The sequence below is a fragment of the Dermacentor variabilis genome, chromosome 9 (assembly GCF_050947875.1).
Source record: "Dermacentor variabilis isolate Ectoservices chromosome 9, ASM5094787v1, whole genome shotgun sequence".
In the NCBI taxonomy this organism is placed as follows: Eukaryota; Metazoa; Arthropoda; class Arachnida; order Ixodida; family Ixodidae; genus Dermacentor; species Dermacentor variabilis.
Genome location: NC_134576.1, coordinates 122,370,781 through 122,442,869, shown reverse-complemented (window position 1 = coordinate 122,442,869; position 72,089 = coordinate 122,370,781). Strand labels below are relative to the sequence as shown.

General features: G+C 44.1%; 2 protein-coding genes across 2 annotated transcripts; one reads left to right on the top strand and one right to left on the bottom strand.

Moving 5' to 3' along the window:
* Positions 1-14,038: 14,038 nt before the first annotated feature.
* On the top strand, positions 14,039-37,195 carry LOC142557398 (tRNA dimethylallyltransferase). The gene is made up of 12 exons (XM_075669200.1): positions 14,039-14,190; positions 14,320-14,457; positions 15,151-15,249; positions 16,063-16,313; positions 17,328-17,470; positions 18,915-19,026; positions 21,686-21,804; positions 25,532-25,609; positions 26,478-26,587; positions 29,781-29,895; positions 32,183-32,258; positions 36,120-37,195. Exons 1-12 carry the CDS (start codon positions 14,047-14,049, stop codon positions 36,166-36,168), a joined length of 1,434 nt encoding a protein of 477 aa, XP_075525315.1. The 5' UTR covers positions 14,039-14,046; the 3' UTR covers positions 36,169-37,195.
* Positions 37,196-43,100: 5,905 nt separating this feature from the next.
* Positions 43,101-58,592, bottom strand: eIF3e (eukaryotic translation initiation factor 3 subunit e). Its single transcript, XM_075669199.1, has 12 exons — positions 58,468-58,592; positions 57,974-58,091; positions 57,756-57,873; positions 57,603-57,648; positions 55,920-56,024; positions 53,827-53,952; positions 50,937-51,061; positions 49,984-50,101; positions 47,476-47,687; positions 46,925-47,027; positions 44,429-44,557; positions 43,101-43,247 (listed from the first exon to the last, which is right to left on the bottom strand). Exons 1-12 carry the CDS (start codon positions 58,555-58,557, stop codon positions 43,221-43,223), a joined length of 1,317 nt encoding a protein of 438 aa, XP_075525314.1. The 5' UTR covers positions 58,558-58,592; the 3' UTR covers positions 43,101-43,220.
* Between the last annotated feature and the right edge of the window lie 13,497 nt (positions 58,593-72,089).

Genomic DNA, 72,089 nt, shown 5'->3' with positions numbered 1-72,089 from the left:
ATGTTGTAGAGAACACACTGAAAGACATGGGGTTGAAATGCTCGGCAGCCAGATCAGAACTCTTCGTCATTAAACATCGCAGAAAAGGTCGTAAACCAAGAGGTTACATTCCGGAAGATGAGCCAAGAGTGTGCTTATACACTCATGAAGGATCTGCAATCAGGCTAGTTGAAAAAAATCAAGGTTCTTGGGTATCACATAGACAGAAACAAGGCTAACTATAGAACAATACAACATATCTCGAATAAAACAGATGAAGTCATTAGGTTATTAAGGAGAATTACCAATAGACACAGAGGCTTAGGAGAAGACAGCGCTTTGAGGCTAATACACGCCTTTGCTCTCTGTAACTTCACTTATGTGGCTGGATTATTCAAACAGAAGCAGGCAGAACTTAACAAACTTCATGTGATGCTCAGGAAGCTCGTTAAAGTAGCCCTAGGGATACCCAGTAACGCTGCAACCGACAAGCTTATGAGTCTAGGGGTGCACAACACAATGGAAGAAGTCGCGGAGGCCCAACAGCTAGCTTTCGAAAGATTGACAGAATCACGAGCTGGCAGGAACATATTACAGCCAATAGGTGCAGAACTGAATACATCAAGAAGCCCCAATAGAGGCTGAAGTAGAATTAAGGACTGACGTTAGGAACAAGATCAGAACCAACCCTCTCCCCAGAAACATGCATCCAGGATATAATGTCGAAAGAAGAAAGGCAAGAGCTAAAGCACTCTTGCAGGAAATAGAGCAGCATAACCAACTGGCAGCTATAGTTGATGCTGCCTGGGTGAAAGGTAAAGAAGCATATACGGCCATTGTCTCAAATTATCAAGGGAAGGGGCAAGATGCTATCACTGTTTTTACCAAGGACCCCATGGTGGCGGAACAAGTGGCAATCGCTCAGCCATCAGGAGTAATAAGTGGGCCTACATTTACAGTGATTCGAAATCCGCTATAAAGTGTTTTGATAAAGGCTACGTAGCTGGAGTTGCAGCTAAACTTTTTGAAAACATTGGGATTATGAGAACTGAAGTCCGATGGTTTCCTGCGCATATGGGGAAAGTGGACGAGACTAGGGTAAACCTCAATGAGGTTGCCCATGACTTGGCACGAGGACTTGCTAACCGTGACAGTCACAACCGAGCCGTTCTCCATCAAGCCAGGGAATCTAGAGATCATTTAATAACATACAATGACATTACTAAACACTACTATTTAGGGCACAGGAAATTTCCATTGCCACCTTTAAAACTGAAAAGGGCTCAGGCAGTCTCACTGCACTTATTGCAAATAGGTACATATCCCACACCGTACACCATTAATAAAATATATTCAGAGAGGGAGATTAAAATGGACTGCAACGATTGTAATGGCATCATTGGAATCAGACATATGCTGGCGGGGTGTCCCACGACTCTCCACAACCTCGTTGAAGAATGGACACAGTGGGATAAAATGATCCAAAGCCCATTGTTTCAGGACCAACTAAGGGCCGTCCAGAGGGCCCATGATGTCGCTAAAAGGCTTGGCCTGACAGTGCCAACGTGGGAGCGGCCCACCTTGCCTTAAGAAGTCGAGCCTCCGGACCTCATTACAATAAACGTTTTCACACAGACACACACACACTGACTCTGTGATCACCAGCTTTCCTAATGTGGGGTGCTTCAACTACATATATTTCTGTTTTTAGTTTTGCATGTTTTAGAAAGGCAGTCAGATATCTAAGGGCGGTGCACCCGTATCGGTTGCAGGGATACCGCTGGATGTGCCTCAGATTTACTCTTCGCTTTAAGGTCGCGTTCTCGCGCTTTCACGTTGAAGCAGCACCCCGTCTGGCCAATCTACATGCAGCAACAATTTCGTGGAATTTTATACACCACGTGCGTAAACAGTGTAACGAAGCGCATATGATTTCTTTTGTCGTCCTGTCCGTGTGCGCTGCACCAAACTCAGTTTTCACGAACAACATGCACCTCCTAGCCGGTGAAAAAATTCTTTTGAGACTATATAGTATGAAGGCTGATGCTTTTTTTTTATCTTCATTCCGTCACGGCAGTGCTCACTGATACGACATGCTTACACAATGGACCAATGCCTGTAAGCAGCGAACGTGAATTATAAGATACCCAACTGTGGCTCTAGGCTAATCTTTTATTACGCAGTATTACCGTGTCTACACATCTTACATTAGTGAACAATCGACAAATCTCCTTAGTTATGTAAGGCGCACATGCATAACAAGCTGGCATGCATTAAAGGATTACTCGATCGTCACCGCCGAGCTGCAGTAACTTCGTTTATCGCACGGTCCTTTGAACTCTGTCTCCCGTGACATTATACTGTTCCATTCGCGTATTTCTGCATCTTTTAAGCGCATATCGGCTTCCGGAGCGAGGAATAAATGCATTCATGGAATACTGTGCCCACCCTGTGTGACGCAAGACAGTTGGCATGTACGGGGTATTATAACACATTACTTTGCACGCACTTGCGCCATTCCCCCTGCGTGAGTCGAACCTTGCAAAGTGTTGCAAAACTTTCTATTAGAAGCCGAAGAATTAAGAGGAAAATGTGTGCGTGTACGGCTGAACGACCGTTTAATGAGATCCCGAAAAAGGTCAAACTTCAGCCCTATACGTCCGACTTCGCGGTGGCCAGATGGATTCGGGCCCGCGACAGGGCAGTCTTCCCAAGACCCCTTGCACGATATGTGAAGTTCATATAGGATGTTTTTGTTTGGCGTTAACAAAACCCTTACAAAAAACGCCGGTGTCATGTAGTACAGTTCTACTACTTCGGCATGGATTATTCTGAGAGGAGGAGATATTTCTAACGAGGAATCATCATGCGTTTCCATTAATTACCCATATATCGCAAATAACATTTATGCTAATTTGCTTTGCGGGACATGTCGCAATTTACGAACTGTAGCCGGTGAATTCGCGAGTTGATTAGTGCAATTTTATTATAGTTAGTGGATTATGCATACTGATTTCTTGTGCAAGTAATGCCCGCCTCTCCCGGTGATCCAGCACGATAAGCAGATTCGGGCCGCCACAGACGATTTCAAAGATTAACTAAAAAAAACATCTGTAAGTATATTGTCTACAGACAAGCCTACGCATTTGTGGCCTTACAAGAGTAGCAATGAACAAGACCAGGACTGGCTGACAAGGGACGATGCGGACAAAGTTCTACGGTTGCTGCTAGCGCTTCCGCCGCCATGTTTTAACGCCTCATATTCATCCCGCTGCGTTGTTCGTGCCTGCGTTCGTAAACAGCATTTGCGCCTGTTTCCATCTCCGCCGCACTTTTTTATTGGGACAGCAGTTAAAAGCTCGATTCGGCGTGAGTTTGCTGCGTCCGTGCATCTCTCGATGATGGCCATGATGACGATGATTATGATTATGATCGTGATTCCTGTGACAAACCAACTGTGCCGAACAGGCCACGAACCGGGTGCCATTTTTCTTTTTACATGAAAATTCGACGAGTCGAATGGGAGGGCATCCTGCATGTCTGGCAGCCCTCTGGTTTCCACCGCTGCCAGGGCCTGACCGACGAGCCATTGCCGTCACTCAGGGTCCCCGCTGCGGAGAATGATCTCCCATTGTTCGAAACCTGGTGGCATTGCTGCATTAGGCTGCCGCCTCCGTCACGGCCAAGTCGTCGCCGTCCGGCGCGTCTCTTCATCCTCAGTTTCACAGAATCAGCAGTGCTTGTCCATGGGTGGCAGCCATCTTTTGCAGGTCACTGCAGGAACTTGTTGGAACGAACGGCCGCGATAGCGCTCGGACTGTGCCTACATGGTTGCCACCAGCGTTCGCTCTAAACGCGTACACGAGAGTAAACGGTTTCTGTCTATAAGGCGTAGAAAAACAAAACTCTGTGCGCCGTGCCCGCCTCATTCGAATTCGAACTCACGTTCCTGTGGCAATGCGTATAGTATATGCGTATAGTATAGTATAGTGTAGTATTAGTAGTTGGACGTGTGTTGTTGTTGTAGTAGTAGTAGTAGTAGTAGTAGTAGTAGTAGTAGTAGTAGTAGTAGTAGTAGTAGTAGTAGTAGTAGTAGTAGTAGTAGTAGTAGTAGTAGTAGTAGTAGTAGTAGTAGTAGTAGTAGTAGTAGTAGTAGTAGTAGTAGTAGTAGTAGTAGTAGTAGTAGTAGTAGTAGTAGTAGTAGTAGTAGTAGTAGTAGTAGTAGTAGTAGTAGTAGTAGTAGTAGTAGTAGTAGTAGTAGTAGTAGTAGTAGTAGTAGTAGTAGTAGTAGTAGTAGTAGTAGTAGTAGTAGTAGTAGTAGTAGTAGTAGTAGTAGTAGTAGTAGTAGTAGTAGTAGTAGTAGTAGTAGTAGTAGTAGTAGTAGTAGTAGTAGTAGTAGTAGTAGTAGTAGTAGTAGTAGTAGTAGTAGTAGTAGTAGTAGTAGTAGTAGTAGTAGTAGTAGTAGTAGTAGTAGTAGTAGTAGTAGTAGTAGTAGTAGTAGTAGTAGTAGTAGTAGTAGTAGTAGTAGTAGTAGTAGTAGTAGTAGTAGTAGTAGTAGTAGTAGTAGTAGTAGTAGTAGTAGTAGTAGTAGTAGTAGTAGTAGTAGTAGTAGTAGTAGTAGTAGTAGTAGTAGTAGTAGTAGTAGTAGTAGTAGTAGTAGTAGTAGTAGTAGTAGTAGTAGTAGTAGTAGTAGTAGTAGTAGTAGTAGTAGTAGTAGTAGTAGTAGTAGTAGTAGTAGTAGTAGTAGTAGTAGTAGTAGTAGTAGTAGTAGTAGTAGTAGTAGTAGTAGTAGTAGTAGTAGTAGTAGTAGTAGTAGTAGTAGTAGTAGTAGTAGTAGTAGTAGTAGTAGTAGTAGTAGTAGTAGTAGTAGTAGTAGTAGTAGTAGTAGTAGTAGTAGTAGTAGTAGTAGTAGTAGTAGTAGTAGTAGTAGTAGTAGTAGTAGTAGTAGTAGTAGTAGTAGTAGTAGTAGTAGTAGTAGTAGTAGTAGTAGTAGTAGTAGTAGTAGTAGTAGTAGTAGTAGTAGTAGTAGTAGTAGTAGTAGTAGTAGTAGTAGTAGTAGTAGTAGTAGTAGTAGTAGTAGTAGTAGTAGTAGTAGTAGTAGTAGTAGTAGTAGTAGTAGTAGTAGTAGTAGTAGTAGTAGTAGTAGTAGTAGTAGTAGTAGTAGTAGTAGTAGTAGTAGTAGTAGTAGTAGTAGTAGTAGTAGTAGTAGTAGTAGTAGTAGTAGTAGTAGTAGTAGTAGTAGTAGTAGTAGTAGTAGTAGTAGTAGTAGTAGTAGTAGTAGTAGTAGTAGTAGTAGTAGTAGTAGTAGTAGTAGTAGTAGTAGTAGTAGTAGTAGTAGTAGTAGTAGTAGTAGTAGTAGTAGTAGTAGTAGTAGTAGTAGTAGTAGTAGTAGTAGTAGTAGTAGTAGTAGTAGTAGTAGTAGTAGTAGTAGTAGTAGTAGTAGTAGTAGTAGTAGTAGTAGTAGTAGTAGTAGTAGTAGTAGTAGTAGTAGTAGTAGTAGTAGTAGTAGTAGTAGTAGTAGTAGTAGTAGTAGTAGTAGTAGTAGTAGTAGTAGTAGTAGTAGTAGTAGTAGTAGTAGTAGTAGTGTGTGTGTGTGTGTGTGTGTGTGTGTGTGTGTGTGTGTGTGTGTGTGTGTGTGTGTGTGTGTGTGTGTGTGTGTGTGTGTGTGTGTGTGTGTGTGTGTGTGTGTGTGTGTGTGTGTGTGTGTGTGTGTGTGTGTGTGTGTGTGTGTGTGTGTGTTTCGGAAGCCACAGCAGGCAACGACGGAGCGGACGAAAACAGAGTCGCGTGCATTCCACATAAAAAGTTGTTCTTCAAGATATGACGAATTTGTATTTCTTCCCTGCCCCCGCTTCCGCTGCCTCCGCCGAATATTCCTCTACTTCCGACTATAGAGATCTATGCTTAACTTTATTGAGAATAAATCTATTGTCCTTTCGTGCCAGTCAATTGGGTATCAGCCACACAGGTTCAATATAGCATCTCTGCGTAAGTTCAAGGAAGCGTTCGGAATGTTACACCGCTAGGGCGGCTGACTGTTGTGTAATTAAATATTTTTGACGTATGCAATGTTCCCTTTTTTGATTGTTCGTACCGCTGTTTTTTATAGTATTTATACGTAGAAGCATGGGACGTGAACTATATCAGAGCCGGCTATTCCCAAATCCCAAATTCGCTACGAGAGGAAAAATAAAAAAGCTGTCGTCGTCGTCGTCGTTGTTGTTGTTGTCGTTGTCGTTGTTGTTCACCTACAGTATGGCCAGCTGTGATGTGAGCCATGAATTGGGGCCGCAATAACAACAGTAGGTGCGGTACGCGCCGTGATGCGGGCTGTCGGTGTAACTTAGCTCAGAAATGTATGATAAACTAGCTGTGTTGTACTGATTAACTTTTGCTTAGAGATAGAGAAACAGTTTAATGGAAGCTCAAGCTGCCAGCTCTGCAATATACCGGGCTCGCCACTTCAAATGAGGTGTTTTAATAGACGTGAAGAAGAACAAAAACACGAGAAGTGGAGAAGACAAAAGAAAGACGAAAAGAAAAAACGAAGAATAAGCAAACAAGTCAACCCAAGATGACTATAGCAGTACATAAGAATTTGCTATATGACCTGACTTGCCTAAGCATAGCCCCGAGGCCTTCGCGTCTCGATATGCGTTTCGAATTTTGTCCCAGGTCCCTAAGAAATCACTATAGCCTGCATTTGTCACATATACGAAGTGTTTGCTGCTAACCGTGCAGTTCTATAGCGGCGACAGTGACAAAGCACGTGCTCAATGTTATCAGGCGGTTCAGATTTGTTGCATGGCGGTGAGCTACTGGCGTAGGCTACGCGAAGTCTCGACCGATGAATGATGCCATGAACGTGTTTCTCCAGCCCGTGGGCTGCGCTGTAAGGGCACCGTGGGTCGATGGGATTAGGAGGGCCGCACTGATCATCAGAATCGGTCCAAAAAGTAACCCATGCTCGCCATCCGATGTGCAGGCAGTGTTGCCACTTTAGCAATTTTGTCGCTAGATTTGTCGACTTTCTTGTCTGCCTAGCGACGATTTTTTCTTTTAGTTACCGGCGACTTTTTTCCAGAGACGTGACAGAAGAACCGGCGACATTTGAGGGATTTCGAAGTTAGCAAGGTTGCTTCGAAGACGGCTTTCTAGGACGCGCGTTATCATTCAAATCTACAAGTAAGCGGCCCGAATTGCCTGTGCAGCGCGTGGGCTCAGTGACCATCATGCAGAAACGGTTTTCGTGGCATCAGGGGTGCTTGCATCATGCTTGTGCTTGTGCTAGTGCACGCCATAGTCTTAAAAGGCTTCAGAATTGTGCTCACAAAATGCAGTTTTCTATTAAGAAAAAAGTAAAACTGGTGTGAAAGGACTTTACCCCTGCACGTTCTGCAGTTTCACTAAATACGTTCGACTGGTGAACGTTAGCAGGCCATAAACTACTCTACCGACACTAAATTCGATAAAGTGTATGGCGAGATTTAGAACGCAGCAGTATACGTAATCTGACAGATCGACTGTAGAATGGCGTACACATCGGAGTGATTGCGTTCGTTCACCCAAATCTGAACGCACCGCTGCCGTACGTCATGTCTTTCGAACGCGTCAACACTACCCCAAGCTTTCAGGTGGATGAAGGAGTGGAAGCGTAGTATTTGACCTCTGCGATGATCATGCAATTGCGATCGCAGTGTCCTCAGTATTAAAAACACAGCGATCGCAATTGCGTGATTAAGCGATACGACTAGGCGGAACGACTAAGCAGAATCAAGCATATTTTTTCTTTTTTTCATGACCGCCGATAAATACAAAATTGCAGGAGTAGTGTGGTCCAACAAGTGCTTAATTTTCGTGCTAAGCAAGTCAGCTTAGCTTGATCTTCTTTGATCAACCTAGATTCTTTAATCGTACAATTTGAATGTAAACGCGAAATTTCAAGGTGCCTCATGAGTTGTGATCACTTTGTATTAGTAAAATAAAAGCTACATTCTTTAGGTAAACTTACTGATTATGCCTCACCTGCACGTCGACCGTAGACAAGTGTGAAACGCTTCGGCTCATTATTTACGCCACGTTAGCTCATATTGTGGTGTTCCGAACGCGTACGTTATATTAAAACTTATTCGGCAGATTTAGCGACAATTTTAGTTGCACTGAAGCAAAGTTTAGCGTCAAATTTAGCGACTTCTTTGTCTTAGTTTAGCTACAGACTTCAAAAAAAATATGGCAAGACTGTGTGTGAGACAAGTGCTCTGATGTCCCATGGAGCAGTAGCAAATCAACTGGCAGAGGACATCGTCTGCTGAGCCTTGCCAGACAGGTGACCGTGAATATTGTAGATGCTGGTAGCCCAACATATCTTTTTTTTCTGGAGGGGGGGGGGGGGGAGGGCTAGCCAAGAGCAAGTGCGCTACACCTTACTATGGGGCACGATTCACCGCCACCTGCTACGTCCTGGTTTGTTGGTGTTGAGGGCCTTGGCAACGACCACATACCCACCTATACCTTGCCCATTGGCCTGTTTGATGGGCGACGCTTAAAGCGCAAACTTACCAAGATAAACTGGGATGACTTTCAACTTCTGATTAATTCCTTTAGGACGCACATATAGCAATTTACGAATTAAAGCGGGTGAGTTCACAAGGGATACCCATTTAGCGGATATTCTGAAGCTGGTACTAGTTTCTATATATGGGGTTCCTAAGTTGCGCGACAAAATGCATTGCCGTCCCAATTAAATTTGCCCTGCACTGCTTAAGGAAAGTGTCTTATACTAGAAAAAAAAAGACCGATAAGTGGACGAACTATATGCCTTTGGCTACAAGTTTGAAGACGCTGATCTTGAGAGACTGATACCAGTTTCAAAATTGGTTCCAAGAGGACGAACTAATTGTGCCGAATTCGTACATTGCGCAATACGTGCCCTAAAATAATGAAGTTATTTATTTAATATTAGCTTGCTTAGTCAAATATGCAGTGCAAGCAATGTTGGTCACATCCAAAAATCCAGCTCAAGGACTTCGCCTTAAGCACTAGCGATGTTTCAACCTCTTAAGCTAAAGAAAGAAAATTGTGTGCGCAGTGTTCAAGAATTAGGCTAAAGGAATTTCTGTTACCGATTTACGTCGATTGTTGCCTGTGTATACTCGACAGCATGCGCCACGCTTGCTAGTTCTTAAGGTCAAAATGTAGCCAGGAAATTTCCAAATGTAGCCAGAAACTGGTGATATACTACGTTACTAAAGCTAAACCCGTACATCAGCAAATTAGCCAGCCAAGAAAGTAGCTAAACAGTGACTAAATGGCCGCCATGGGAATGCACAACCCGGCATTTCTCAATGGGGGTACAGAAGGCATAATTGCTCGTCATTACGTATAAGCATCGCATAAGATGGTAATTCACTGTGTAGCGGAGTGTTTTCGGTTCTCACGGTTTAAAAAAAAGCGCTTATGCAAAATTCCCATCATCACCGGAATCGTATGGTACACTGCGATGCTCGAACCGCTGTCAAATTCCACATGATTGTAAAATTCATTTCAAGTCATTTTATTACCTTGCCCCCTTTTATAGACGTCTTGAAAGGTATTCGTCATCTTCTCAGCCCTGATTGGTTCATAGGGTGGCTACGTCCTCTCTAGTTCACTCGAAAAACCTACAAGCCGGGCTTCGACTTCCGCAATAGGCCCCCCTCCACCCTCCCCCCCCCCCCCCAGGCTTACACACACACTCAATGTAGGTTCATGAATGTAGCCCGAACAGTAGGCAAGCAGTATTGAGGAACCGAAATTCGCGTAGCTAACAGGCCCTCGAAACGGCTTCCGTAATCACTCCAGCTTGGTAATCCCGATTAGCAGCTCGTTGCGAGGAGAAATCATGTCCGCACGACGGGGGCCAACGCCAATATCCTGTCACGTGGTTCGTTTCTCAAAGGAGGACTCGCGATTGGGCACTGCGCGTACGAAGTCCCGACAGCCCCCTGCAGGGACGCAGAATGAATAATGTGCGATTCCCGCGAGACGCTCCGTGGACGGGCGAGCTCGAACGCGAGGCCATCCGGAGGTGACCACCGTCGCGAAGCGAATCAGTTTTCCCTGGGAGATCTCATTAATTCAGGAGCAATTTTCTCTCGCCAGCTCAGTTGACCGTGCGTCGACAGACGACGTAGCATGTGACACACAGGAGAGGGAGGAGGGCGAATTGAAGCAGGAGAAACAAGGAAGGAAGCGAGATAGATAGATAGATAGATAGATAGATAGATAGATAGATAGATAGATAGATAGATAGATAGATAGATAGATAGATAGATAGATAGATAGATAGATAGATAGATAGATAGATAGATAGATAGATAGATAGATAGATAGATAGATAGATAGATAGATAGATAGATAGATAGATAGATAGATAGATAGATAGATAGATAGATAGATAGATAGATAGATAGATAGATAGATAGATAGATAGATAGATAGATAGATAGATAGATAGATAGATAGATAGATAGATAGATAGATAGATAGATTAATGAACGACGGGAAAGGACATATAATACACAGACATATCTGGAAGAAAATGAAGCCAGGAAGGAGGCACGGATATACACACATATAGATCTAGACCGAAGAAAAAGGAAACAGCGAACTAAAGAAAAAAACTGAGGTCCTCCTTATTTCACGGTCCAACGAGCAGAAGATCCTCTGTTCACACGTGATTCGTCGGTCAAGGCACGGCATCCTCGCCACCGTGCCCTGCTTCGTGCCTGCATTCCCTGGGAACCGTGGAGGCCGGCCCCACTGCGCCTGTCGGGCGCCGTGCTGTCTGATGCTAGCCCCGCATTGGCTCATTATGCCGGCGACGACAGCTATCGTGGCCGCGGCGAGGAAATGAATATACGCGCAAGCGTGTCCGAAGCGCCGCCGGCGGGGAAGTTCCTGTGTACGCCGTGCAAACACGGTGCGAGAGGCTCCCTTGATTTCGTATAGTCTCTCTCTTTTTCTCTGTCGCCTTTTCTTTTCGCAGAGTGCCGGTTTTTAAAAAAAAATGGACTAATTTCCTTCCAGGCGTCTTTGGAAGTGGCCGGAACCAACAAGGAAACAGATACAAAGAAGAAGAAAAAAGTAAGGTGTCAGCAGTACACTAAATAAGTGAGGAAACAAGTAGGGTGATGCTTAATAATTCATTGCCACTTTCTCGTTTCCTGCCGCTGAGGAACACTTCGAGACGGCAGCAGTAGTTCCAGTTTGCTTGTTAATTTGGTTCGTTCTTTGTATATATATATATTTTTTTCCTACCACTTGGGGCTTTACGTTAACGCTTTAGCTGCCCAAAGTTACCAACTTCAGAGAGACACTAAAAGAGAAAATAATTTCAGCTTCATTAGTAAATGAGTTTTCTGCAATGCCAGAAAAAAAAAAAGAAAGCCACTCTTGCCGTGAAAACAGTCTTGGCAAGCCGGAAATGACGCAATAACGAAAGGCGGGTGGCGACCGTGGCGAAGCAGCCTTCCCCGCAGTACCTCGCCAACACGACATGAGTTTTGACGACGTCTGCCCTGACCTAGTTAATTTTCACCGACAAATGGGAACTGTATATACTGTAACCTGATAGAGCCAACGACTGAACTTTGCAAGTTTCAAGAACTTTTACTGAACGACAACTGGCCAAATACGAAAAAAATAACTTAAAATTTGTGACGTCACACTGACGTACCGGCGCAGGCACTTCGCAGGGAAATTCAAAATATTGAACTTTGACCCTAGTTTTATCTTCTAATAATCAACCTATCAGCGCGAAATTAACGAAAAAAAAAATCTTTTCAAGCAATGCTTTGTCAGTCTAGCTCATTCAGTGTTCTCTCTTTAGCGTCCCTCTAAACGCAGAGAAAATCGTCGTCATCAATCTCTGTTGTCGTAATTGCCGTAATTAACCCGAGTCGCCTTACTGAAAGCGCAGAGGGGTTTCGGTGAAGACCTCATAGGTATTACGCATTTCGAAGAGCTAATCACGTCGTCATCATCATCATCATCATCATCAGCCTGGTTACGCCCACTGCAGAGCAAAGGCCTCTCCCATACTTCTCGAACTACCCCGGTCATGTACTAATTGTAGCCATGTTGTCCCTGCAAACTTCTTAATCTCATCCGCCCACCTAACTTTCTGTCGCCCTCTGCTACGCTTCCCTTCCCTTGGAATCCATTCCGTAACTCTTAATGACCATCGGTTATCTTCCCTCCTCCTTACGTGTCCTGCCCATGCCCATTTCTTTTTCTTGATTTCAAATAAGATATCATTAATTCGCGTTTGTTCCCTCACCCAATCTGCTCTTTTCTTATCCCTTAACGTCATACCTACCATTCTTCTTTCCATAGCTCGTTGCGTCGTCCTCAATTTAAGTAGAACCCTTTTCGTAAGCCTCCAGGTTTCTGCCCCGTACGTGAGTACTGGTAAGACACAGCTGTTATAAACTTTTCTCTTGAGGGATAATGGCAGCCTGCTGTTCATGATCTGAGAATGCCTGCCAAACACACTCCAGCCCATTCTTATTCCTCTGATTATTTCAGTCTCATGATCCGGATCTGCAGTCACTACCTGTCCTAAGTAGATGTATTCCCTTACCACTTCCAGTGCCTCACTACCTGTCGTAAACTGCTGTTCTCTTCCGAGACTGTTAAACATTACTTTAGTTTTCTGCAGATTAATTTTTAGACCCACCCTTCTGCTTTGCCTCTTCAGGTCTGTGAGCATGCATTGCAGTTGGTCCCCTGAGTTACTAAGTAAGGCAATATCATCAGCGAATCGCAAGTTACTAAGGTATTCTCCATTAACTCTTATCCCCAATTCTTCCCAATCCAGGTCTCTGAATACCTCCTGTAAACACGCTGTGAATAGCAGTGGAGAGATGGTATCTCCCTGTCTGACGCCTTTCTTTATTGGGATTCTGTTGCTTTCTTTATGGAGGACTACGGTGGCTGTGGAGCCGCTATAGATATCTTTCAGTATTTTTACATACGGCTCGTCTACACCCTGATCACATAGGAACGATTAAGTAACGCGCACTGGTCCGCTAACGTGCCATCAATGCGGCTAATATTCATTATTTATTTTTCTGAGCTACTTAGAGTTAGCCGATATGGGACTGCACCGGGTCGCGTCACATCGAGACGAACTAATTTCCTCACCATTGTTGTCAAAGTCGGTAACAGCTAAGAAGTCGATGACCAGTACGCCACCCTTCAACTGAAAGGGAATATGTATAAGCCCGCCAGCCAATTACGTTCGCTCATTTCTATGACGTCATGGCGGACGCGAACTTGTTTCGCTACCGGCGCCTCTCGGGAACTGTTTTTGAGTGGTGGAGGGAGTGCAGGGGGGGGGGGGCACAAACGACATATGTAATGAGTGCGTTCTTGTGGGTGAGTGGCATAGGTTTGCAGCATTTAACTGACCAGATCTCGGGAAACAAGACAGCAACTTTATTTCTTAACTATAGGATGGAGGTTGTACTGGATTATTGGTTGCTCCAAATTCAGCGATCTTCATGCTACTACTAATGAGAGTCAATGTCAGCGGCTGTGTCCCGTCTATTTCTTTCGTCGTTCATGTGCTTCTGCGCTACTGTGTAACTCATGCCATACCAACTAGTCCACCAGTCTTCCTTTTGAACAGTCAGTGCCGATTCGCCTCTAACCACGCTAGACTATCGCACAAAATGCACATTTACACACACATACATGCACTCACACTGATCGTGATGCTTTTTGTATGAACCCTCGTAGGTCCTTTTCTCATTAAAGTTTTTTCCGTCCGTCCGTCCGTGTGCACCCTAAAAAGTCACATTCGAAACGCGCGCGTCTGTGTTCTTCTGCAGAGAAAATAATGAAAACCACACTGGCGCAGACGCTTTTCAATAAAAGTCGGCCAGCTTAAAATGTTATCAAAGTACCCACATCTTACTGTCTTTGCTGGAGGAAATTCATGTGACATATTATTTTCTCTGCATTTCGCTTTAGCGAAGTCCAGATGCCAATCTGGCCACATTGTTTACGCTTCTTTTTGTTAAAATGGCGGCGCCCAGCGCGTTGAAATGCTGTCGAAACCTTCCTCTCGTTGTTGTCCTAGGCGCAACTGGCACGGGAAAGTCGAAGTTGGCCATAGAAATAGCTACAAGATTCAATGGAGAAATAATAAGTGCCGATTCTATGCAGGTAAGGAGCCTCCATCACTCGATTCGCTCTCGCCGAGTTTGTGCCTGTCGGCGTCATCTGCTACAAACACGAACTTGCGGTCGGTGCTCCTCTTCTGTGCTGTAAACCAGTTTGTTCTCGCCTGTTTAGGTTTACAAGTCACTAGACATCATCACGAACAAGGTCACGCAAGCGGAAAGGGAGGCTGCGCCGCATCACTTGCTCGATTTTTTGGATCCTCTCTCGAACTTCACCGTGGCCGACTTTCAAAGCAAGGCTCTCGGAGTTGTAAGTTTATCGCTGCGTCGTATTTCCCTTGCAGCTCAAGGAGCTAGACACCACTATAACAATACCCGAGCGACGTTACAACCATCGCTGTCGGTCAGAACTGCGTCCCCCATGATGACAAACTAAGTATGAACTACCAAATACGCTGCCCTCCAGCTCGAAGATAACTTATCAGATGCGCCAACGAATAAGAGTTGTTCATTCCAATGGCATCACGGCGGAGGCGAACCTTTAACCGCCTTGAACGTTTCTCGGGAACTATGTTTCGGTGCGCGGAGCTCTGAGGGCAGGTGTAATGCGGTTTTGTGGGTGGAGCTTTTACGGAATTCTTATCACCGAGTTGTTTCTGGTTGAAGCTAAATACAGATTTAGCGACTATTGACGATGCTCTCTTCGCTTGTCGGTGTCTTTCTGCAATCTTTAGTCATTACGTTTGTCTACGCCAGCTGTAGGAAAGATGGCTTGACGCTAGCATAGAACGACAGCAGGCTTTTATGTGTATTAGTTTTGTAAATTCGGCGTGTAAGCCGACTTTTGCTGCTCCCGATAACCAAAACAATGAGAACTGCTCCTTTAATAGTGCGAACCAAATGAGCTCATCCATTAACTGGCAGAAGGACTTCACGTATAGCGTTTATTTCACTTCTTTACATTGCTGCCACCATATAGATGTTCCCACTGCTTGTCTTGCAGATCAACAACCTGGCCAACAGTAACAAGCTGCCCATCATCGTCGGTGGCACCAACTACTATATCGAATCGCTTTTGTGGAAGATTCTTGTGCGACCTGAGGTACAGCCACACTCTCTGATTTGGTTGATTCAACTTGTACTGCGGTAATGGAAGAACTATTAGCACAAGTGACCAGTGAATGGAGCATAAAAATTGCAATATGTGGGACTGCAGGAATGTGATGCATGCACAGCGTGTGGAAAGGGTGCAGAAACCATTGAGCATATTCTGCTAGAATGGCACAGTATTCGCCCAGCAATATACGTGGAAGCAGTCGGCTTGACTTGGGCATTAGGTTTCAAGGATGATAGAGGAAACAAATGAATCTGCAGGGGTGACGAGGTAAGAGGTGGCAGGAAGATTAGTGGCACAGAGGAAGGCATAGCGTGCAATGAAGTGAACTTTATATTGTGAGTAATGAAGCTTTGTGTACAAAGAAACTTAAATGCTATGGATGCATCATAAAGTTTAAAAGAGCGAGTTACCATCGCTTTGTTTCAAAAGAAATGCTCGTATAAACATCATGATCATAAGACAGTGTATTAGGCTCTTCCCAAGTTCGCAGTGCTGTGGAGGGTGACTGTTATCTACAATAGGACTTGTTTGATTGTGAATCTGTATCATGATCCTTACGTTTCACATTGGCCTGATGGCCAGCCGTCCCTCTTCACAAGCCGCAACTCTCCGCCGAACTACCCTCCAGTGTGACAAATGGGAGTGGCCCCTTTTGCTATCATATTATTGTAAGCTCCAGCAGTGTGTATCACGATTTTGCCACGCGGATCACTGGCCACTTGTGCGAGTATTCTTCCGTATGCTCGTTCATAAAGTGTGAGTGAGGTGTAGTTATTGTATGGCTCTGTATCCTCTCAGAAAGAACCTGACGACCAGCTCACCTTCGACAGCAATCGTGTTTTGCTCAGAGATGTCATCAGCTCGTTCCTGAAAAGCAAAGCTGACATCGACTGTGAAACCAACACTGTTGCGACTGCACTGCTCAGTGATGTGCCCGATGACGCCAGCCTAGGGGACGTCTGTACAGAGCGCTTGTACAAGTGCCTCGAGATGGTGGATCCGGAGCGGGCTATAAGGCTTCACCCAAAGGATCGGCGGAAAATTGAACGGTAACGCTTCCTGCCCTGCTGTGATTTAAAGTGTGCAAAAGTATGGCTTCTACTCTCCTACTGACTGTAAAGAATAGAAAGATAGGAACACAATCTCAAAAACACTGAAAAAAAAAAAAAACGTGCAGAGAGAGGATGCAAGCAGGTACTCGCATGCTTTGGATAGTTTATTCGTTCCCTACTTATAGAACACCTACAGCACACAGATGCGTTAGTGTAAGGGATGGTGTGCATTGTGAAATAAGTGAAATTTACTAAGATTGCCACTTTGTCAAGTTGGTAACGATCCATCTTCAACAGCACCACTTAGGGGCGAGCAAAAGAGCACAGGACATGCAAAGTGAGCATTTTGCTGGCTCACTATTTTAGTTAGCAGCTAATTACAATCCTGAATAATAAACTAATGAAATAGCATACAGGCTCCCCATTAACATTAAGCAGCCTAGGTTCATTATGCCCCGCTTCATACTTAGCAGTTAATGGTGCAGATGCTAGGCAAGTAGTGCGATCATAGAAATCTCCCTCTATCTCTCTCGCAATGCACCTGCTTTTGGTCTGCTATGCTTTCTGCAGTATCACTACCACATCTATATTACAACACCAGCTTGTGGACGATAGGGTACGTCAAATCACGTCTTGCTTCTGTCCCTTTGTGCATGCAGTATGCAGCATACTATCTTTTTCTCGCAAGTGCAAGTGATGCACTGTGGCCGCTCGTCCAGAAATGTGCCGCTCGCTTGTTCGGCAGTAAATACATGCCTGCCAAATTTCCAGAGTTTCTCGTAAAGTTTACGAATTTGGGCTGAAAAAGCGGGAAAAGCCTGGAGAGGAGCGCAGGATTGTTATTTTTTAATTTATGTCTTACCCGCGGTGCATAGCACTGCCATATTCACAGCAGCTGATCATCACTGTAGTATGTCGCATGCGACGCGCACGTTTGATGATAAGGCCAATAGCTATTCACTTAGATTGACAATCGTCATCGATGGTTTTGACGCAGTTCTTTTGTTTCAGGAGCCTTCAGGTCTTCCAAGTCCACGGTCGGCCGCACAGCGATATTATTGAAGAGCAAAAGCAGATGAAAGGGGGCAGCTCTCTCGGTGGGCCACTACGGTTCCAGCGGCCGTGCGTGTTGTGGCTTCAGTGTGACCAGAACGGTTGGTAGTATTGTTGTAGCGTGATCATGCTAGAATGTGCCCAAATAATTGCCCTACACACCGTATAGGCTTACCACGGGGCTAGTTTTCCACTGGTGCCATTAGTTTGTTCCTTACCGTGCCAGCTGAAGGTTGAACTTCCACATTGGCATGCCGTTTGCTCGTTTTCCAGCACTACATAAATTGGCACATCATAAGCTGCGTTGCCAGCTCTCGGTCAGGTGTTCCTGTAAAACAGAGAACTTAATTGTTGCAAGTGCATTCATTCCCAGTTACTTAAATCTTTCATCGCCATGTTATCCTAGGAAGTCGTCATTCGACAACTGCTTGAGCAATTTGAAGGGGATTTGTTGCATTTAGATAAACTGCTTAATTCTACCAATTTGTAGGTAGATGAACTTCTTTTATTTAGGGTCTCAAATCTTCGAAAAGAATTAACAAGTTTAAAAAAAATTGTTGAAGCATAAAGTTTAGAAATCTGTACCACTGCAATAAAAACAGATGTCTCAGTTCTGTAAGCTGCATCCAATAGAGCGTCTCAGCAAACAAATATCTACTACTCATTTAGTATGTGGAGGACTCTTCAAACTGAAAAGGTGTGTGGGGGGGGGGGGCTGCAATATGTATACATTTTTCAGTTAACTGCATGGACAGACGTCAAGTAGGCTCCCCATTGTGGTGTTATACTTATTGATTTCTTTGCAATATTGGTTCCAAAGTAACTCATATATATCGGAACAGAACAGATATATGAATTTACAGCTTGCATAAAATTGTTGCAATGCTTACAAGGGCTTTGGAAATATTATTAACAGTATTCCTGAAATAGTCATTATAATGCATTGATTTTGTCTGCTTTTGATGTCTCAGGTGCACCTTACATAATGCTTTTTTTTTTTTGCAAAGTTACAGATCTATAAACTGGATGTTTCACTATAATTATTAAATCATCTGATATTTGATCATTTCTAGGAGAAAAATGCTGGTCCAAATAAAAAAAAAAATCTGCATCCTACAGTTGGTAGACTAACTTTCTTTCTTTTAATCAGAATGACAAAAGCTTCGGTCTATAAAAATGCGTGGGTGCTGGCTGGGACATTCGGGTAGGCGCAAATTAGCCGAGTCGATTTAATGAAACTTTACTGTAGTACTTGCTTCAACGAACCAGTTTCGGTATGCACAAGTGGATGCGACATGACATCATAATAGACAGCAGATTTACCTGTGTAGTCATTGTGCATCCTTTTTTCTTGTTTACATGTTAATTCTTAAATGGTGATGAGCTGCGAATTCACCCAGCTGGACAGAGATTATAGAGGTACACACAACGCACATCTCCTTGTTTCTTGTTTACACGTTTATTCTTGACTGTAATCGGCTACGATTCGTCCAACTTGCCCCCCAACATGCTTAGAATGCGCAACGTGCTTCAATTTCAATGCAGTGCTGGACGAGAGGCTGGATGCCCGTGTCGACAATATGATTGCTGCTGGCCTGATCAAAGAGATGGAGGAGTTTCACGAGCGATATAACAAGCATCGCATAGACCACAATCTGTGAGTTGGAATCTATAATGTGAAGCGCACAGTCGAACCCAGATATAGCGAATTGTTCTCTATATCAAACACACAAAATTGCTGGCTTATACACGTAACAAGGTGACGCTTATAAGGAAGGAGACGTTCAATATGTCAAACTAGGGGTATCTGTTGCCATCGCTGTAAACCTTCTTGCATGCCGCAAATGCTTCATTCAGAGTAGTTATTTTTGTTGTTATTTTCACGTGGGCCGGGAAAGACAAAGATTAGTTTGCAGGCCAAGCTAGCTGTGCTCAACCATGCCTGGTGTGGCGTCTCACCAGTGACTGCACATAATTATTTCTAACAGGCTGGACTTCGCCTAGAAAGCAGTGGAGTAGTGATTGGAGCCCGAGTATATCTGTACGTGTAACGAATGGATCACAAAAGTCTGCTTCACTTCGTCATATTGTGCAAGTATGGGTATATCAAATTGCCAGATATATGGAAGTGTTTTTAATGTATAAACTTGTTCGTTATAAGCGGGTTCGGCTGTACTACTAATAGTTTTGGGCAAGTTAGCCTTCATGACATGAAATTCGATTAGTTTGTGAGCATGCCTGATTCGGAAAATCACATATAGCTCCACAAGAGATGTAACAAGGGCGTTATGGAGACTACAGTAATACAATGTAATACAATGTAATACAATGTAATACATCTGTCAGAGGGTCAAATTTACTGTCACTGTAAGCGAGCACACTTCGCTGTTAATTTCATTGGAAGGCTGCCATATGTAAATCCTGAGTGACTCTATATAGGTAATGCACTTGCCTACAAGTGCGATGGTTGAACTAGCTTTGCTGCGTCGAGGTGCATAGCTTCAATGACGGTGCTTCAAATATAAATAAGGTAATACTCAGTGGATGGTCTGCACTAATTCTGAAATCGCCTTTTCTTATTTATTTATTTATTTATTTAAAATGTTCACAGTGTCTCTGGTTATGAAAATGGCTATTCTTTCTTTGCCAACGAAATCCGTGTCATTTCTTAGGCGCTGGCTCTTTGCCATTATCAGGACATCCAAATGTGCAGCTTTGGTACTGGATGCAATGTAGTCTGGTCTTTGCCCGTGACAATTGGTACTGTTAACGTCATCTTGCAAATGTTGGCTAAGATAAAAAGTATGCATGATGTGCCACTTACCAATCGACACTTCCATCGATTTCAACTGACCCTTTCCTTTCTCATCTAGCAGCGTGCTGCCGAAGTTATGCTCGCTGCAGTGAAGCGCACTCGCTCAAAGTGTCACTGAGTTTGCCCGTCTGACGCCCGTATAATAGTTTATGGGCAAGATGAATGCTGAACATCAATGGATTTTGCGAGATGTAAGAAACATCCTAGGGACCATGAAGACCATAATCTGTATGCTATCTTTTGTGACATGGAGCGCGACCCCTTGAGGCACCGTGTGCGCAATTGCTCATGCCAAGCTGGTGCATCAAAAGCAAAACCAGTGATGAAAATTACGATGTCTAACACGTGTCGCATAAATCATTAAGCAGTTTGATTGCACTTGTGCTCCCAGTTTTAATAATATGTGTAAGGTGCTTAAGTATGCCGTCATGTAGCGGGTTCACTTCTTTCATTGTTTTGCACAACGTCTTACAGGATAATTATTCTTCAAGTGGCTGGATAGGTGCTTTCCAGATGTGCTAGACATGAATAAGTTGACTTTGTTACATCTGATGTTCGTGTTGAGTTATTGCACTGAGTCCATATTCGGTAAACCTGACAAAAATCTGTGAAGAATTGAAAATCTGTAATTTCTTCTGCAGCTGTTTGCTTTTCATGGTCGGGAGGATGCAAGGAACATTGTGAAAATTTTGACAAGCCCAGAATAAATTGGTGTATGAAGGGGACAATATAGTTTATCAGCAATTTAGCTTTAGTGACATTAGGGTGTGATGGTTTCTTTGGGGAGGCTCTAATTAGCTTGTTTACGAGCACTGAAATTTCCTAACCTCTCTTGGTGCACTGGGAATGTAGGACTTACTGCTATGCAGTGATCGTTTCATGCTTATTTTTCTCAAACTTCACTGCCACATTTTCTTATTTTTGCTAACTGTGGCCAGTGACAGGCTAGATTGGCAGGAGCAGTGATGAAGCTAGATTATCGCTAATTTAAACATGCGCATTCTAGTAATATAGTACAGCTTTAAAGCTGTTTTAAAGGAATTCGGTAGCACAGCTAGAGCTCTATGAAATGACCAGTTGTATGTGCCATAAGCTTTACCGGGAACTTTAATAGCAATAATGAATCCAGATAATACCACTGCTGGACTCCCTTCTTCTCGTAATAAAGCTTTGAAGATGGCTTTCACGAATTTTGTAGCACTACTAAAGTGCTGTCAAACAATGAATTAAATATGCCGTTAGAGATAAGCAAGCATATGGCATTCATAAAAAGAAATTTAGCTGCTAGGCATGGTGTTGTCTATACATTGTTGATAACTTGTTAAAAGACAGCCCCTGCACTTCCTACGTAAATGCTGTCATCTTTTCTTTCCTTCTTTTTTTTCTGCTAGAAATTTTCTTGAACTGTTTTTCATATTTGAAAGTGTCCTCGTTATTGGGGTGTTCGAGTTGATGATTTTATTAATTATTCAACATGCTTGTTGTCCCTTTTCTCTTGCAGGGAAGCTGACTACACGAAAGGCATCTTTCAGTCGATCGGGTTCAAGGAGTTCCACCGATATCTTCTCATGAACAGTGAAGAGAAGGCTTCCCCAAATGGACAGAAGGAATTCGCTCAAGGTTAGTCACAAGGTGGTGGTGATGGTGAAGATGTTTATTTATCACACAAACGGTACAGCTAACCCTCATTATAATGAAGCCGCATCCAACACCAAACCGCTTCAACTGATGTCCCTTATTAGCACATAGTATTCGTTACATGGAAGTAATGGTGAGAAACATTTTAGATTTACTTTGTTATATGCAACAATTCATTATATATTTATTTATATTTACATTATATATTTTCTAACATTGAAGAATGTTCTGTTCAACATAACTGGGACACGTTTTTAACTAAAGTAAACAAATTAATTGAAAAATACATCCCTGTTCGTATTATCACGTCTAATCCTCAAACACCTTGCTATAACAACCATATCAAACGGCTTTGTAATCGAAAAAAAACATCTGTATTTTATCAAATTATCATTCTCAAAGTCGCGCTGGACAGCCTATAAATCTTCATCTGATACTTACATTGCAGCATTAAAGGAAGCTAAAGATAACTTCATGTCGAATGCCTTACCCCAACTTCTGAAATCTAATGTTCGAAAGTTCTGGCGTGTGATTAACCCCTGTCTTGATAACTCCATTGCCTTGGTAGACACAGCTGGAAACCCTGTTCTACCTAACCACTGTGCTACTATTCTAAGTGACACCTTCTCGAGAAATTTCTCCGTAGTTACAAATACTAATCTTCCAGACATTTTTCATTACAGCTACCCATTCATGCCTCCCATTATTGTTGACACGGCTGGAATTACGACTCATCAATAACTTAGAACGCCATTCCTCCCCTGGTTATGATTTTGTTGATTGCAAATTTCTGAAAAATACTTGTGTCTACAGTTCAACCATACCAACAAATATTTCAGCAATCACTTGACACATCAGCTCTTCCAACCCTATGGAAAATTGGGAAGGTGATTCCAGCCTTCGAATCGGGCAATAAAAGTTCACCGTGTAATTATCGGCCCATTTCCATTACTAGCACAAGCTGCAACCTCTTAGAACACATTATATACTCGAACCTTGTCGCCTTTCATGAATCTAACTCCTTTTTCTCACCAGCTCAACATGGCTTCCGGAAATCATTTTCATGTGAAACACAGCTCAGATCATTTACTCATAAACTACACTGCATTCTTGATCGTTCTTCATTAGCTGACTGTATTTACTTAGATTTTTCTAAAACATTCGAGAAGGTCTCCCACATACTTCTTTTTCATAAACTTAGTCATCTTAATGTTGATAGTAGTCTCCTTTTTTTTTGTGGATCAAGGATTTCCTTTCAAATCGTTCCCAATTTCTTGCAGCCAGTGAACTTTGCTCTAACCAATGTCCTGTTCAATCTGGAGTCCCACAAGGATCCATATTAGGCCCCCTTCTTTTCCTCATTTTCATTAACGACCTTCCCTCTTTAGTTTCTTCTAATATTCATCTTTTTGCTGACAACTGCGTAATATTCTGTGAAATAGTTACTGATAACGATGCTAACATTCTCCAGTCATATCTAAATTCTATATCTAGTTGGTGGAATACTTGGCTAATGGAACTAAATATTAACAAGTGCAAAGTGATGCATGTCTCTCGTGCATATAGTAGTCCTTTTCCATATTTCGATGGAGGCAAAATGCGAAAACACCCGCATACTTAGATTTAGGTGCACGTTAAAGAACCCCAGGTGGTCGAAATTTCCGGAATCCTCCACTACAGCGTGCCTCATAATCAGAAAGTGGTTTTGGCACATAAAACCCAATAATTTAATTTTTTTTCCTTTTCTGTATTACCTAAACAACTCTCCCTTAGCCGCGGTTTTAATCCTATAAGTATTTAGGCGTTCGTGTCACATCTAATCTAAGCTAAGTTGGTCCTTTCATATTGAGAAGATAATTAACAGTGCTAATCGCACGTTAGGTTACTTACGCCATAACTTTTCGGCAGTCCCTTTGTCTTGAAAGCTCTTGTTATATAAAACACTCATTCGACCTAAATTAGAATGTGCCACTCCAGTCTGGGATCCAAGCACTGACAATTTAGTTGCGTCACTAGTAATGGTGCAGAATCGCTCTACTCGCTTCATCTGTTCCTGCTATAACCGGACTGCCAATATAGCTTCTATGAAATCTGATCTCGCTGTTCCATCTCTAGCATCCAGCCGAAAAAATTTTCGCTTGAACTTTTTCCATCGGCTTTACTGTCACCCGACCCTCCATAACGAATTCATTCTTCAGCCACATTATATATCAGACCATGTTGGCCATCGCTTCAAGGTTGGTCTCGAGCCATGTCATACTAAAACCTTTCTTTACTCTTTTTTACGTCGAACTTCACAAGATTGGAATCACCTTCCTTTTCCAACATTGTGTCCAATAATGACAACACCCGATTTAAATATGCCTTAGATAACATTGTATAATTAGGAGTTACCATGCCTTACCATGCTTTGTCATATTATTGTGTGCTATGTTTATTGTCTACCCAGTCCCGTCTGTAATGCTTCGGCCCTGAGGGTAAATAAATAAATAAATATTCGGGTCCCTTATATCAGTGTTTGACTTTATTTGTTAGATGCTGATATCATTGACAAATAACTTCCTTATACCAGTGTTTGGCTCTACGACCCTCCCCTCACCCGTTCATATAACTGTCTGGCGAGGATGGTGGCTTTAGGGACGAGAAAGATTCATTGAAAGGAGATAAAAATAGATTGAGCTGCATTGGCAAATTGGCCTGCTTCAGTACCAGAAAACCATTCATACTGTGTGAGGTAAGAGTGGATATAGAGTTTTCACACAGAGTCCACATTCTGTAAACTTGACAAAACTCACTGAAAAATTGATGTTTTTCATCCGATCCACAGCTGTGCACTTTTTTTTTATGACTTTAGGGATACAAAAAAAGTGGTGAAGCTAAACTTCTAGTGGACAGAATTAATTGGCACCTGAAGGGTTTTCTTGAGTGGCGCCAATGAGTGTCAGCTCTTCCTGCATTCAGCGCTCACTAACAACTGTGAATGATAAGAAGCGTTGATGAGAAAGCCCCGCGGTGAACCTACTTTTTTTCTTTTTCCGTATCTTTTACCTCCAATATTTTGGGAGGAGACTCCACGCAAGTGAATACCGTACTTTTTAAAGTGAACCTACCCTTAGCAAACCCATCCAGACTTTCACGACCGTAGCTGCTGCTGCCTTGCCAAGTAGACGCATGCCTAACGTTGTGTAAGCATGAGAACACATGTGTGCATGCCAGCTTCCATTAGATCACGGACGCAGTAATAAAACTGATCAAATAATGGTCGACCTTAACCCCGTCTTTGGCGCCATGCTTCTCTCGGCACACATCTGTCCTCACCGTTGTTCCCTCGACGAACATCACCTTTATTATCCACGTGGCATCACTGGGCCGATGTCACGCAGCGCATATTCGCATAGACTGCTGTTTACATCTCAGCTCAGACTGTGAAAGGTGCAGCTCACAAACAAACGTTTCATTACATTAAAGTTGTGACTGGTGCGGTGCATAAACGTAAAACATTGCACGGGATCACACATTGTATAGATGACAATGTAGACAGTTGTACGCATTGCAGTAACTGCTTCGCGAAAGCCTCGCTTCACAGGGATTCCAGCATGTGGGTTGGGTCTGTATTAATTTTTCTTTCTTTTCTTTGTCGCAATAACTGACTTGCTTTATGTGAACTGCAATGTGCGTTTTTTGGCCCGCATGTGCCGTTTTCTTGCAGGATTGTGGCTCATGAAGCAGGTGACAAAGCGGTACTCCAAGAAACAGAAAAGGTGGATTACACAAAGGTTCTTAAGAAGTAAGCCTGCTTTCTTATTTTCTTTCTAGTACAGTTAAACCACGATATAATGTAAAATCGGCAATTTGCTGTGTTATATCGAAATTATGTTCTATTGAAATACAACCTTTTATGCAAATAAGTATAGTCGTCGATCGATTTTCCTTACTTGGAAAGGGGCCGCAGAACTTTACAAATTATCGGGCAATTAAAAGATGGCAAATTTGAATGTGAAAACAATTCATTTTGATAAATTTGGGAGTCGGCGACGAATGATAAGGTTTCATGTACATCTACGATATAATTTTGACGTTACGAATTAAGGGAAGCCAGCTACGTTTTCACGTGCACTCTGCCCCCACGGCTGATAGTTTCCAAACCTGGCTAGCGTCCATATATATCCAAACCTGGCTATAATCAATTTATACAAACTGTTGTGATCTATTTGTTATTTTGTGGTTCCGTTATCGATTTGAATAAAGAAGCTAGGAAGAAATTCAGGTAATGAACACAAAGCTATGTGTAGCAGGCAGTAATTTTTGCCTGTCATTTAGTACGACAAAAAAAAAATAATAATAATTCCCCTGCACACTGATTTCGCTCCATGTGAGTGTCTTTTGTTGTGCTTGCAGTGAATGCCACGCATTCGTTATGTCCGACATGCATTTAATTAATGAGAGAGTTGTTTCGCACATGTATTGGTCAGTTAGGTTTGCATGTTGGACATAGATAATAATTCACTTTTTCCAGACTTGTTAGCCACGGTACTTACCTATCAACCGAAACCCTATCAATCAACAGAACCTTTCTTTTCTTCCGTTCTACTGTCCGACTTTGTTGCTCAGTCAGTTTAGAAATTTTGAAAATAACTACGTATCTTGTGCTTCAGCGCCGGATCGACAGGTGCCACCTGTGTACAGCCTGGATGCGACGGATGTCTTATGTTGGGACGCATGTGCCAGGGACAAGAGCTTCGAGATTGTCAGAGACTTTCTGGAGGTATGCACTTTCTAAAGGGATGCTAAAATGTCAAGCGGAACGCCAGATTGGTAGATTACTCCTCGAACTACACATGCGCAGAACCCAGACGCTCGTGTGTGCACAGCTGGCAGAGTCTGTTAATCTCTGGACCTGCTATTTCCACTCATATATATACTGTCGCGGTGTGGTGAACGTGCAGAAGCAGGAATGTGAAAACACATACCAGAAAAAAAAAATTAAGAATGCGTACAAGCACTGATTTGGTGAATTTGTGCCACGAACGATGTGGTGTTAGGCAATTGGTAATCGTCACAGTTGAAGATGTTGAGCCACCACCATGAAGAAGACAGACAATGGAGTGCTTTGTTGTCCGTCTTCCTCTTTCTCGTGTTTCTTCTGCAGTCGGCTTGTTCGGTTGTGCCCAGAGTGAGCAACACCGAATTGGCAACAGTAACGGCAGTATGAATTGGAGCAGCTCTCAACCATCTGCTACTCATGTGCAATGCAGGAAGTTCTTGACGTCGCTCGTAGTAAAGTATGGCCAAGGAGCTGGAAGCATCGCATTGAAAACACATTCAGATGGGGCCATAGAATGGCGAAAGTTCAACAAGTCTAAGCGCATCGATCTGTACAGGCAATGCGGACACCTCAGACTTTGCAACACAAGATGATCAACATAAATACCATGCATCAGTGGCAATAACGAAAATAGCATCAGAATGTAAAGCAGATATGCCACGCAGCAATATCATCTACCTGTGTTTGGTCACTAATCTATCCTTGGCAGTCACCTCACTTGCATCCACAGTAGGATCAGGACCTCTCCCAGAGATCTCCAATCATGTCTGTCTTACGTCGGCTGACTGCTTATCCCATACCTGCAAATTTCCTAATCTCTTCACACCACCTCTAACCGTCATGGCGGCTTAGCAGCTACAGTCGAAACCCGTGATAACGAAATCCCGTGACTATGAAATTCTCGCAACAACGAAATATTTTCGTATCCCCGCCGAATTCCCATAAGATTCAATGCATTCCGTACCTCTTCACAACGAAATGTCGCTGTAATCCAATCCCACATGAACAAAATTTGTTGGGAGGTAACTCCGCATATTACCTACTCGCACAGGGCTAGCAGGCTCCAAAATGAGCTCAAACGTGATTGCTTTGCACTAAAATTATGTAAAATACCACCACATCACGCCTGTGTGGACACGGCCATTTTTGTTTACAAAAACAACCAAGCGCCGGAAGCGATTGCGCCAGATACACGTCATGGCCGCCATCATGTTTGTTGATCGCTCACTTGAAGCGGCAGCATGTTGCTACTGACATGTGACGACGGTTTTTGCACACCTAGTGAAATGCTTGATGTGTGCCTTGGCGAGAAAAACGCAGCAAAGACAAGGAAATCCATGCCCCACCGACGTAGAATTGTTTATGGCACTTGAAATGGCAGTCGCAGCATGGAGTGGCATGCATCGGACCGTGATTGAGTGATCGTCCGGCAATACGCATTCCTTGCTTCAAGAAGAACGCTGGTTTTGGTGCCACCCGACAGGCATCCCGTGCAGATTCGGCGCCGGACGTAGATTTACACGAAAGTGCTGTAATCTCGATTGACTGCCTTCGGGTATACGCGATACGATCACTTTCGCGCTTGGCACCGGATGTGTCGGTGCCTATGGGTGACAGCGTGCACTGGAGAAATGCTGCTACTTGGGTGGAACGCCATTGCTCTGCGTCCGGTGCTGAGTTACACAATATCACCCAAAATTGATCGTATCTCCGAATGCAGTTGACCGAGAATACTGCTCTCCGGCCGTGCTGCCGCTGCTGATCGAAGCATGGGGCGCGCTTTGTATTTTTGGCAATGTGGTTGTATATCCTTGAGCAAGCTTACCAAAGTAGTCTAATGGAATTTTAACAAAAAGGTTTCCTTCTGCGACAAATTAACTATTTGTGCTGTCTCATTTTGCAACAATGGAATTCTCACGAAGGCAAATTTTTTCGCGTTTCCCGCCGATTTTGTTGTTGCGAGGTTCAACTGTATGGTGTTTCGCTGCTGAGCACAAGGTCACGGAATTGAATCCCGGCCACTGCGGTGGCATTTCGATGGGGGTGAAATGCAAAAACGGCAGTGTATCATGCATTGGGTGCACGTTAAAGAACCGCAGGCAGCCAAAACTAACCCAGAGTCCCCCACTACTGCGTGTGTCATAATTATATTTTGTGGCTTTTGCACGTACAATACCAGAATTAAACGTTCCTTTTTTTTTCATCGCACCACCTGGTCCTCCGTCATTCTGAACTGCATTTCCCATTACTGAACTTCCATTTTGTCACTCTATGAGACGACCGATTATCTGCACCATGCATTCCGTGACCTGCCCAACTCCATTCCTTCCTCCTCTGGCATTACGGAAAGTCTAGTTTTCAGGCTATTCAGGGCTTACATTGCTTCTTTTGTTTTTTAAAAAAGGTATGGGGCATGATTGCAGGATATGCATAGGGTTACCCAGTATGCGTTTTGCCTCTTCTTTGTTTCATCGTCACCACCCATCATGCTCCTCTTTCTTTGCCCTGCCCCAAATGCAGAAATTAATGTCAGCTAGGATATCGGCTACCTCCATTTGCTCTACGATTGAAATCGCTGTCTTCCTATCTCTAAAAAACTGGAATCAGTGCAAAAGGAGGCAGTGCGCTTTTCTTTTTTTTCCTATCTCTTACACTTATCATTATTCATTCCATCGTTCGTTACGCAGTCCTTACCTTCTTCTTTGGCTTCTTTGTTAAACTCCAAGTTTCTGCTTCATACATTACTGAAATACCCCGTAGTTAAGGACATACGCTTATTCCTAGATCCTAGCATTCTTATATCGTGAAGTCTCTATGATGGCAAGCTATTTATTTTGACTTGTGGCCTCCAAGCAGCACCTGTCATATTTTGTTCCACCATGGCATTGCGCACTAATCTATACTGCTGTCTTTATGGTGTCTTAAAAATATTAAACATGATTTTCCTATCCCGTTGGCACAGCATGGCATAGGGTGAATTTGGCAGGCATGCGACAAGTAATCATAAACATCTGGGTGGGAGTGGTCTCCATCTTGCAGTGGACTTAAAGATAAGCTGATAATAGTGGCCGGTCTGTTGTTTCTTCCTGAACTGTATCTGAGGTGTCGGTGTGTGCTTGTTGTTTCTCCACAGGGTAGAGAGCCTAGCCACAAGCCAATCCCTCTGCTTGATGGCAACAACAACCAACACCAACTGTTCACTTGTGACATCTGCAACGTCTCAACTATTGGCAACATCACGTGGCAAGGTGTGTTTTGATTCCTCAAAAAAATTTTTGTTAACAAGTCACTCCAGTCAGCACCTGTGTAAACACCCATTCCCTCCTGTCATGTGTATTTTACTGTGTTGTGATGAACATCACAGTCGGGTAAATGAAGTCGTAAATTGGCGGGTAAATCAAGTGAACATCAAGTCGGGTAAATGCGATTATCATCAGAGTCGGGTCCTGGCAGTATCCCGATTGTTTTTCTCGTTCTATACTCTCCTTGGTGCAGCAGATATCTTAACACTTATCTTTAAAAAATCTCTCTCAACCGTCACCCTTCCTCCCTCGTGGAAACTTGCCTCAATTGTCCCTTTATTTAAGTCGGGTAACATTCGTTATCTGACTATAGGCCCATCTCGTTAACAGCACATTCCTGTAAATTACTCGAACACATTATCTTTAAAAATATTATGGGATTTCTTGAAAAATTTTCTACGCTTTCCAGCATGGTTTTAGACGTGGCCTGAGCACTATAACACAACTGATAGCATTCATTCACGACATCAGCAGCTCTTTAGACATAGGTCACCAGATTGATGCTAGCTTTATAGACTTTGCAAAGGACTTCAACACTGTCTCACACCCTAAACTTATGCGCAAGTTGTTCACTATACTAAAGAATTCATCCTTGGTTGGCTGGATATGGAACTTTCTTTCCCAGCGCTCACAATATGTACGTTTGAACTCTACTAACTTACCATTGATGCCTGTTTCATCAGGGGTTCCCTAAGGCTCAATAGTGGGTCCTCTTTTATTCTTGCTTTGTATTAATGATCTCCCTCTACACACCTCAGTTAAAATATGCCTTTTTGCAGATGATTGTGTTTACTAGCATACTAATAAATCTCCAACTGATCATGTTGTCCTTAATAATTATTTCGCTGACTTTTGTAACTGGGATAATCATTTGCATGGAAAATGATTATCAACTTTTCCGAAACTGTCTCCATGTCTTTTACACAACGCTCGTGCCCTTCCTTTTTTCGCCTGTGCCTTTAAGAATATTACTTTAAATTGAGTGTTCGAATTCAAATATTTAGATACCCTACTAACACACGATTTGTGATGGTCGAAACACATTGATGTCACCTTTAACAAGGGCCTTAAAATACTAGGTTACTTACATAATACGCTGTGTCTTGCTCCTCAAGAAACTAAACTTCCAATGTATAAAACCCTAATTCGCCCCATCCTGGAATATAGCTGCATTGTATGGAATCCATACAGTCACTGTGACGTCAAAAAACTAGAATTAATGCAACAAAAGACAGTGCATTTTGTTTGTAGCAGATATGACAAGGACTTTTCGCTGTCTAACTCTCTTCCCCTACTTGGTCTCACTACTCGGGCAGGGCGTCGCAAACTTTAATGCCTAAAATTTCTTCACATGTTAATCAATACTCCTCGTCTCTCCTATCCGGATAACCATTTGACCTTATCGAAACCGTCAGCTATGAGGAGTTACCACACTCTAAATATCTCAACCTTCTTTGCCCGCACTGAATCATTTAAATACAGCTTTTTTCCATCAACAGTTGAAGTCTGGAATTCATTACCGGGCAACATCCGTTCACTACCACTGAAACGATTCGCGCAAGCTTGTTTTTATATGTTTATGTCTTTGCTGCTCATCCCACTCCTGCAGTAGCCTCCTTGAGGCTGCAGTATGCATAAATAAATAAATAAATAAATAAATAAATAAATAAATAAATAAATAAATAAATAAGTAAATACACACATATAAAGGCTTTCTTGATAAGATGCTGTGCTGCCAGTAGTTGACACTTATAGAACGTGCTCAAACTGTGTGTCTTAAAAAAATATCTCATCTCTATTTTTACGGCTCACTTCGCCGCACGACTCAATTCACCATTACAATTGTCTGGCATAAAATTCAGGAAGGTTAACTCGTTGCTAGTGCTTTTTCGGTCTGCCAACAAACATGACATGAAGACATAAGGAGTTTATTCACCACATGTAAATATTGCTTAGTTGTAGCACCAATATTCACAATGTTATCTGTCTAAATAATGCAGATTGACATAGGTTCCTTGTCCCAATATATTAAAAGAAAAGCAAATTCACTCTTGCATAGAGTGATACAGATAGAGCTGTGTTGAGTTGTGTACGCCGTCTGGTGTTTCTTGCACAAGTACAAAATTATGCACCCAAACCAGCTTGGCTGGTTTTTTCTTTTATCTCATTACAGCCCAACTTTCTGAGCTACAGGAAGTGTCGTACATTTTCACATCTTAATCTTTTCTTGCAGCTCACATGAAGTCAAGGAAGCACCTTGCGTTAGCAAAGAAGCAGAAAGAGAGGCAAGCTCACGGAGACATGAACGGGTAATATTTTGCCTCCTCAGCTTCATTGCGACGACCCACTCCTGCAGTCAGTGGATGGTTGATTGACCTCTAACTGCAAACATTAAAGGGGCCCTGAACCACATTTTATCGAAGTGGCCCTATTGCAAAAACCAGCGCCACTGGGACCCAGTGCGCCGGATTATGGGCCCAGTACAGCGCGCTGGACGCTGGGGCGCTGGGAAGGCGCTGGGAAGGCGCGGCCTACTGGGAGGCACTGGCTACTCGTGCGAAAAACAGCTCTAGCGCGTTAAATATACGGTGCCTGGACACCGTATATATTTTTTTGAATACAGAAAGCAAGAAAGAGCGCTTTAGTGCAATAAAAAAAAGAAAAAAAAACGTAAAAAATAAAACTGCTCCGACAAGGATTCGAACGTCCGACCTACAGATCCCAAGCCCGTCACTTTACCACTACGCCACGCCATCAACGGGAAGTACGCGGATAATTTGGCATGTCAAAGCCGAGAAGCAGTTTGTTCCGCAGAGCTACGTCTCGTACAGACATGGTTTATGCGCTATCGCCCAGCAACTAGAACTCACGCCTGTACCAGAAATAAAAAGTTGCTGTCCGTATTCAGCAGTATGCTTGGAAGTGCCACACCATCGATTTTCGCTTGCGATTGCTATTTTAATTTCGAAAAGAAGTCCTAAATGAACCGCCGACCCGGGATGGTGTATGGCCTGTTACTGCCGATTTCGATAGCCATTTCTTGTTCTTCACGCAAAGGATATGCACCGTTTCCTTAGTTCAGTGATGCCTTTCAGTCAACATGCATGTCCAGTCATAGATCTTCGTCAGAGAAGCGCGGGCTAGTGCTGGGAGCCTTCGGCGATAGCACACATACCTGTGTTTATGACGCGTCACATCTGCGGTCACCGCTTCTTGTGCTGGCACTGTAGACATGAAAAAATCGTTTATTTAAGAATATCGATGCGAAAGCTGAAATATAGAGTGATTTATCCGTGTTAGATTTCTTGATTCCTGCGCCTAGACACGCCAAGAGGACGGACTCGGCGGATTCGCTAGGCCTAAGCTTCGGTGGGGAGCGATCTCGGCGCGGGTAGTTAAAATAGCAATCGCAAGCGAAAATCGATGGTGTGGCACTTCCAAGCATACTGCTGAATACGGACAGGAACTTTTTATTTCTGGTACAGGCGTGAGTTCTAGTTGCTGGGCGATAGCGCATCAACCACGTATGTACGAGACGTATCTCTGCGAAACAAACTGCTTCTCGGCTTTGACATGGCAAATTATCCGCGTATTTCCCGTCGATGGCGTGGCGTAGTGGTAAAACGACGGGCTTGGGAACTGTAGGTAGTACGTTCGAATCCTTGTCGGAGCAGTTTTATTTTTTACGTTTTTTTTTCTTTTTTTTATTGCACTAAAACGCTCTTACTTGGTTTCTGTATTCAAAAAAATATATACGGTGTCCTGGCACGGTATATTTAACGCGCTAGAGCTGTTTTTCGCACGAGTAGCCAGTGCCTCCCAGTACGCCGCGCCTTCCCAGCGCCTTCCCAGCGCCCCAGCGTCCAGCGCGCTGTACTGGGCCCATAATCCGGCGCACTGGGTCCCAGTGGCGCTGGTTTTTGCAATAGGGGGAGAAAGGCATTTGAATGGAAACTAGGCTATTTCAGAAATACTTTGCCACAAAACGTATACTTCAATGCGTTCAACGGAAGCGAAGTTATTGACAATCAAACATGGCCTCCACCGTGCTCCCGTTCCGTCTTCAATGCCTTGCACTGCAAAGATTACAACACAGTGGGACGTGCCCACAACACTCCAACATCTAAATGTCACCGTGGCACGCAGTTCAAATTTCATTTTGGATGTTAACGTAGACGCCATGACTTCCGCCTTTCGTGCCTACGACGCGCTAAACATAAGCCAAATGAGGTTGTCCTCAGCGAGCTGCAGTGTGCTTAGCCTGTGGACGCTTGGCAGCACCCTTCGAGGAACCACGGTCTCTACACCATGTAGCTGACCACATCTTGATGTCAGCTATCGGCTAACAGCAGCCGTCTAAGGGAATGATGAAATAGTGTGTCCGATGACGAAATGGTGCATCTAGAAGAGAGTGAGGACAGGGACTTCTGTTCAATAGAGAGTGTTTGAGAGAAAGGGGACTTTACGATCCCCTTGCTAGCTCTACGCACCGCGTACGACAGCTGAACTTGGCTGAGATGTTCACAGCGGCGTATGCTACCCACGAACTAAGTTATTTCACCAAGCCTGAGGGGTGGGTCAGGGCCCCTTTCGTACACAGAATGTGGTGAGGGGGCTGCGAAGGAGTGTGAGGGGACGTTAAATAATTCTTATTAATAAAGCAAATAGCTTTTCTTTCTATCTTCCGCCTGCCTTCGTGCTCAGAGGTTGGGGGTCGGACATCGGACTTTCACACCCCCGATACAAAGGCACCAATTGCTCCGGCACAACCGGATTGCAGGGCACGTTTGCCGTCAAATGCAAACTATTAAAACATATTTTGGCATGCGCACGCTGTCCACTTGTACTATGTAGCACTGCAGACGTGCTGGTTTGACAGCTCTCTTCTCTTTGGAATTACGCAATTAAGCAACGAATGCTTCTTAAATATCCTCACTGCAACAAACATAAGCTACCAAGTTCATTGTTTCTTTTATAATGCAAATAGCTTTCTCAAAGCAGTGGGCTATTTGCTTTCATTGGCAATCATCTTTTATGTTTTCTGCACAGATATTTATTATTATTATTATTATTATTATTATTATTATTATTATTATTATTATTATTATTATTATTATTACATTCACGTATGTAAAACTGATCACAAAGGGAAGATAGAAAGAGCTAGATGGCAAGTGCCATCAGTAGAAAGAAAATGCCTGCCAGGTCCACAAGAGAAAAGGTACGTAAAAAATGAGAAGTGAAGATAGTGAAGAATGAGATGTCCACTTGTACTGCGTAGCACTGCAGAAGTGCTGGTTTAACAGCTCTCTTCTCTTTAGAATTACACAATTAAGCAACGAATGCTTCTTAAATATCCTCACTGCAACAAACATAAGCTACCAAGTTCATTGTTTCTTTTATAATGCAAATAGCTTTCTCAAAGCAGTGGGCTATTTGCTTTCATTGGCAATCATCTTTTATGTTTTCTGCACAGATATTTATTATTATTATTATTATTATTATTATTATTATTATTATTATTATTATTATTATTATTATTATTATTATTATTATTACATTCACGTATGTAAAACTGATCGCAAAGGGAAGATAGAAAGAGCTAGACGGCATGTGCCATCAGTAGAAAGAAAATGCCTGCCAGGTCCACAAGAGAAAAGGTGTGTAAAATATGAGATAGTGAAGAACGGGAGAGAGATTTAAGAGGAAGAAGGCATAATGAAAGGAAAGAGGGAATGAAAAAGAAGGGGTGTAGAACAGCGAAAGAATAAAATGTGCATCTGCGTCAGGCTCATCAGGCATTAAGGCTCTTTCATCATTTTGGAAGGCGACACGCTGAGACTGTCAATTGTAGACTGCGCACTGAGTTCAATGATGTGGCCTAATTCAGTGTTAATTTGTGGACTAATTGCGGGAGGCTTGTATAAAATTCCACTCAGTGGAATTCCAGTGAATGACAAGGAAGCTACTGCTGTCATTGACAATCACTCTTCGTGGTTTTTACTCAAATTTTTAAGCTGCCCGTGTGTGTCTACCATTTTTGGACATATTAGGAGCGCTATTAACATCAAGTGAAAAGTAGTAGCAAGGGGCTTTTACACACACTGTGCGAGCAATATGGGCTGCTATCAATTTAACTGATCTGAACTTTTTTCTTTTATTTTTTTCAGGACCCCTGTGATAGACGAGCATGCCAGGCCTCTGGACGCAGTTGGTTAGCTTGAGAATACATGCAATTTGTGCATAACTAATGGCTTCTGCAATATTTCTGGTGTCAACTCCGCATTGTACCATATTTCCAGGAATATAATGTTTTTAAACTGTAAGCTGGAGAAAGCATCTCGCGTTATATACAAGCAGCACAGTGATTAGGATGTTTCGTTTTCTTAGCGAAAGAGAGATGAAAAATTATAATTGGCAACTTGCTTTGCATTACACATTAAGTAATATGCTTTGAACATAGTGTAGTTTACTTTTTTCTTTTTTACTTTTTGCATCACCATGCAGAGTGCGGAAAAAAAAAGTGCCACCGCCATGCTGGTGTGGTCATAGCTGCAGTAAGAAAGCTATCTTAGAATCAAGTCTTCACACCAAATCTAGATTATTTCGTAATTCATCCTGCATTAATGTTTGGCTCGTATATACGGCAACAGGTGAGAGGCAAAAACAAATGTGCTGCTGAAACAAGTACACGATGAGCTCAAATCTGCGTGTCCTTGCTCCCGGTTTAGCGGCCTGACTGTGATGCTGCTTGCATTCAACGTAACTGTAGAATATGGCTCACTGTCAAAGGAGACACCAAATTACTACTTCGGGAGTGAATATAGCACAGTTTTGACAAAGGTGCCCCCATAATACCTTTTTACCAAAGTGTGCGTACCTTATTTACCGCATCTAAGTTTCTTTATGAAGTGGATGGTACATTCAGGTTGGGCTGGTTTGAATGCTAATTAGCTGTTCTTAATAGTGAACTATACTGCAGTAGCATAGCAGAAACCATGTCTGGCACCCTGTTTTAGCAGAAGCTAAACTGCCATGACAGAACATTGTTTGCTAGGCACATCTTCAAGACATTCTGGCTCTCCGGGAACAATGCAAGCTAGATTGTATTTTTTTTTTTTTTTTTCGAAAGACAATTGTCTTCATTTTGAACGGTGCATTACACAGTGTTATAAGGCCCATGATTGCAGTTGCATTATGCATTGTTAAGTTGCATTGTGATCATTAATGTAACTTTTCTTGGGGCGAGGGACATAAAAGTTGTTTTGCATTGTATTTGTGAAAATATGGTATATATCTGCTAGAGGAGTAAGCGGAACTGAGAGTTCAAACACGAATCCTCTCAGAAGAGGGCTTCAACAGATATAAATCTTGTAATCTCAAACTTCACATACAATCTGGAATACGTGTTCCCTTTTACCTTTAGTTAAAAAACTGTTAGAAGCTCTCTTCAAACAAAAATAGCTTTGACCTCAAGGCCACACTTGTCTTTGTCCTCATCAGTTGTGTTCACTTTTGATGTGATTTGCAGCATGTTACATAGACAAGTACAACTGCTGGAAATCGCTCAGTGCCCCAAGCTTCGATTGACCAAGTTTGTTGTTTTAGTAGTAAGCATAAAAGACAATTCAAGAGGAAATAAAAAGCGTCAACTTCCGGATTGTGTGGTCTTCTGACGGAGTGGCACACCTCGAGCGTATTATACAAGATCTGAATTGCAGTTGGCTAGACCAACCAGTTGACATGGACTACTATACAGGGGCATTCAATAACTATTTCCCCCCACCCACTTCCCCTGGGCTGAGCAGAACGAAAGTTGGCATACTTATTTCCCTTTCTGCGCATAGCTGTCAATGAGAGCCACACACTTCTGCCCTCGTTTTACGTAGCTGTTAATATCACTCTTGTAGAAGTGCTCGAGTTGGCCTTGTAGCCATGGCTGGACTTCGGCAATAAGCCTGTCATCATGTGACTGCCAGCTTTTCAAAAATAGCTGCCCAGGCGGAAGTGCTGCAGGTCTCTATCTTTTTGGCTTCACCACCGAGATGGATAAAATTTTGGTTATTGATGGTGCCACAAAGCTCCACTTTCCACTTTGTTCATTCCATGGTGCGGGTGGACGCACCTGCATTATTTCCTTTTCTCTCATCCTGCGATTTATCATTATATATCAAACCTGTAGTAGCATATGAAATCTCTTGCTTCGCTACCCTACCCACCTATCACTAAAATCTCTCACCAGCATGCTCGTATCTTCACTACTGTTGGATAATTACTGTTTATTTGTAACACATTCTTGGAATACGCAAATTGTGTGCACGGTGGGTGAGCTATGCGGTGAATAAAGTACGATGGCAGTGCGTCTTCGAAAGACTCTAACCCTAGGCGAGCGGTCTGGCATAACACAGCACCAAAATTCTGAGCACATTACCTCATACTACCCAAATGCAAAATATGAAAACATTTTGTTCACTATTGTTGATATTTAATTTGGTTCTCAGACAGGTGCAGAAATTACAAGTAGCATTGCTTGACAGTGAAGCAGAGTCAACCAATCTGTGTACTGTCGTGTAAACAAGAACCTGCACGGGGACAGTAATTTTGCTTCAGTACGTTAATGTATTGCCGGAACTTATTTTAGGTGCTTCTGCTAAATTTTCTTTAATTCCAGTTAGCATATGTTGAAAAGTGGCGCAGCCTTCGTGCAGACTGATTCAGTGGGGCATTGGTGCTCCACTGAAATTGAATTCCTTCTCTGCTTTTTCCCTTCTGCAGTTGAGCAAATGCAGGACCGTCACATGTGGAAGTTATGCAGGTTCAGTATCTGATTTCAAGAAACCAATAGCACTGTCAAACTCTGTCGGAATAGTTGGCGCAGTAACACGTTTGCAAGCTCCGCCCCCATAGCTTTTCTTTCATTGTTGCAGAAAGTTCTAAGTATAGTGCTGCTGCCGTTGCACTTTCTCGATATTGAAGACGCATACATGGCCCACGTGGGAAGAGTTGGAAGGTCTCCAGAGACTCGCAGCCAGTTTGGCTGCGATGCAGGCAAGTGGACGCACCAAGGGGCAGTGCTCTGGCTTCCACTGCTGGCGTGAGCTTTGTGGCCGCAGCACACCGTGGCACATACACTTGTTCTATATTTTCACCGTGCACTGGTTCGATTGGAACGGATATAAAACGTCAAGTTATATAGCTCTAATCCTTTCACTTAGTGCTCACAAACCTCGCTGTTTTTTTGCCTCGGTCCCATCTTGTGCGCCATTGAGGTTCGACACCTGCAACACTGCCGTCAGCATTCCTCATTGTTCTAGCATTATGAGGCGCCTGGTATGTGCCAGGGCAGTGTTCCTCCGGCACAAGAGCAGTTGTATTGCGTGTTGTGTCGTGCCGTGCTGCCCGATTGTTAGGGCACCGTGAGAGGAGCTTCTTTTTCCTCCGCAAGCAGGCCATTTTCTGGTGGCTTGCTTTTCGTAACTCTCTTTCAGTGCTATGACACCACTGTTACTGCCTCCCCCCCTCCCTCCTTCCTGCCTTTTTATTGCGCAGCATTATAATTACTGCAAAAGTAGCCAATGTGCACAAGCGATGCATAATTAGATGGTGATTGCACCATAGTACACATGGACTACTAATAAATTTATGCCAGCTAAAATCAAGGGCGCCTGATAAACGTGGAGCCAAAGATTACATAGAAGGCAAGGAATGCTGCTATATTTCAGGAGTTTACGAGAAAGTTTTTAATTTCCACAGACAACATTCAGCATGTCATATAATGTAGGACTTTAAATTGCGAAAATCTAGTTGGTGTTTACATAAGTTGCAAGAAAAGATCTTATTTTCTAGTTTATGAGGCAAATTTAGACTGCATTCCTGGCAGCAGACGTTTGATTTTAGTTCAAATTTGTGCTCCACTGAGCACGTCTACATCTTCCTGGTTTGGTGTCTAAGTTCTGGTACTGGCTTTCAAGTAGGAAGCAGAATCTTTTCTGTCGAGCCCCGGCAACTGCTGGGCGAGCTCATTTCCGAACTGGCCGACGTTGGTGCGTCTTTCAAGCCACAACTGTTCTAGACATCGTCAAAGTGCCCATTTCTACACGCTGCACGTACGGCAGACCTTTTGAAGTGCACTTTAGAGCAGTCCGCCTTTTTCATCTTCCTGTGCTGCCACATGCTGATGGAAACGGTTCAGAAGGGTGTTGGGGCTTTCGCTGGTTGATTTGTGTACATGTGCCTATGTTAACCCTTTCAAGGTCGATTTGTTTTTATTGCAGATTCCAATTCTCCTGAGGGACCTATTTCGAAAAAATTTTACCATAATTTTTCTAGGGTGACCGTAAAGTGAGAAAAAAATATTTTGCGTTGGTATATACGTACTCTTTATTCATGAATAACAATAAAAGAAAGGAAATAGACTTATAAGAATTAAAAATTTGATGCATTGGTATAGTTCAAGGCTTAGAATATGCGCACACGAGTATATTTCGCAAGTCTGAAATGTTCTTGCTCTTACACTAATATTTACGTCCATAGCATACTCGAACTGCATAGGTGAGCGCTCTCAAGAAAACTGTGCTGGTGTGTGCGTCAAAAAAGCGAAATGTGTGACAAACTACTGCTAATCTTCATCTTATCGTCAACCAGAGGCAATTAGATATTGCGAGTCTCCAAAAAAGAAAAGGAAACTCGTGCACGCCGGCACCCTTCCTATGCTCACCCCTGTGAGCACTAAACGAGCGAGAAACAGGCAGCTGCCCTTTGAGCGATTAGTAACGAAATAGTCGATCAGTTTTGTGAGCGCTAGAAGCTAAAACCGCCCGTGGAACAAAATCCAAACCGCCGCCCGCGCGCGCCAATGCACGAGTGGTAGTATATAGACACGCCGGAGCAAACTAGCTCTAAAACAAACCAGGCAACGAAAACCGAGAGAGGGAGGCGCGAGAAAAATAATTCCCTGCATTCCGTTATAGTGGCAGCACATGCCAGGAAAGAAAAAATGAGGAAATTAGTGCGCTTTTTAAATGTACAGACAGCGCTGTAAATATACGACATCGACTATTTTAGACTTGTTTGCAGCGTCATATATTTACATCGTTGATCCTGAAAGGGTTAAGGATGTGTCAGTTGCGTGTTTCGTGGATCGCGAATAATTATGAAGGGCTTCTCCGAGCCATTAACAGCAATTTAGCACTCGCCAACTACTTGGTGAGCAGGCCTGAGGCCAGCTAACAGTGCAGTCGATAAAGGCACACCAAGTTCTGTCTGACTGCCTTAAGTTTGTCGCTGAACTCGCTTTTTGTATTCTTTTTACACATATTTTTAGAAGTTTCATTTATTCAAGAAGTGTTCGAGCGCAGCTTTACTCATCGGATTTACCAAAGCGGTGCACTTGTTTACATCAACGTCTACAGCCACAGAGCGTTGCTAGCATCAAATATAGGAGAAAAGGTGCATTGCCGATATGAAAAAATGTAAACGTTGCAAAACATGCAGATATCTGCATACGAGTTGCATTGTTTTACCCCGAGACGAGTCAGTACGAGTAGCTGAGCCACTTAAACAACGGAAACTCATCCAGCAGATACATGTATTACGGGCTGTTTATTACTGATTCTGGCTTTTCTTTAACTTCATCATACTTACAGTTTGTGCGTGTCATAAAGCACTATTAGAGAGAACTGTGCTCGCATAATGGCCCATTTATAGACCGTGTCAGTGTTGGCATCGTGAAATGTGGATACCATCAGCGACATCATTAATACCCATCTAGCCACCCTACCATTGGTATAACTGAGTGAGGCGATTGCTTATGCTGCTGTATTGAATGCACCGTCTATTGTTTCTCGTTTGACAGCGTGTCTCTGAAATTGAGAAATGTGTCAGCATAACAACACATTCAGATCTGCCGGTAGCAGGTGCACAAACTCGACGGCACCTTTTGAGTGCAATTAATTACATGTACAAGCGAAGGCACGGTGGCTATCGCGTTGTCAGTTCGACAGCCGATCGCACAGGGATCGGTCAAATGATTGTCGGCACACCGTTTATATTGGTGCACTCAACAAGAAAGCCCGTCGCAGTACAACTTGCGCTTGTCGGTTGCGTCATCTGCCTTGTATGGTAATATTGCCTCGGCGACTCACTGTGCTATTTTGGCCATTCGTTGGCATGAGCGTCTTGTAAGTCTCGTGTCGACTCAGTTTTGCCACGTCTTAAACAAGTACGTGAAGTCAGGCATGTGCTGCCACCACCAGCCAGTGTGGGCCGACGCTGCAAGAAGGTTTTGTCAATAACGTCATGTCTTTAAGTGTTGCCGCCGATGAAAGGTGGCAACTGCGTGGCTCACGGTGCAGTCCGGACCACAATGTCCTGGCCACTTGCCGTTTCAAAGTGGAGTTGCAGTCTTATGCTACGGAAGTTTTCGGCACCGCAGCGACGTAGAACTGCCAGTGGGCTTTCAACGCGGTACGCGGCACGAGTGTTTGCAGCAGCACATGCCTGGGCACTTTTTTTTTTCCGGAAAGCTTTCCCTCAAGATCGGGCCGCACATGTGACCCTTCCAAAACGTTTTGCGACTAATCCTCTAGGGCAGGGCATATGCACCGGCGTGCTGTTAGAAAGGCGCATAGACCGACTCACAGTCCAAACATAGACACACTGGCAGACAGCTGCCAGCAATTTCTTTCAGTTATCACCACCCTTCAGCACTGCAGGATTGTAAATGTAACAATGCGAGGTGCTCTGACCTCAAAAATTTTTATGTTGATGCCCTTTAATCGCGAGCCGCATGGACGTTTTGAGGGAGGGGACCAGCAAAAGGTGTTTTTATGCCACATGCGCAACACAGTTTACCAAAAGTTGCGCTGAAAATCAATTTTGCAGCACAAACAAAACCGCAACAGATTAATTAAAGCTCTTAGGGCTACCTACTGGGCAGTGGTATGTATCTGAGAGATGATTTCAGCATTCTGAAATTGGCGATTGAAGTCATTGATCTCCAGTGATAGAACTGAATTGGTTTAGTAACAAAAAGAGTGAGCTACTAGCCCACCTACACTTAATGTCTTAGCAGTACATTCTCACCATGTCTGCTTCAAATCATTTGCATGCCTGCCCGTGTTCATGCCAAAATAAGACAGATGACACACACACACAAAAGAAGTAACTTCTTTGTTTCTCGAAAGATTGGTTCATTGGCACAGGTTGTCTGCGACAAAGCCTTTTCTTGAACCTCAGTTTCTGGAAACGGATCACCGTGTTCACATTCCCCATCAGTTCTGGGCTCCCCAATGTGACGTCTGAAACGAAGAAACACACAAAAGAGGAACATTATTTTCAGCAATAGCAGTGTTACTGTTTTTACATTGACTGATACATCACCGCACTTTGAAGTGAGCAGTTTCTTATAAAACGAACAGTGAGCAGAATGCTTTGCAGAGCTCTTTAACCACTAACAAGGGTTTAGTGAGCATCTGGTTAGAAGCTGTGAGTCGAAAATCATAACCGCATAGCTCCATGTTTCGGAAGGCTTTCACATTACAGCCTCCTAAAATTGCACAGATTTTGTTATTCAATGCAGCAAGTGATGGGAAAAAATAATAAAAATGGAAGAAAGGCTCTTGATCTCTGTTGCACTGAGTTAAATAGCCATTTGAAACACCAGTTAGAGCAGACAGCAAAGGCATCTTGTTTGTTATTGTCTCTCTTTTCATTCGTTTCACGTGCCTATTACAGAATGAAAAGGTTTTCTTTTATCTGCCGCTTTTTACAGCGATGCTTTGAGAGTTGCAGAATGGTTTCCGTGTGGCAAAGGCCGGTGTGCGACGACATGGTCAATGTCAAATGTAAATGCATCCCAACGTGTGCCCCGAATTCACTTTGAAACGTAATGATCAATGATTATAAAACAAGGGTTACCTTGCGTACATCTCTTTCGAACAGACAACTTATATATACTATATGCAGTTTTTCTTAACAAGTAATCCGTACATTCGTTTCTCTCGTTGCCTTACAACAGCTCCGCATTGGAGGTAAGCTAGGAGCTTGTCCGGCTGCAGCAATGAAAGCTGACACCATGTAGGGAACCCCGCTCGAATGCAGCAGATGCATTCCAGTGAGGTTGTGGCTCAGCAAACAAGACCCTTAGTGCTTCCTAAGGGTGCGAGAACTTGCTTATACAGCTTTGCTATCTGTTCTATCAGTTATTCAGATTGGCACACATCTGCAAAGGATTTTTTTTATTTAATTTTTTTGGGGGGGGGGGCGCCTGACTGTGGGGGCAAGGAAACTAGAGCTGCATCATCAGTGTAACACCAGTGCTGCACTGGTGCTACACTGCCACCTCACTGATTTCAGTGCTTTGGTCTAACGCAGAAGCAGAGTTCACTACCACCCCCATGCCCACTTTAGTGCCTGTGTGCTACTAGTGCTACACCAGCACTGCGCCACTACCTCATGCCAACAAATTTAGTGCTCGTACCCGGTCGGAGCTGCTGAGTCTGTGCTCGAGGTGGCCGATCTGCTGTTGAGAGCGGAAGTGCAGGGCCTGCGTCTTGTCGATCAGCTGCTGGTACGGAGACACGGCCTGTGTTCCCATCACTACGTGGCCCTGCGGAGCAGAACACAACGAAACACTGTTAGAAAACAGGTGCAACAAACACTGAACGTTACAAACACCTGTTACTGAACTGCAACTAAAGCTCTACTGCTGCAGGTCACGCACTTGTACATGTGCTACATTAACCCTGTGATTCCCCCTGCATCACATACATGTGCTGTGTTGAGTTTGATGCCTCAAAACTGGCATGCTACTGATATGCCAGAGTGCAGTTTCAGCTAGGGATAGTTCAACACACCAATCAGTATTCAAATAGTATACTAATTTCTAACTTAAGTTTCTTTTTTCTTTCTTTTCTTCAAATGTGCTTTCCATGGCCAGAAATAAAGGCGAACAAGCTCTCGTGAGGTTCCTTGACGTGGAACTGTGTTTGGGCATTACAGGGCTAAAACACATGCACAGCTGCCCAAATGTTTAGCTAGCTCGCGCCAACTTTTCTTTGCAATGGCGTCCTATGACGGAGCGCATTTGCGAGGCAGTTAAGGTTACGTGCACGTTCACTCTGTCGTAAAGTGCTGTTGGCTGCACGTGCGATGCCGAGTTTGCACAGTTGTTTCGAGTTGTGTTCACATTCACTGCAACTTGCACGTGAGTTTCCCACGGCAAAGAAACGCCGGCCAACTAGCCCACAAGTATCTCCTTCACAACATGCTGTGGTGAAAGTCACGAATCCGCTCCTCACTGGGGCAATACCCAAGCCACAAAGGGCAGCATCGTGAAGTTGGTAGTGGTGGTGCTGCAGTCACATTCTGTGCAGGCAAAAGAGCAAATTCTGGCAAGCCTTACTGGCTTGAATCTTGTATGCAAGATTGTCGTGACTAAATTTGCAAAACGTTGTTGTTCGAAGCAAGAGCGAAAGTTTGCTTGTGGAAGTAGTCTAAACACTTCTAACTGAATTTGCAGAATGCAGCTTAAAACAATGGTTATAGTAAAGTTGCTTAAGCGGGGACACAGGTTGAAAAATCGCAGAAAGATCAATTCTTTGAATGTGCAGTTACTGATGCATGTTCATGGAAATTATTATGCATCTTGGATCAACATTTTAGCCATAATGGTGTTTTATATTAGGTCAGTGAGCTGAATTTTCACTGATGAATGCACAAAAAAGGGCCTTTCACCCCGATTCGCGGCTGTCAATCTATGTTTTCCATTCTAAGTTTTCATTCTACGGCCGCCATTCTACGAAAAGCCATGGCTGTCGTAATGGATTTTCTCTTTTTACCCCATTCCTTGTTTGTTCACTCTGCATCTCCTCCTCTACATTCCCCTCATCACTACCCCCCCCCCCCTCAGCCAGTACACCTCATTAAGCAGTGCGCTCGCTGTCTGCGGTATTTCGACTCGCGCGGCTGCACATAAGCAGTATGCATATACTACACGGAGTTGTATGGGAGAGTAAATGGGAGCCAAAAGAGACCATGTCATAGCCAGTCCTGCACTATAAGCAGTAACGTTGTAAGTGGTCTAAACTGCATAGTCAACACATGTACCGAATCTCCATTCACTGGTGACATAACAGAAGCCGACCGCACTACGACGGACAACTGCGGGTTTCTTCACAACAGTTACTGCGTCCCTCACTTAATCACCTCCCTGATCAGCGCACACCTTGAGGAATGTGTTGTCGTCACTTGAAGCTGCCTGATGATTCTTGGCAACAAAAATCAGTCGGCCAAGATATTGTCGTTATTTAAACACAAGGAACAAACGTTAAACGCATGGAGCTCTCAGCGTTCGCACAACAAACAGTCTTTACAGCAGTTAGCAACTTGGCCTGGCTTCGTTCCATTGTCCTGGCACAGCCAGTGACTACTGGATCGACTAGGCTTGGCCAGTTTCAGTTTCAACGAGGCACGAGCAACGTGGCCGGCGACCATGCCGGTGACGCATAAAAACAAAAATATCTTTCTGCTCGACCCGATGGCTGAACTGGCACGTGGTTGTGCAGGCGGAGTTTGAATTATCATACGGTGCACACTGAGGTGTCAGAAATTTTGGCCATCCTTACACATTAAGTCTATGGTGCCTGGGGCAACTCCGTGAAGCTGTCCAGATATTCCAGCATGTCCGAATTATCAGCGACTGAATTATAGGTCGGAAACTGTAAAATGCAGGTAGAGATCTAAATAGTGAACATACAGTAGAAGAGAAGCTGGGCAGTTAATGTTACAAATAGAAGAGATGACGTGCGGTCTGTTTAAGAAACAGAATAGGTGCCAAGGAAAGAAAAACACAGCCAAGGATTGCTATGAGCACAGCATACAACAGTTTTCCAATAGTCTCTACCACTACGCGCACAAAAGGGCCAGCTCGACCTGAAAAAGCACTCTGTAGCAATGACCAAGCAAAAGTACGCACCAGCTTTGAATCAATCTTGGCGTCAAGGTGGGCATTGCGGATCAAGTTAACGATCCACTTTTCAGCAGCTTCAGGCGTCATGTTGAGCTTCTCGGCCAACATACTGAAGAAAAAAAACCACACACATACGGAAATGAGACATTCCACAGTGCAATTAAATAGAAGATGAAACAGCTAGAACTATGAGATATATAGAATTACATGGGTAATCTTGTTATCTTGTTGGACAGATATCGCTGGAAGCAGGATGTCTTAAGCTTTTCCAATTCTGAAGGGTTATAAGTGCCGACCCAAAAGTATCAACACGCTGCTCAAACAGCTATGTGGGTCTGAAACATTATTTCACAAATAAAGAAAAACGCTTGTAGAAAGGTTACTTAAAAGTGCTTTAGGAGTCATGGTGGCAGTAACGCACAAAAATGACGCTAAAAAAACGGACAGACAAAGGAACGACTTGTCAACTTAAGATGGCCACTGTCTAATTAGCTATCCACAGCAAGTATCGTGACACAGCCTACGAAGCCCTATGTTTCAAAAGTCAGCAGCCGTACTTGATGGAGATGCACTCGTGGATGCGGCAGAAGGTCTCAAAGATGAAGAGGCGGGCGTTCTCGATGAAGTCGTCCTGACAGGCCACCAGGAAGAAGTCGTTGGAGAGGACCACCTCGCACTCGCGCAGCTTCTGTTGAGCCTTGTCAAAGTCAAAGTTGACAAACAGGCACTCCACGAACTCGGTGATCGGGTCGTGGTAGGTGTACGACTCCTGCGCATCAAGGGTTCCAGAAGGGAGTTGGTAACGTAAGCGACACAATCTCTCGATCAATCGTGCGTCCAGGCCGAGATAACCGAGCGATTCCATTCAAATTTTTCTTTTCCTTCGTGCACTTTGTCAGTGGTTGGAGTGCAGCTCCAGCTATGCTATCAAGACTGGCTCTTTATGAGCAGGGAATGAATGTAATTGTGGGGTTGTAGCCCGCTCACGGTCATGTGTCGGGCCCCACCCAACACACTAAAATGTTGGTTTCGCTCAACCGTCGAGCAGCAACCAGCAAATGCACAATACTAAAATTGGTCTTTGCCGCATAACTTAAATAAGTCAGCACGCACACGTGTTGACCCCCATGGCGACTTCAATAGTGACACTATTAGTGGCAGCATGTATTGGTGGAGCTTAGAGGACAGTGAATGCACTGAATGTCACCCCCCATCGAAGAGACCTATTTTGAACCCGCCCTAGGAAAATTTTCAAGCAATGATGGCTAGCAGTGTGCGAATATTTGAAACACTGAATATTCTATTCAAATCAGTTATTCGATTCGATTAGAAAAACACATTTACTGAGGGTATTGAAACGGAAGCAAAAAGCAAAAACAGTGAAAAAAAATTAATTTTTGCTCTAACCAGAACTAAAGTAGAACATTACGATTTTTCTTCCCTTCAGGGCAAAACCAAAAGGAAAAATATTACGGGTTTTTGGCTCAGGTAGGCAACTTTTCCTGGAGCTTTTCATCCATGCATTGCTTGCACTTGTTGCTAAACTAGGCTACCTCATTTGTATATACACACCACCGTTAGTATAGTTTTTGGCACATTGCATCAGAGGACAGACTAGGTGGTTTGTTAACGCAACAATATTTGCATCAGCATCCGACGCGCAGATTTGTCAGATCGAGATATGCGTAAAGTAACTGAGACAGTGGAGTGCATATACTTGTTGCTTGTCCACAATATGATGGCGAACGGGAGGCATTGGTCTCTTCATTAGCGCCAAATAAAAACAGGCCATTCAGTGAAAAAGTGTTACTGGGCCATTGAGTGGACATATCAATGAGGCGAAGCCATCGAGGCTCTCTCATATTATTTGGTTAACCCACGCCTAGATTCAAGGCTGTGAACAGGCCCTTCAAACAAGAACATGCACATAATTGCATCCTGCTGGCTGTCATTACCCCTCAGTCTCCTACTTTTCTCCTCTCCCCAAGCAGGATAGCAGACTGGAGGACTGTGTTTCCTCAATACATTCTCCTCCCAGTCTTTCGCTGAACAAAGCTTCGCTTCAGATAGACTCCAGCATTGGTATTGAATCTACAGAACTCTTTTGTAACTACTCGCGGCCTGAAGAATGAAACAGGCATAACAAGCCCTCTTTACTTGTCGTTGTGAACCACGATGAATTCGCCCAAGCCTCTACCCTAATATTCTATTCAATTCACGCTTGGTTTTCATTATTAGAATTCGCTTTGTATTGTATTTGTATTCTGGGGTTTTATGTGCCAACACCTCAATTTTATTACGAGGCATGCTGTAGTGGGGGACTCCAGATTAATTGGGACTCCAGATTAATTTTGACCACCAGGGAATCCTTAACGTGCCCCCCCAAGAATCCACTTCGAAATTGAAAATTTGACATTTGCACGCTCCTAAGAATGGTAGTTCACTGTGTCCCGTTATGGTATTTACCCAATTCTTACACACATTTTTTTTTTTTCCAAGGAATACTGGGCCATAAATTACTTGCGGTGTCCAGTTATATTTGGAAGCCAAATCAATGTTTGTGACATTTGTATGCTTTACTGCATAACATGGATGTATTGCAGCGAAGCTGACTTCGGGAAACGGGCTGCTCTTATGCAACACCTATTAGACCCTTGCCCACCTTTCTTGGTAAAAAATCAGGTGCACGCAACATCTCTTCTTTATTTGGGAGCTTTAATATAATTTCTATGTTATTTTTCCCCTTTGGAGACACAGAAAGCGGGTGCGCATTAGATTCGGGGGCATGTTAGAGTCGTGCGAATACCGCCAAATGAATCAGCGGTGTGTTTGGACGTCTTTTCTGCAGCTTGTTTAGTTCGACCCACCGGGTCGTTCACTCATTTTCGTCAGCCTCGTCAGGGTGTTTTCGTAGCATCCGCTGCCTTGCTTGCCAAGTATGAAGTGCAGTATGATCTCCACAAGAAGATCAACTGCCCATGTAACTCCCTAATCCACGCGGCCACTTCCCTGCTTCTGACATCTACACCACAACCTACCCTAGTAATAATAATAATGGGACTTACCTGCTGAATGACCTTCACAAGGTCACGAAGCGCATTTCGCTTCTGTTTGTTGGTGATGACGGCACATGTCAGGTACCTCAGGATGTGTGGACAGATGGTCTGTATGGTGTTCAGATACCTTGATAAGGAGCAAGAGGAAGGAAAAAAATATACAGAGAGATATATGTATTATAACACAGGTGTGACTGTTCTCTGCAAGAAGTTGTAAAAGTGTTTCAATCTGAAAGCTAAAGTTGCACTGAACGTTGCTTTTGGAATAAAACGAGGGCAAGGCCAGGAATTTAGGCAAATTCCATTGAAGAATTACACTAGGGCAAACTCATTGGACGTTTATGCCACTTATGACGTCACCAAGACTCCAAAAACATATAGTTGCTGTTAACAAGACCAAAAAGCAAAGCCTCCAAACCTGTGCACTATAAAACTTAGTAAAATGCTGCAGACATGACACTTTGGGAGTTCATTTTTTTAAAAGCTAGTTCCCTGATCCACCGCCTTTCGAGGGATGCATACACACTTTGTTATGATTATCTACCACTAGATGAGGCGCACAATCAGCCGCAAACTCTGAACAACAAGGACTTGACACACAAGCTATTTTTATTTATTTTGGATCACAGCGACCTTTTCAGACACTTTGCTGCTGCTGATTTCACCTGCGTCAGGAACTTCTCCGACTTCTCTGAAATAAACTTGCATGCAATAAGTACTCATCCGGTGTCCTTTCACCACCATAAGACTTCGAGTGGAAGGTCCAGAGGCCGAGCGAAATTTTCTTGTTACAGAATTTTTTTTTTTTATGACAACGCAAACATTCATAAAATTATAAAATGAGCACAAATTTGTAAACGTTATGGAAAATTTGAGAGAGTCTGCAGGTATGCCAAAACCTCACTAAATTGGGTGACTTTCTTCCAAAGTTGCCAATAACACTGGCACAGGACGGGACTTACTGAGGCTGTCCGAGGAAGAGCTCAATGATGAGGTCCCGGCCCTTTGCATGGTTGAAGAAGACAAACAGGCTCCAGTGGATGAGCCAGGTACGCTGCTGCAGGGAATGCAGCGGCGACGAGAAATTCTGCGCACAAGAGGGGAGGCAGAAATCAGAAACTGCCTTGCCCGTTCCGAATGCTTCTCCAAGAAACCAAGCCAGCGAAGCAACGTCATTTCACCAGAAATGTCAATGCATTCGCTCACCCGTCAGCACTCCTTCACGTTCCCCCCTCCACCCTCCTCATAGTCACCAATGCTCACCTCGTGTTATTAGTCACTTCCATTCATACTTAGTATTGGCAGCCACTTATGTTTCACACTCATCCCATATTCATGTTCATCCAAAGCTCACCGGCACTAACTCACGTTCATACTAGTGATGCCAAACTGTAGATAGTTTAGTTACTATCGAACTATTTATAGTACTATCAATAGAGTGCTATCGATAATGTAAGATCGCACGGTGTACCATATGTAAACACTGAGACACAAACTTGCGACGTTACCAATTTCTCAAATGCATAAAACGAGGGTTAGTCATGATCAGTTTTCACAAAATTGCTAGTAATATCATTAGCCAAGGATTGCAGAAGTATTGATAATTTTTGTTATGTAATCAATGCTTTCATAGCAAAATATTTTAATATTGATAGTGCTATGGCTAGTACTTTTTAAATTATGGATAGTTAAAAAATATTATTGACACTGTCAATAGTCAATTTACAATAGTTTTGAATCACTAGTTCATACGTCTATCACACACCCGCCATCACTCACTAACACTCGATCTCACACCTGTGAAATGAGTGTGCAATGCATTTGAGTCTGTGTGTACTCGTGAGTGAGTGTGCAAAGCCATGGATCGTTTAAATCACCTTAAACAAAATATTTTATCATAACTTTTACTATGTCTACACTGGAGTGGCGTGCTCTTTCTTTCTTTCTTCTTAAAGGAGACATTCAGTATTCGATTCAATATGTTATAAAAAACGTTTTTAAATATCTGTACTTGAATTTATTAAATGATTTTGCTACTCGAATGCCCCTACATCTTAGATGTTTCAGAAACATTAAAAAGATATCGAGCAGAACCTTTTTTCATTACATGGCACAATTACTATATGAAGCTTTTCGTAGAGAAAGCTACAAATGATCTAGAGAAACGCTGCTAGGTTCACTTAGAATATAGTGGTAAAGTTAGACCTCAATATAATGAAGTCGGAAAAATCGGCAATTTGTTTCGTTACGTCAAAATTTCGTTACATTGAAATTAGACCTTAGTGCAAATAAATACAGCAGCAGATGGATTTTTCTTACATGGAAGGGGCCGCAAAATTTTCTAAATTATTGGGCAGTCAGAAAAAGCACATTTCAATTAGGAAGAAATTTCATTAATTGTTTAATTTGAGATTCAGCAACCCGAAATATGATTTCACGCAGGGTCGACAATATCTTCACATCGGCAGTGCAAAGTGAAGCCTGCTATACTTCTGCGTTCACTCTGCCGCCACACCTGACGACTCTGCCATGAAAAGCACAGGCAGAGTGGAGGGAATGCTTTGGCTGCCTCTCGCTTCAACGCATTTCCGAAACTGGACATCATGCAACCTCCAGCACTAGATGCACGGGAAGATGCCGCATATGAAGTCGTGTACATCTCGGCTCACAGCATTTTCCCCCTCACAGATTACCTCCAAGAAAGAATGTGCGGGACAGTGCTGACAGCCACTTGCGGCTGTGCTAGAGGAGGAAATCTACGCTCACCTACACCCTCGCTCACCCCCTCCCCCTGCTGGCGTAACAAGGTAGGGCGCATCAAGCCTGAAGCCCCCATCCTTCTGGCCTCAACCTTGCATGCTTTCACTCACACCCAAAGCATACGGAGTGTGGGGCGCGACATGATCTAACCACACTCGGACCTCATAGGGAACTGACACTGCTTCGCTTCAGTAGTAGCTCTTGATCGCGTGGCATACTATTTAAGAGGTGTGTTCACAAGCAGCCATTTGCAATTCAGCTATTCGACCGTACATGTCAGGAAAGCTTCCATTTATTGTCTCGGCATTCCTTCACGGCGTCCGTGAAATTTTGTTATATTGAGGTTCTACATGCATGGTGTTCTGTGGACAAGAAGTTAGAAAAAGTTGAATACTTTGTTATATCGAGTTTTAACTGCATACTGTATTTACTCGAGAATAGGTCAAACATAAATTGGTTGACTCTTATGTATTATTGAACTCACCGAGAAATACAAAATTATAATATGAATATAGGCTGACCCATATCTGAGTAGAAATAACTAGAAACACTGAACATGAAATACCTTTTATTTACCATAAGCTCAGCTACTAAATCTCGCTAGCTGATGCCACAAGCGGCATCCTGATCGGCACTGCCAGAGGAGACGTCGGATGCTTCACAGGCATCCTTGGCAGACAAATGACGTCATCCTCAGTGTTGTCGAGTGGGTTGGATATTCAGCTTTCGTTAAACACAGTTTGGACGATATTCAGACTAGTTTAACGTGGGCATGACGGAGGACTTCCATTAGCTCAGTATTTCTGCTCGCTTTGTTTACGAATGTAGGTCGAGTCTTTGGTCACGAAGTAGGTCAATAGCTTATTTCATGTAACATTTTTGAAAAAAAGAAAAATCAGCCTATATTTGAATAAATACAGCAAGTTAGTAGTTTAATCATAGAATAGAAAAGTCGCAATTTCATTTTCCAAGTATGATACGGCACAGAAAGAAAATTTATATGAACAAGCTCGCATTGCATTGATTTTGACGAATGTAATGCAGCCCACAAAGATAATAAAAAAAGGGTGCCAAACTTCACAGGCTGCTTACATTGCTGTCTATATACTCTCGCAGACGGCTCAGTTCATCAAGGGCCACGTCCCAGTTCTGCATGAGGATCTCGGAGGCCAGCTTGCCCCACAGGTTGTTCAGGTAGTTTTTGTCATTGTTAGAGATCTGAAATTGCCAAGGTTGCAAGAGGTTGCAAGACAACACCGCTTCACAACTGGACAGATTCTAACCATTCACATGGTAGAATGAAAGATACCGCAGACACGCATATAAAGGCGGCCGGCAGAGCAAGCTGAACATGATTTTTTTCCTTCTCGCGAGAACATTACGTGCATTGAAACAGTTTTTTCCGCATCAGTAATGAATAATATTGTTAATATCGGCAAGTTAGCGGCAATAACGCAGCCATGTCCACTTTGTGGGGACAGAAATAGATGGGCGCGCTTAGCTGCCAGTGACATAGAAACACATGGCAGGCATGCTGCGGAAACGGCGGCATTTGTCTTCACTACTATCCTAATATAACACGTTCCTGCTAAGGGTGGGCGAATATCTTAGCTGTGTTACAAACGTCGGCGTATGAATAGAGCACAGTTCTAAAGTATCAGTGTAAACGTCGCTACTATCGTTGCCGCTCGAGATTTGTAGCGAGCCCACGAGTACAGATGAGAAGAATCGAAAGGCACCTTTTTTGCTGTTGACCACAACCATTATAAAGCTTACACATAATAAAGGCAAGTTTGGCTGTAGCTTTTCTTTTTTTTTTTGTCATGGAAATGCGGAAAGTGATGAAAGGAATGGAATGGGGGCATCTGCTTAAGAATGTTTGGTGCATGCAGACCGCTTGGTTTGTCTTAAAGAGTCATTCGTGTAGCATTCAACAGATGGTAAGCGCAATCATTATTAGCTAGACTTGGCATACGACATGTCGCTGCAATAAGTTCGGGGCGCGATCATTACACGGGAAATCTTAAAAAAATCAAATTTTGATGACAAAATTCAGGGGTGTGATCATTTAGCGAGTGCGATCATTATGCAAGTAAATACACTAACGTAATTAGTAATTCACTGCACTCTCGAGGATTTGAATCCCCGTAGCGTAATTACTGTGTTGACTTATCTAATACAGGTGTCACATGGTGCACTTTTGGTTGCGATCAAACCCGATCCAGATTAAATTTCTCGGTCGTGATTGGCTCCTTTGCACAAGCTGCACGAGGGAGCAAATCACAGTCTACAATTTCAATCGGGATAGAGCTTGGTTGCGATCAAAAGTGGTCATGTGACACCGGTATTATAAACAAATAAAAATGAGAAATTTTTATCTCAGTACTCCTTTAAATTTCTCACAGAAGACCCATGTTCTCAACAAAAGTAATGCTTTCAATGTTTTGCAACATTAATTCATTGCTTAAGCTTGATTTATTATTTGCCTTAGTGCTGTGTTACCTATGAGTTGGATGAATATCTGAAACATTGAATATGAATTGAAAAGTCATTGCTACTTGATTCGTTCTTGATTTGAAAATTGTAACTTGTTGAATGTTCATTTATGTTGGAAAACGAGTGATAACAACACTTGTTTCAGTCTTGAGGGAGAGATATTGATGAAAGTCAGCAATATTCTGAACGATTCTGATGCACTCGAGACGCAGTTGCAGCAGTCCATCGTGTACACACGGAGCAGAAAACTTCTGCTCAATAACATCTAGTTATTCATTATTAAGGGGACCTCACTTTATAGGCAGCCAACATACAATCGTCTCGATTCAAAGAAATTAATTATTTCGTCAGTGTGGTGTTGCAATCATCACACTTGTCTCCTTCAGGAAACCCGATATTCTACATGCATCTGGCAACATTTCTTTTATCGCCATCACTATCGTGTTGCACCAGATGATCGAAAACGCTTGCTTCTAAGAAGCTTTTCGGTTGACCATATTTGCAGTTGTGAATGGCATCACTCACATATATCAAATAATGTAAATATACCTTTTTTATTTATTTATTTATTTATTTATTCATTTATTTATTACAAGTAGACCTTACCCAAGCTGTACATATTTCATTTTGAGGCTTCCCTGGTTCGGCTATGGCCGATCACTTCAACAGGAACAAACACCAGTGCTCACCAAGAAACGATGGAGGTACAGGCATTCTCCGGCACCTGTATATCCACCTGTTTCATACTGATGCTTTGCGTAGGCGTACAGGCGGTCAATCATTTCTGGATTGATCTGCAATTGGGAGGAGCATCAGTGTTAACAAGCCGGCATGTATAAGTCGCAGAAGTGCAATAACAAACCCAGCCTGTGCACATGATGCTATTTGTTTACATTATAGAGACTCTGTGTTAGCTTGTGTACACTAATCGAAAACAGAGCAATAAGCCTTCTCACCAACATGAGCAAGTCTCAACCACTGCAGTTAGGCAGACCTGAGAAGCTGGTGAAGAGTTCAGTGCATCAGAGTAAAAACACTGCTAACCACAAGGTACTGGCAAACTAGACTCATCAGTGTGCTACTCAACACGCTTAGCAAGTTATTTAAGACTGTTTACACGAAATGGCAGCAGCCATACTACTTGGTGAATCTAGCATGTTGAATATTTTTTTTTATTCCTTTAAGACACATGCAAAGAGGGTATGACACAAGGTGCGGATCTGAAACCATTGCTACTTGAAGATGCCACTCGTAGCTATTTACATAAAATGTCAACAGGTTCGTTTAACGGTTCTCCAACAATGGTGACATGTTTCTCGTGTTTAGTCGATTGATTGATTCACAGGCTCTTTAGCATCCCATGTTTCAGGATTTCAGGTGTCGTGACTTGGAAACACTTAGGATTGATGACAATGCAGCACCACTTGCTCTCTCATGTTAACGACCTCAAAACGCTGCAGGGAGGCTACTTTCTCATGCGTTAGAGTTGCTTTCCTCTTGAATTACAGCGTTACGCTATGCTTCCCGATTTACTAATGCGATTATATTAGCATCCTTATCCTGCCTCACTAACTTTGTGTCCATCTCTCTAGCCTCCTTACGTCGCTTTTCCCAGCGATTCAGGTTGTCTACTAGCTTTGGCCAGTAAGTACAAGCTAGCTGCAGTCTCACTGAGAAGACAACTTAGGTCACTGGGTATGAGCCCAAACAAACAACTTACTCTACGCAATTACATAACACAACCATTACAATATCTACAAATAAAGAACTTCCCATCACAAATTGATGTATGCATATTCACTTGAATGCTAATCACATTAACGTATCTAATCATCCCTAACAGGTGAGTTTTGCCCAACTTTTCTTTTATTCTTTGCGTAGAATATGCAGAAAACAAGCTTTTCATATATATTCCCTTAGAATTTACTGTTTCCTTGAGAATTCGAGGAGTAATGACTTGGAAACATGTGTCGGTTATGATGAAGCAGCACACTACTTGCATTCTCGTGAAAACACAAGGATTATAACAGATGCTGTAGTGAAGAGCTCTGGATAAATTTTGACCACCTAGGGTTCTCCAACATGCACCTAAATCTTGCTGCGTGAGAGTCCGTGCATTTTGGCGTAACTGAAATGCAGCTGCCGCAGTCACTGAGCCACCTACGTTGGTGCCACATTTCGTTGGCTACAGTCACAGCGGCAGGGTTGAGAGAAGTACCTTGAATTGAGCTGCTACGGCAACACAGGAAAAGTTGCGGGCCATGCGCCGATGCAATTTCAGTCACTTCTAGCACTAAGAAAAGGTGTGAAGCCACTTGAATGGTCAATGGAAAATGGCACAACTGTATGCTTAAGAAAACAAGACTACTTACTTGGTTGCTGATCTGCATCAAATGTTCCATGACCTGCCGGCTGTCCCTGATCGAAAACAGCGCCATTGTCAAAACGAAAATCGATTTGGTCGACATCAACTACTAGCAGACGTCGCGTAATAACGCACTTATCGCTTTCCCGCTTGAACTTACCGGCAGCTTTGGATGGTTTTGCACACTTCGTCGTCCTGACAGGCTTCGATCAGAGCAAGCGTTTCAGTTTTCAAGACTACGAGCGTTTGCACGACCTCGCCTCGTCGCTCGATCATATCTAAGAAAAAAGCATTGCAATGTTTTTTTTCTTGTTTTTTTTTTTGCCACCTTCTATGCAACCTTAAAGGCATTACAGAACCAGGGAACGGGTGGGCTACCTTGAGGAACTTCAGCGTCCGGATAGCACATCCTGTAGACGTCGATGTTGAAGTCGACCATCTTGGTGTTCTGCAGTAAGTCCAGCTTGGCTTTGAGGAGGTCATCTTCATTATAGATCTGAAAGGCGGCGTAACCCAATAGTAAAGTGATTAGGTAAATCGTGATCACGCAATATGGGAGGGAGGCAGATTTAATATGTCTAGCACAGTTACTTCATCGGCTATAAAGTTCACAAACGAGCACTTCAGCAATCGTTCACTCCTGACATCAACAACCAAGTGATTTCAGACAAAAACAACGCGACACAAGGCACTTCTACAAGAAAGTTTCCCCAATATTAACAAAGCCACGTTGTTTTGACACGCACAACCAGAACCAACATGGGAGGCAGGGACGGCATGACAACGGGCTAACTCGCGGAATAATGGCAGTCAGACGGCATCGGACAACTAAACTTGGTTCAAGAAAGCGTGCAGGCTTTATGAACACTTACACTCTTGTTCTGAAGAAATTCCAGCAGCGGAAATACCATATGCCGGTCAATGTACTGGCCGACTGTGTAAGTCAAGTCCCACTCGGCCATCTTGGCTGTGAAAGGAGACTCGGTTGCCAGACAACGCTGGCATCCACTGCTAAGCTTCTCAGACAATCGTCAAACAACCTGTGTTTCACGACAAGTTAGTCGTAAACAACCCTTACCTGGAAGACTACTTTTTTGCGTAGCTTATTACTGTAGTATTTCAGGAACTAAAGACACCTTTATTGTGAATATTAAAGAAACAGACAGAACGGTGGGTTTCAGATATATCCCGTTAGGGGTGCTGCAAGCAGCAAAACTGAAACCAATCAGCTGAATTGGAGCGCGAAGTTTGACACGTTTGCTCGTTTTTTCGTCATGTTTGCCGTGTTTGTTCTCTGCTTCCTTAAAAAAGAACATCGTTACAGCTTGCAGTTCGCCAAGCTCAAAGACGAATGTCGGTAAGTAGGCTAGCGTGGGTTCATTGGTAGCAGTGCGATAGGCATCAGAGAAGTAAGGTGTAACTAAACCGAATGTTTGACACCGAAAGAAAGCTCGTATATTTAACAAATTGGCTACCCAGATCTCCTACAGACATCAGATTTTCAATTGACTTCATGTGATAATATAATGAGGTTGGATAGTTCTCAACTTCTCAGGTGAAAAATAGAAAACGACAAAGTGTTCGTCTGCAATCCCGACGGGGCAAGGGAAGCATTTAATTGCGTAACACCCCACGTAACACGACTCATGTTGGTGACATTAATGTGCGTGCTCTGTTTTTCTTCCTTTCATCTATAGTGTACACGTTCGTAAGCAGCAGCTATTTAGTAAGTGTGCTACTAAGGTTGCCTTCGTGGCACACATACAGGAGCCTGCATATTTCGCTGCGTACGTTCGAAAACGGTTTTGCGCTGACCGTTGCGCTGTTCTTGCTCAAATTTTTGCATAAAGATGAAATTTCGGAGTCCACGTCGTTTACTATAACATTTGGCATAGTTAATTGCCTGTTTTTTTAAGAAAGAAGTGCGAACTTGCCTGCACTTATGGGGATGCGAGCAAATACCGCGAAGGTGCAAGCATAAACTTGTGCTGCCGCCTGCCGGTAGCTCCACAAAGCAGCTATTGTTATTTATTATCAGCTATTATTTTTCACGTCTAATTAAAACGAAGATGTTTGATGCTGCTCAAACAAAACGACAACCCCGTTCGCACATATTACCGCCGTACAATTTGAATCGATAAACGGCCCGTACTGCAACTAATGAACTGCTATGGTGTACTGGAATAGGCTAGTGTATCGTCCGGCGCCGAAAAAGTGCTTCTTTTTGCGATGACGGCCGGGAGTGCTGGAGCATAGAGTTTTTAGGTGTCAGCATCGGCTGGGCTGCGCCGCGTATGGCGGTGCGGCATTTTTTCATGACAGCGACAGGTGGCGCGCTCGTCGTCTCCGAGATGCCTAGCGTGATGTGTTTGAGCAATCTCTCCGGCTCCAAGCGCGCGTCGTGAAGTCTGTGGTGAAGTTAGCTTCGCCTTCTCCGCTTTTGTTTGCTTGTCATACGGAGTTCTGAGTAGCCCCTTCTTGACCCACGCCACTGGAAAAATTTGGTCGGTATGCAGAGTAAGCTGGATGATCTCCTGGATGTGGGCCACCTAAATGAAGTTCAAGAGATGCTAAAGCATTGTGATGCGATGCCAGATCATCGTGAAATGATGGGATCAAATAGCGACTCTCGCATTGCCTACTACGTTAGCGGGTATGTTACCAGGAAAATGCTAATGAGAACAAAGTGCGAAGAGTGTTCTCTAGCTGTTGCTCCAAGCAAAAGACTCGCGCTTGCTTCCGGAAGAGTCGTGCCTTACCAACCACATGGATAGAGGTGGCCTACTTTACCCATCTCAGGCACTAAAAGACTTGGTTGCTGCGATGGAAGATGCCTTCACGTATTGTTTCAACTTTAACAAGTTGAAGGCTGACAGCATCATAGGCCTTATCTCCTGCCTGTCAATAAATAAGCTGGATATGGTTGGCTGTGCGCAGCATAGCGTAGAAATCACCAACCAAGTGATACGGTTTTTTGTCATCACGAGGTTGCACGTCCTTGTCGCAGGAGAGAACGCATCAAAGCAAGGGAAGCGAGAAAAAATGAAGTACCTCAAGTTGAGGCGCACAACATAACTGCATAACTGCAAAGTTTATATCAGCAAGACGAACATAAAGCGTTTGTATATGTAAAACAGGAATTGCTCACATCCCATTGTATGCCCAGAAATATCTGCATATCTGAACAGAATTTCCCACCCGACAAATTATTGTTTGCACTGCACCTTGTTCACCGTTTCTGGGTGTATATCTCCATTATATATCGGATTTGCGCTCCATTTCGTGTCATATTGTTTGTTTGAAACCATGTATATAGAGTCGTGTATATTATTTTATAAACAATAAATATTCTATTTATGGCATTTTTGGCATTATTTGAGCGGTACTAAATACGCGAACTTAGTTCCTTGCAGGTTTTTAATATTGGAAACCAAATTTCCCTTAACGCTCTCATTATGCTGAGTTTTGACCATTGGTGCCTACAGTTCTACCTTTCATTGCAAAATTAAATAAACTTGAAATAATCATGGTTCACTCGAGCGGCCCATTTCAACTGAGGCGCGCACTTCAATGAGGTGCTCACCAACCAGTAGACGATTAGGACAAGCGCCTGTAGCTCAAGACACTAATAAAGTCATGTCAAACAGAACTGCATACGGCACCCCATAATAGTCCCTCAAGATGTTAAAGCGGTTTTGGCAAACTGCAAACAACCGCCTAATGCGGAAGCTTTCTGTTTGGTGCAATTATGAGTTTCACAAGTGTTGCACTGCGCGCGAAGCTAAAGCGCGGCGATAAAATGACCAAAATTTAGTACATAGTACGTTAGGCCAGCTGCAGTGATAAAGTCGCCTAGCCTTTAAAATGATTTTCCGATGCGCGTATTGCGCCCCAAGAAACCACGGTGCGAGAAAGCACTTCACAGTGGAACCAAATAACCGCAGCAGACCTTAGCCAGCGTACGGGAGGCATCTCGGAGCCGACAGCAGCGCCGCCGCATCGTCCTGAAAAAGTGCTGCCTCTCCGGCGCTCCGATGCCGACACCTCCCCCTCTAGCCACCATAATAGAGTTTCCTACAAAAATGTGCTGGAGCACGGATGGATGGATAGATGTTATGAGCGTTTCCTTTGGAACCGGGTGGTGGGTTGCGCCACCAAGCTCTTGCTATTATACTATTATTAGCACGCTGGTCTACTGCAGCGCCATCTGTCGCTACAGCCTGGAGTCATTGCTGGCAAGAGAAAAAATAACGGTGCAACACAGGGCCTCCGGGATTGGCAGTTATGGTTGTCCCGGAGGTCATGCATGTATGTTTGGAGCTCGCCGACCTTGTTGTGTCGCTTGTGGTTGGGAGTGGTGTTCACGAACGCATACTCCTACAGTATGGGAATGGCCGAGAGCCCGATGTGCGACTCCTGTGGGTGCGAGGAGACCATCGAGCACCTATTGTGCACCTGCCCTCGCTACGATGTCCAACGCCTCTCTCTGCGGGCAACTTTACGCAGACTAGACTCGAGACCGTTCACCGAGTCAAAGATACTCGGACCGTGGCCACACCCGTCACTGGCTCGACAAGCGATTCGTGCACTAGTGCGGTACTTGAAGTGCACGGGCTTAAGGGACCGCTTATAGTGTCGTTGTGTACGCTGTCCCTCCCACACGTACTCAGTACTTACTCTCTCCCTTTCTTCCTCTTTCTATTCCCCTTTCCCCCACCCCCAGTGTAGGGTAGCAAACCAGATGCTGTTCTGGTTGACCTCCCTGCCTTTCCTACCCTTGCTTTCTCTCTCTCTCTCGCCGATTACTTGCTGTGTGTGTGTGTGTGTGTGTGTGTGTGTGTGTGTGTGTGTGTGTGTGTGTGTGTGTGTGTGTGTGTGTGTGTGTGTGTGTGTGTGTGTGTGTGTGTGCGCGCGCGCGCGCGCGCGTGCGTCGAGGTTCCTGCAACGATCACAATTCCGGGCTGCTTCAGATCGGGCACATTAAGAGCATTGGCCGAAGGGCAAGAATTGCCGTTCGACGGCCTTTTGCGGAGCGAAATATCTAAACGTTGGTGGCTGCATTCGTCACAGAGCAGTATTTTTTTTTTGTGTGAAACCTGGCGACCGCTTTTCTGGCTGATACAAAATGAAAGGAATCCCGTGCAACAAACCAGGCACAGTGCAGGCGCTCTTTCCGGGCTTTTCATCCTCGTGTCTTTCGAAATACTAAAAACATATGCGTGCTTACCGAACGGAACGAGCAGACGAGTGTTTGTTTGTCTTCTCCAACCGAAACGCTGAGCCATTGGCTGAGCAGACGATCAGGAACCCGGCATGATTTGTGGTGGGAAACGTGCAAGCATAGACGGCGTTATTGATGTATCTTAACAGTTTGTATTATTAATTTTTTTGCAAATTATAAGAATTTCAGTTGTGTTTTGAGAGCGTTTTAATCTATAAATGCAGTTTTTTGGACAACATGTTTAAATTTCGCGCGCTAGGCACGTCAGTCGATTGCAGCGCCCTGCCGGGGGCGTCATCGCAGAAGCGTCCCCAGTTCTTCTATTGTTTTTCCGCACAGACGACACACTGCCCCATTCCATACACCGTAGAGCTGCTGCTTATCGAACGTCACTGCGGCCATAAAGCACAGACTTTAATAACAGAACTCAAAGCAATGATCTACTTACTTTGTAAAAATGACATGGTAATTATGTTTGGCGGTTAATACATCAGATATTTATCCGCGTTGAGCTCTCCTGATAGAAAAAATAAAAATTAGACTGCAAGATTACAGTAGCTCCACTACAGTGTACTAGAATACGGGAACGATGTTCCTATTCCTATCTAGTACACTATTATCCTATCTAGAATCCTACTCTAGTACGCTGTAGCTCCACATACGCGCTACATACTGGAACGCGCCATGTTTGGTGTTAGCCATAGAGTAAGACGTGCGTGCATAGAGTTTCTCACGAAACTCTATGCACGCACGTTTTAGTGGCAGGTGGCGACATCGTTCTGCCGCTGACCTAGAGTCTCTCACTGTATGGTCGCTGATAAGCATCCTTTCATACACACACCCTCAAACGGCCCCCGAAGGCCTCCTTACGGTCTCTGCTTCACCTACTCCAAGTCAGAACGACGGTGAAGAATCAGCGGCGCGGGATGCCGCCACAGAACACCTATATATAATACTTGATGCCGCTTTGTGTCTTTCTGCTGCTAGTCCTCAAGGCGCTAGGTTGAAAGGCATAGGCTGCCTACTTAGCTTCTTGCGTTGCACTAAACGTAAGAAGGAAAAATTGACGCGTGCGCTTCGAAATAGTTGGGGCATGTGGTGTAAGTACGTGGGATTGCTGCTGAACTCCCGATTACGAAAGACATTGGCACCATGTCAGCGCGCATGTTTTGTTCAAATAACCTTCATTTTTAGTGGCACGGTGCTGGTGCGTTTCATGCTTTTAATGCGCTAGCATCAGGAGTGTGAAAGTGGAAAAAAGTCCATGTGTGTGAAGCATGGAGGAAGGATGGTGTGAAGTTTTGGGAAGCTGGTCAGGGTATATATATATATATATATATATATATATATATATATATATATATATATATATATATATATGTAAAGTAAAGAGGGAAAAAATGGAGCTGGGCAGGTCATGTAATGCGCAGGTTAGATAACCGTTGGACCATTAGGGTTACAGAATGGGTACCAAGAGAAGGGAAACGCAATCTAGGACGACAGAAGACTAGGGGGAGCGATGAAATTGGGAAATTCGCGGGCGCTAGTTTAAATCGGTTGGCGCAGGACAGGGGTAATTGAAGATCGCAGGGACAGGCCTTCGTCCTGCAGTGAACATAAAACAGGATGATGATGATGGTGGTGGTGGTGAAAGTAAAGAGAAATTCTTCAGACCACCTTTCAAGCGTAAAGAGCTTGAGCGATACTACAAGGTGAAGAAAATAAGTATTTAACTTCACCAGTTTCGACCGGTCTCTGCAGCTGACGGTGGTATTCTCCTGACCACCGTCAGCTTGCACTTCGCTCGTCGAAGAGGCAAGTCGTGCATCGAATGAGCCCCTGAACAACACCTTGCAATGTGATGAACGTAGTTTGAATCATGTATACTGGACCTCAAAGAGGTTCGATGTGATGCTAACGAATTTCTCTGGCACATGCCGCTAAATCTCCGCTTATTTTTTTAGAGCGCAGCTCTTACCCGTTCCTGCAACGAGCGTCGGCGTTCCCGGCATAAACAGAGCGAACGAGCATAGTGAAAGATCAGAGCGAACGCGAAGCGCAGAGTAGGGTGGGGGGGGAAAAACGCGGTGAGAGAGGAGGGGTGCGAGGAGGAAAGCGGTGAGGATGGTGCAGCGGAATCATTCTGCGGAAAGCGGAGGAAAAGGAAGAGGGTACGGCGAAAGCGTGAGGAGAAAAGCGTGGTGCTACGACGGAGGGCTACGAGATGGCGCCAGGGTACCGCGTGTCTTCTGGGTAGTTTGGCGGCGGCGGCGGCTTCTGCGAATCGCGCCCAGGCGTCACCCACGCGCTGCCTCTCGCGCGATCTCCTGATTAGCGAGGCAGTGGCGCCACACTTCGCTCCTTTCTGCAACGCGCCGCACAAGACAGATTGTCCGCGCCAGCCAGTATATCGCGAAATGAAAACAGGTACAGAGCTGCACTAAAGTTTCGCATTAGGGAGTATCGTAATCGTCGGTGAATATTTTTTATTATGCATTTTAGACAAGAACGATCATCGTCAGCCTGTTTTTATGTTCGCTGCAGCGTCTCCAATTACCCAAGTCCTGCGCTAGCTGATTCCAACAAATTTTGTGCCGTCCTCGACTGCCCTTTCCTTCTCTTGGCACCCATTATGCAACTATAATGGTCCATCACGTAAATTATATTGCGCGACAAAAATGATATTGCGCTTGGTATGTCGTCTTCTCCCTTGTCCGCGCCATTCTTTTTCCCAGCAATATCATTTAAGTAATGGATTACCAACTTGCCCGGAATGCTACTCTCATAAAGGTCCACCGGTTATCTACCCTACGCATTGCATGACCTGTCCAGCTCCTTTTTTTTCTTAATGAAAACTAGAATACCGGATATCACCGTTTGTTCTCTCATCCACACCGCTCTCTTCCTGTCTCTTAACGTTACGCCTAACATTTTTCGTTCCATCACTCTTCGCGCGATCCTTAACTTGTTCTCGAGCTTCTTTGTTAACTAACCTCCAAGTTTCTGTCCCGTATGTTAGCACCAGTTGAATGCAATGACAGTACACTTTTATTTTCAACGACAGTGGTAAGCTCCCAGTCAGGATTTGGCAATGCCTGCCTTATGCACTCCACCACATTTTTTATTGTTCTGCGAATTTCCTTCTCGTGATAAGGGAGTAAGGGAGTCAACTGTGAGCAATTGGCCTAGATAAACGTGCTCCTGCGCAGATTCCAGAGTCTGACTGGCAACCCTACATTCTTGTTACCTTACCAGGCTATTAAACATTACCTTTGTATTCTGCATATTAATCTTCAGTCTCACTCTTACACTTTCTCGGTTGAGGTCCTCAATTATTTGTTGTAATTCGTCCTCAGTGTTGCTGAACTGGACAAGGTCATCTGCAAACTTTGCTGAGATATTCGCTGTTGATACTCACTCCTAAGCCTTCTCAGTTTAATAGCTTGAATAGGACAAAAAATTTCCCTTACTCTGCGCTTTAAGGACATCGGCGTTTACAGTCGCCGTTAGTTTCCCTGCGGGATCACTTTTGCTACGGCAATACTGATTACAGTGGCGAACATACAGAACCGCTCTTTGCGCTGACGGGGACACTCGGTTAAAATAATCGCAATCGCAAACAGTCTATATTGCTATAAGGTGAGAAAATGTAAACCCAACTTTCTTGGTTATAATAGAGTACCAGCAAACTTGAAAGTAGAAAAAATCGAGAAGCAGACATAGACAAAGTGATTGGAAGGTGGCTGGACTAACAACTGAACTTCATTCATAAAAACGACCATGTGCCATGTGAAAACAAACATGTGCCTTGCGCATGTTCAATGCGGATTTGGGGGACGTCGCTTTCATGAATGAAGTTCGGTTGTTAGTCCAGCCACCTTCCTGTCACTTTGTCTATGTCTGCTTCTCGATTTTTTCTACTTTCAAGTTTCCTGGCATTCTATCATAACCATGTACCAACTAGCCCAACAAGCCACTCTCACCAACTTTCTTGACTTTCGATACAGGACGAGGAGCACTTTGACGCCACGGCATTCAAATTATTGCCTCGTATTTAGGCCGCTTTGACGCAGGAACGTTTTCGAGAATTTCCCTTATGTGAACTCCCTTGGAGCGCTCTTTATTGGGCTGTTTTAGAGACAGCCAATATATCGCGAAATAAAAACACGTATAGAGCTGCGCTCGAATTTCGCATTAGGGAGTATCGTAATCGTCGGTGAATTTTTTGTGGGCCTCATTAACGGCGTCTCTCTGTGCCTCTGAGCGTGAACAGGTCGTGTCCAAATCCACGCCCCAGTGACGGTTCCCTCCCAGTACGTCAAACTAATCTCGAAGGCTAGGCTTTTGCTCTCATCGTGCGTCGGAAGCGATTGCAGGACCGGAAGTACGTCAGAGACGTCATGTTTTGAACGCCATGCATTACCAACTCGCCCAAGAAGCGCTCTTATAATGACGCTAAAGAGAAACGCTACAAATAAGTTTTCATTGAAAAAGTGTCGATTTCTTCATAATCAAATGATTGCACGAAGAGAAAATGAATGTTAAAATGGTTTAGCTTTTTTTTTTAATTTTATTTCGCGGCGACACTTGCGCCGATACGTCGGCGTGGCGTGATGTATTTCAAAGTAGTTGTTTCGTATTTGCATGGGCCGTTGAGGCTCAGTAAAAGTTCTGGAATCTTGCTATGTTCAGTCTGAGGCTCCTTTAGGGTACAATAGGCCTGGAGAAACGCCGTCAAAATATGTAGCGTCACGGCGTCACTTACTGTCTTTCGTCTTTTTCTGGATTTACCAAGCCTCTTTTCAAGGCAAGGATGACTTTCTTGGTACTCCAGAAGAGCACTTTAATCAATATGGGACCCAACTATTTTTCTCTTCGGCGCCGCCTCTAAATTAGTAATGTGACCATGTTGAGACTGTAGTTCGGCTGAGCTGTGAATTCCGGTTAACTTCGCGCGTGGAATACATTTTCGCGCCATTTGCATTTCACACGAAGTAGCTCGATGGGATGGGGGAGGCTCGAAAGTACATGTCGCCCCCACGTACACACTGACGCTTCAATGCCGAGCTCGAGCCGAAGTTTCGTAGCCTTCTCAGTGCGCGCCGAACAACCGAGCGCGCCTCGGATCGGATGTCACGCATACACGAAAAGCGGGGAAACCTTACACTTTCCCATTGCTTATGGGCTCGCCCGCTCGCTTCCCACCGGGCGCCTTTCACGCCGTTAGGGTGTCTCGATACCGCTACGCGGCGCTGCTGTCGGAGAGGGAGGGAGGGCGGCGCCGCGCTCGCGGGCGCCGGCCACTCCCGCGAGACGGCGCGGTCTCCGCGCTGCACGTGGTGGTTTTGCATACGACAGCGTCGTCGCGTTCCAAGGAGCGGGACACCTGGACGCTTATAGAAATCCTTGCCGCGGGCCTTGTCGCGAATCTCTCTGCGGCTCGAGTTTCACGCTGCGACATGTCGCGTTGCGCACGGCTCGTGGCCTAGTTCGCATATCGCTCGCACGTGCACTACACGCGGAATGAGTAAAGGGATTTAGAAAGAAAAGAAAGGAAGAAAGAAAGAAGAACGAAAAGAAAGAAAAGAGAAAGAACGTTATTTCCTGTTCTCGTTTGATCACGAGTTGAGTGAGGTGGTACCGGATGCACACACACAATACGTACGCGTACATACGCACAAAGGACAAATCGTTATGCAGACCTAACGCTCATGTACTAAACCGCACGAAGCTAAGCTTTAGTGAAACTTTGATGGAGCTCTTAATTAAGTGCAGTACAACTAAAGGCGTTGCGTATACAGAATAGTATATTTGACAGAGCTAGTTGGTTCACATATGAGGCGAGTTTTGGAACAGCGACACTGAAACGCGCGCGCGACAAAAGGAAGACAGTTCGCCGACAGTCATTCAGCGACGTCCTAGTCTGTCTCCCCGGTTGTCCCGTGTGTCAATTTAGCTGCATTCAAACAGGTCTTGGCGTACAATTGCGTTTATTTTCATCCTATACGCAACGTGGGGTCTGATGCAATGCTCGCGTTTACTTACCGCGCAGGCCACACACTCCGAGTCTCACGCAGCATGTTTATGTTAACACAGTTACGCACCGTTCACAAATCTATTCCGGAATGCACAGCCCGAGGCGGATGCGCAACATGAAGCACTTAAAGAACTCGTTCAATATCTATCGTGTGCTATTCTCGCGAGAAGTGCGCATGCTTTACAGGTACACCTGTGAACGGGCGTTATACAATATGTACACAATTTTTATACGTGATTTCTTGTTTGAAGCTTGATTAGGCAAAACAGTGGTGCGCACACTGGCACGTTTTTGTATGTCGACATTCAGTACTGGTATGGGCCGGTTCGCTGGAGTCTGGAGCTTGCATCTGGGGTGTCTATAACGTTTGCAATGGTGTATATCAGCAAATAAATCATGTGAGATGCCGACCCAGTACTAGCTGGGCCAAACTACGGAGGGTTGAAGGAAGAGAGCTTCGGTTTAAATCGTGCACGTATAATGCCGGCTCGCAGCTCACATTGTTCTTTGAGTTTCTTAAGTTTACTGCGTTAGGCGTGCCCCATTCTTGGGCCGCGGTGCTGTCGCAGTAGCTTAATTGGTTAGCATCGCACGCGTAATGCGAAGACGTGCGATCGTTCCCCACCTGCGGCAAGTTGTTTTTTCATCCCCTTTCATTGCCATTAATTTATCATTGCTTTAATTCAATTAGTAAGTACAAGTAATTTCCCTTATGTTTTCCTTGGTGTCTTTGTTGGCTTCTCATGATACATACATGACATGACACACGAACACTACACGCGCACAAGCAGCACGTTGTCACACACGTACATCACACATAACGCCACATGTCAGGTATACTCACCCGTATGTGTGCACATATAGCACACGCGCACGACGCACATACACCATACATGCAGACGTACATACACTTAACACCGCATGCATGCTCATAATCACAAGCACACGACAAACACACATGCGTACAATCATGCATTACACATACAGCATGTATGCACATACCACACACACACACACACACACACACACGCACACACACACACACACACACACACACACACACACACACACACACACACACACACACACACACACACACACACACACACACACACACACACACACACACACACACACACACACACGCACACACACACACACACGCGCGCATACACGTTGACACACAATATACACGCGCGCACACAAACACGCCCTCGAACGTATACCCAAACAAACCACTAAGCGCTACTGATGCAGCTCTCTGGCTGTACTACGGCTTAGCGAAGCCACCGCGGCAGCGCCTTCGACACGACTGCATGCAGCGAATCGTCCTCTCCGAGAACAAAGGCCCAAAGGTCTTCGTCCATCGCCAGTAGCCGCGGTGATTGAGGAACAAAGCGTGGGGGGTCACCGAATGTCACGGCGGTTTGCGGGTGGCTTGCTGTAGTGGAGCTACACCCGCGAAGAGCGCCGCCCCGAAGGTTCTGCCGTCCTCGAACGAAGACATGCCGTCGTCAGCAGCGCACGCCCCGAGCTCCGCGTCGGCTGCCCTTCGGGGCGTCGTTGAACCCTCTGATTGGTTTCCGATTACGCACGTCAACGCGCTCGCCGCGGGTGCCAACGTGGTAACGAACAATGGCGCCCGCCGCCGCCATTTGTCGCCTACGCTACGTGCGTGTGAAGCTCACTTAACCGCTTCGTCGTTTAGTGTAAACAATGCCAGGCGGCGCTTGTTTTATTTTTTGTTTTGTTTTGTTCGTGCAATTCGCACCTGGTCCCGCCTCTTCCGTGTTGACAGCTGGTGCGCCGCATCCGACTCGGAGTCGATAAACGGGCGTCGGCCTGTCTTCTTGTGTCATTAGGCTGCTTCGGACTTCCTCATTCGCTCCTGTCGGTAGATATTTGTGTAGCCTCTCCGTAAACGTGTTACTCTTTGCGAAACAGCGGTTTGCTGAATACGCTTACGGGAGCAGCGGCGTTAGTGGAGCGGACTTTAACGAGTGAGGACGCGGAGCTATTATTGCAGAGGCCTACCACATACCGCTTAACTGCTGATTTCTAAAGCGTCGGTAGCGACGTACTCGTTAACATTCAGCCCTTTTTTTTATTATTCGACCGAGAACACGTCGGAACACACCCGCAACAATAAAAAAAATGGCAGTTTTTGTCCGTAGGGCGAAGCACTGAAAGGTGTAGCAAGCTCTATAGCGTTGCGCTGAAGGGGTCTCGGAACGCTGGCGGGATGACTTGCGCCGCCAGGGGTCGTTACAGGCGTCGCACCCCAGTTGTGCACGAGATGAGACGAAAGGAAAACCGCGTCGGCGTCTGTGTAAGCACCTATGGAAAAGATTACATGTTTCACGTTTACTGTCGCGTTGCGCTCAGACCAGTGTACGTACCACGCTGTGCTAAGAGCACAGCCGATCTGCAGGGACGCTAGTGTTTGTGTGGCCACACAATAGTCATGCCAGCAGTGGAAGCCGCAACGCTGTCCCGGCTCCGGCAGAGCCCGATTGAGGGGAGCTGGACGTCGGCGTCCACTTGGTGTCGCCGCGGCCTTTGCAACCAAAGCCCGCTGCGCGTCTCTGGAGACCTTCAAACCCACCGAGCATGCGCAGTCAATAGCCGGACAGCACGGCGACGACGGCACGAATGTGCCTCGAGCGTCTGAGTAATTGCCATTGCAGTTAAAGGCGATTCGGACGCATTGTAGTTTTACAAAGCGTCACAAGATGTCACGACCAGCTTTGGTGCTGCACGGGGCCTACATGCGAGTCGCTTGCATGAGTATAGGCTTCATATGCTTTGAGGTAACCTTCACACATATGCGCGCTCAAGCGGTGTTGCAGGGCGCTTACATCACCACCTATTTGCCATCAAATTTGGCGTACTGCATTTTGATTCTCAATTCGGGTAGAAGGCACGTCGTACTGCTGTGTGTTTAGAAAAAAATTATATGTCACGGACAATTAAGATCCATTAACATTTCAACATTGTGTTACAGACATGTATACATCGACTTACAAAGACATGAATGCATCATCTATAAAAATGATGATTCACAGATGTGCCCACGTGTTGCTGTGGGAGTTGCTACATACTCTCTAGTTACTGCAGTACTCGAGGGAAAGATAATTTATTAGAGGAAAAGCAGAGAACTCGGCCTGAACTTGTATGCTCAGGCCTGTTACCTTGCACAGTAAAAGAAAGGGAAGGGGACAAAAAAGAGCGATGAA

Excerpts from the sequence above, each read along its gene's own strand:
- eIF3e (XM_075669199.1), bottom strand. The coding sequence starts at position 58,557 with ATGGCCGAGTGGGACTTGACTTACACAGTCGGCCAGTACATTGACCGG. Across the intron at positions 53,953-55,919 it reads TGTACCTCCATCGTTTCTTG|ATCTCTAACAATGACAAAAA; the intron begins GTGAGCACTGGT and ends TGGCAATTTCAG. Across the intron at positions 44,558-46,924 it reads CCAAGATTGATTCAAAGCTG|GGCCACGTAGTGATGGGAAC; the intron begins GTGCGTACTTTT and ends TCTGCTCCGCAG.
- LOC142557398 (XM_075669200.1), top strand. The coding sequence starts at position 14,047 with ATGGCGGCGCCCAGCGCGTTGAAATGCTGTCGAAACCTTCCTCTCGTT. Across the intron at positions 14,191-14,319 it reads TAAGTGCCGATTCTATGCAG|GTTTACAAGTCACTAGACAT; the intron begins GTAAGGAGCCTC and ends TCGCCTGTTTAG. Across the intron at positions 26,588-29,780 it reads TTGTCAGAGACTTTCTGGAG|GGTAGAGAGCCTAGCCACAA; the intron begins GTATGCACTTTC and ends GTTTCTCCACAG.